The sequence below is a fragment of the Nelumbo nucifera genome, chromosome 1, assembly GCF_055504915.1.
Source record: "Nelumbo nucifera cultivar China Antique chromosome 1, China Antique-T2T, whole genome shotgun sequence".
Taxonomy (NCBI): Eukaryota; Viridiplantae; Streptophyta; class Magnoliopsida; order Proteales; family Nelumbonaceae; genus Nelumbo; species Nelumbo nucifera.
This window is the reverse complement of record NC_142649.1, coordinates 132405759-132477847: the sequence shown is the minus strand read 5'-3', so window position 1 is coordinate 132477847 and position 72089 is coordinate 132405759. Positions and strand designations below refer to the sequence as shown.

Here is a 72089-nt window from a genome sequence, read left to right as displayed (position 1 = left end):
ACTACCCCTAAGCTCTCCTCATCAAGAATAACTTCCTGTGATGATTATTGGTCATGATGTAATCATCTTCCAAAAAATGGGCATTTCAACTGCAAAATACCTTTTGCACTTTTTGGTCATAGAATAAATATCCTATAGAGCCTTTGGGGTAGCCTACAAATAGGTAATGGTTGGTCTTGGATTTCAATTTGTCAGCACTAGTTCTCTTAACATGTGGTGGACAACCCCAAATCTTCAAGTGCCTTACACTTGGTTTCTTACCGGTCCATAGCTCATATGGAGTCTTAGGAATTAATTTGGTTGTAACTCGGTTCAGAACGTATATTGCAGTTTCTAATGCATATCCCCAAAAGGATGTAGGTAGTTCCGAGTGTACGAGAACTGATCGGACAATATCCAATAAAGTCCAGTTCCTCCTCTCTGACACACCATTTAATTGTGGTGTAGCAGGAGGAGCTAACTATGAAACAATCCCTTTGTCCCTTAGGTAGTCCCTGAATTCGTCGGAGAGATATTCACTTCCTTGATTTATTCGAAAGGCTTTGATATATCTCCCCAACTATTTCTCGATCTCTTGCCTGAACTCTTTGAACATTTCAAAGGATTTAGGCATATGTCTCATTAGGTACACAAAACCATATCGTGAATGATCATTGGTAAATGATATAAAATAAATGTATTGGTTACGCGTCCTAACATTCAGGGGACCACATACATCAATATGTATTAGGTCAAGTATGCATGAAGATCTTTCAGCCTTTTCCGTAAATGGCCGCTTTGTCATCTTACCTTGAAGGCAAGGTTCACAGGTTGGAAGATCTTCTACAGTTAGAAAATACAAAGAACCATCGTTTACCAACTTTGTGATACAATCTATATTAATGTGACCGTAGAGACCATTCTCAAGTTTCGGTTAATGTGACAATAGGAACATGAGATTAACTATGACAATAGGCACGTGGGATTAACTGTATCATGCATTGTCTTCTTGGGATTAACTGTATCTGACATAGTTTCGGTTATGTTTGTTTTCAGATAATGATGGAGAACATAGAGACCATTCTCAAGTTCTCCATATGCGAGGAACTTGTTATTCCGTTTAATAATAATCATATTAGAGAACAAAATAGAATAACCATCCATACACAATTTTGAAACTAAAATCAAATTTCTTCTGAGAGTAGGTACATAAAGACAATCTTTAAGTACAACGATTCCTTCTCTGAAAACCAATTCTACAATTCCTATGGCTACAAGTACAACTGTTGCAGAAGTCCCCAAGTAGAGTGTTACTTCTTTGTCACTCAGTCTTCTGCTTGTCTTGAACCCCTGCAATGTATTACATGCATGATTTGAAGCCCTGGAGTCAATACACAGTCCCTAGGTGTTACAAGGTGGCTTGGCTGAAGAGATGAGAGATCCATCGTATGGACGCCCAAACATTGTGGAATAAGGGGCGAATTTCAAAAATTTTTCTCACCCTTCAACTGGGAATCGCATTCCCTATTTTAGAAAATCATATTTTCAATTATCATTCTTGAACCATAAACTGAACCAGATCTGAACAAAAAGAAGGAGAGGATTATACCTGATACGGATAAATAGTATCTCCCAACGAAGGTGTTCACGCTCAAGGAAGTAACCAAAGACTGCTCCCACTGAAGATGGCGCAGTGCAGGATGGAGCAGAATCAGTAGTGTTCTTCTCCAAGAACTCTGTCATTCACAAAAACCAGCAGGGTGGCACGTAAGCACAACTTCCTATCAATTTTTTCTCAAAGAACTAATGTCAAGATCGAATCTTGACTTCTCCCACAACTGGAGATCGAACTGGCAAACAGGGTGGCAAGGACAGGGAGGCAGCAAGAGAATATTCGTAGGGTGCAGAATTCTCACTTCTTAATTTCAGCACTGAAGAAAATCTAATGTGGGTCTCTAAAGGCTGCCGCCCCCTCCTTCTTTTGTTAACCTAAAAAGATCAGCTCCCAATCTCATTAGGAGCTGCTTATCCAAATCATATTTGGATTAACCTTCTCTTCAGGTGATAAGGATAAACCCTTATCTTATCTGTAGATTAGATTAGCTTTCTCCTAATCTCATTAGGAGGTTTTTAAATCTGAATCACATTCAGATCTGGACTCTCTGGGTGGATAGGGTCAAGACCCTATCCTATCTGCTAATCCATCTCAGAATTCGCCCCATTATTAACTAATAAATAGCCCAGTTCGAAATGGGCTTTAGGCCCATTAAGCTTATGTACTCACTTATCCTTCCTAACTGCTGCCCAGTTGGGCTTCCTTGTATGGCGTGGGACCCAAGCATTGATCTACACATCAGCCACATGGGTTCAGCCCAGCCTTTATTACAAGGTCTGGCCGAATACACTGTTAAGGACAGTGCACCTCCTGAAAACTCATCAAGTGGGCTCTATAGGCCCAACACTTACCTTAAGTGGTCCCTGGGCCAAGCCACCTTGTAACACCCAGGGACTGTGGGCAGATGCAAGATTAGCCCATCAGGTATTATCCTCAATGGTCTTACACTTAACCTCTCAGCCCATAATGATCATACACTGCCCGATAAGAGAGGACCTCTCCCCCGGCTGTAAGGAACAGTGTTGCACTCTCTACTTATATGGATCCCGGGAATTAAAACCTTTTTTGCAAACAATTGAGAAACCATAATATATATACTTTTATATCTCATATAAAATATACTTTGCAAAACAAATCTCAACAGTTGAAATCGGCTGCCGGCAGTCTTGGTTTTCATCAGTGAGAGTGCATCCCCGATCATTACCTTTGTCCGACAAAGGGGTTGATCCTGTCACTATGATCACCCACTCAGATGAATTCTCAGACTGTCCCAACATACCCAGGTTTTGACCCCCGCTAAGGATCTCACTGATTGGTACATCAAAGATAGCCCAATCCGACACCTAGTGCAGTATCATAATTGAGTCTAGGGGTCGGGTGTAACTTTCCAGTTTTACCCATCAATCTCCAAGGTCCAGGGCAATACTGGAAATCTGGTCCAGTTCATATATTCAATTAATCCTACACTGTATGTGCCTAGGGTCTCACCCAGGCAGCTGAGACAGGCCACCCCAACCGACTTGGTGGCACCACAGTGTCAGCCTTGTCAAGATAGGTCTCCCCAGACCGACCCACTAGCTGTAAACATTCTAAACTAACACGAGTCTCATTAAGTGTCCAGTTTAAGGGTATTACACAAAAACATACCAAGGGAACATGAATCAAATATGTATCTTTATTCATTTACAATAAACTCATAAAGTACATCATTCTGATTGAAGCTAAGGGCATACAAAACTGTTTAACATTGGCACAAGGACCCCTTAGGGTAAGTGTTGGGCCCATAGAGCCCATGTGATGGGTTCCAAAGGGTGGAGTGTCCATAACAGTGTATTCGGCCAGGCCTTGTAATAAAGGCTGGGTTGAACCCATGTGGCTGATGTGTAGATCAATGTTTGGGTCCCACGCCATACAAGGAAGCCCAACTGGGTAGCAGTTTGGAAGGCTAAGTGAGCACATAACCTTAATGGGCCTAAAGCCCATTTTGAACTGGGCTGATTTGATTAGTTAAATAAGGGGCGAATTCTGATATTGGATTAGCAGATAGGATAGGGTCTTAACCCTATCCACTCAGAGAGTCTAGATCTAAATGTGATTCAGATCTGGAAACCTCCTAATGAGATTGGGAGAAGGCTGATCTAACCTGCAGATAAGATAAGGGTCTACCCTTATCACTTAAAGGGAATTTTGATCCAAATATGATTTGGATTAGCAACTCATAATGAGATTAGGAGCTTTTCTCTTTAAAGTTATAAAAGGAGGAGGGGGCGGTAGCCCTTAGACACACAAGTTCATCACCTATCTTCAGAGCTACAATCATAGAAGGAGGAATTCAGCAACCCTTTGAAAATTCTCTCTTGCCGCCACCTTCTTGTCGCCGCCTCACCTGCCAGTTTGATCTCCAGTTCAGTGGGAGAAATCAAGATTGGATCTTGATATCAGTTCCTTGTGAAGGGACTGATAGGAACCTGTGCTCACGTGTCGTCCTGTTAATTCTTGAGAAGGATTAGGTTCTTAGGAAGAACACTATTGATTCTGCTCCATCCTACACTACGCCATCTTTAGTGGGAGCAGTCTTTGGATCCTTCCTTGGGTGTGAACACCTTCGTTGGGAGATATTATTTCTCCATATCAGGCATATGCCTCTCATACTGGTTTTGTTCAGATCTGGTTCAGTTCTTGGTTCAAGATTGATCCTTGAAAAATATGATTTTTCTAAAATAGGGAATACAATTCCCAATAGAATGGAGAGAAATTTTTTGAAATTCACCCATTCTATTCCGCAAGATTCGGGCATCCATACGATGGATATCTCATCCCTTCAAGGTGTAACATTCCAGTTTTTCCCATATATCACCAAGGTCTATGGCAATACTAAAATTTGGTTCGGTTCAGGCTTCAAGCAAACCCACACTACATGTACCTCAGGTCTCACCTGGCAACTAAGAGAAGCCACCCTAACCAACTTGGCAGCACATGAGTGTCAGCCTTAGCAGGATAAATCTCCCCAGATCAATCCAACGACTGTGAAAATTCTAAACAAAAACGAGTCTCATAAGTGTCCAGTTTAAGGGTATTACACAGAAACACACCAATATAACATGAATCAAATATGTACTTTATTCATTTACAATAAATGTCATTATGTACATCAAGCTAATTGGAGCTAAGGGCATGCACTATCTAACACTTTCGTGAGATTGTCGTCGTCCTGCAATCATTGGTCAATGCAGAGTTTGGCGATTGGAGTCTGGTCGAGTTGTATACGGGTGTTTGGCTGTTTATTCTTGAAGAGGATTCTTTATTTTTTGAATTTGTACAGTTCGGTCATCGTTAGTGCTCAACGCCAATCTTCGTCAGTACATTTTAGTCCTGGCACTCCAACTCCTCGAGGTAGATCTTCCGTGCCTAGTTTACCCTTTTAAGGGTCGTCCCACCTGAGATGATGGCGATGACCCCGACCAGGTGAGCTTGGGCTAAGGGCTCATCGGTGTAGTGCAATTCTTCTCTAGGTTTATGATCTTTGATGTTGATGAATCCATAAAGGTATCTGCGTTGGATGAGGTCTTCTAGGTGGTGGCAAAGATTGTGGTAGCTCTCGGTATCCTAGTCATGGTTACGGTGGAAGCCGCAAAATTCGTCTCGATTTCTCTTGTAGCCCTGGGTTTTCATCTTTTTAGGCCACTTGTCAAAGTTTCTATTGCGAATTTGCATCAATATGTGAGACTGTGGAGCGTTAAGTGGAGTGAAGTTGTGATACGTTGGCAGTGGGGTCCTCGGTCTGTGGTCGGGTGGTGATCTAGCCTCTTGGTGTCTCGGTCCACTCTTCGGCTGTTGTGGTCTCTATGCTTCCGGTAGTGCTGGTCTTCATGCTCCATGCACAGCGCTTGTAGAAAGAAGCTGAACATCGAAGAGCGCAGTCTACTCATGTTGGTTGTCACAACTACTGACTAGTCTTGAAGTTCGGATTTGAAGGGTCTTGCCACTGAACCTCACCAAGTATTCCCTCAAGGTCTCTCATTTCCTTTGTTGTACTTGAATGAGGCTGGTAGACATTTTCTAGTGCCTCTAGTTGGTAGTGAACTGTGCTAGGAACTACATCCTCAGCTACTCCCAAGAGGATATGGACCATAGAGGAAGGGATGTGTATCAAGTCCTAGCGACTCCTTGGAGGGTGGTGACGAAGGCCATGACATGAGACCTTCGGAGGAGCCATGCAACATCATTATTACATTGAACCCCTCAATGTGGTCAATGGGTCCGAGTCTCCATCATATTTCTGAAACTGAGGGGGTTGCCAACCAGTTGGGGGAAGCTCATCAACGATTTCTTGGACGAAGATGGGTTCCTTCGCAGGCTAGGCGTGATGTTGTCTTTAGGGTCGGGTCGTCGAAGGAGTCGCACTTCTATCTGCTTGGTTGTGTTCCAGTTTGGTCAGATGCTTTCTCAGTTCTCTGATCTTGGTGTCTTTGTCAGATGGGACCACATTCACGGACTTCTCCCCTTTCGGTATCACGGGTTGGTCTCGTACTGAGCTCTATTCAGCAATCGAGATCGGCGACTGCTGTAGATGTTGGTCGAGCCATTCTTTCACCAGCACTCAAGCAGAGTGATAGGATTTACTACAGGCATCGTACGCGTGAGGCCAGGCTAGGGAGTCAGATCTTCTAGATGGTTGTGTTCATTTATGGTTGGATTGAGCCTTGTGCTTACCTACGTGGCGTCTTTTGGGGTCCTCGGGGCAAGGGTCAGCCATAGTAGGTGCCTACGTGGCAGGGTAGGGGGCGTGAGCTAGTTGCCCCAGTATCTCCATCATGGTTGGGATGTGGTCGACTTTCTACTGCATTGCTTAGAATTGTCCGGGGTTGACCACGATTTGATGCTAGGACTCTTGAGGTAAAGAGTTGCGAAGTGAGTGGGATCCTCGAGATGGGGAACGGGCTCCAGTGCAGTCAAATGTGTTTTTAGGCATGGAAGGGTGTTTTGGGAAATGCCTTTTTATACATTTTCCACAGACGATGCCAATTTGATGTTGTCCAATCTGAGGAGTTCTGAACCAAGGATTCAATCAGATAATCCTACCAACAGGACGAGAACAAGGTGGAAGGACGAAACCGTGCATTGAGATCTGCAATTAGGAGAAAGGTCAGGGGCCCAAGGAATTATTCCTTTGGTAGGTACTTTGCCGCTCAAGTTAGTGGGTAGAGAAAGAGGTGATTGGGCTGATCAGGTTGAAATAACGCTACTCCGAGTTGAAGAGATAGTGCAGACAGAGTCCGCTTCCTTGTCCGTGCAAGACACCCCTTCTTAATCGTGCTCTTTCTTCACATTTGATGTCAACGTGGCTTGAGAGAGAGGACGACTGCAGAAGTTGCCACTTGGTGTCCTTGGCCAGCTCAACCATCACCCGAACACATATCACTTCTCTTTATCCTTTAATACCCGTTTGGAAGGGCTTTCAAGTAGCAACTTCTTGCTTTATGAGGTGGGTCTCACTTGGACAACCTAAAATAGTTGTTTTCCAGCTACTAATGACTTTCCACTAAAGCTTTTTTGGTGGCTTCTCCAAAGTAGCTTGAACTTCAACCCCTCCCAACATGAGCCCTAAATCTCTCGCAAATAGCTCTAAGTTTCCAAATTTATTCTACTAATAAAGCCCTAAACTAATTAAAACTATATTTCTAACTAGAGGCATCAACTTGGAAAAGGGAGAGGTTCATAGGTTAAAGGTTCAATAAGGGCTGAACCACGATAATATTATATATTTATATATTATCAATTATATATTATATTATAATATATTCAAAATTATGTAATTATATTCTTCTATAACATATATCTTTTTATTTTATTTTTTATATTCAAAATTAAGATTTGAAGCATAAAAAACAGGTTTTTTTTAGCAAAAATAGTGGGGTAAGGTACCTTTGGCCCTTGGGAACACGTTGATCTCGAAAAGTTGCCCAAAATAAAAAAATAAAAAAAACAATCACCCCAATCAAGCATTCAAGCGCAAAGTTATAGCCTTTGTCAATGATAGACCACTTCGTTGGTGCCACCATAGGGTACTACCTACTCAGATTCATGGATGCCTTCTCCGGAAACAACCAAATCAAGATGCACCCCGAGGACGAGGAGAATACCTAGTTCATCCCTAAGCACAACACATACTATTACAAGGTCATGCCCTTCGGCCTTAAGAATGTCAAGGCCACCTACCAATGCCTTGTGAACAAAGTCTTCAAGCACTAAATGGGAAGAAAGATCGAAGCCTATGTGGATGACATGGTTATGAAGATCCTAAAAGCTGAGTAGCATACCTTGGACCTAGCCGAGACCATTAACACCTTGCAAAAGTACAATATGAAGCTCAACCCCAGCAAGTATGCTTTCAACGTTACACCAAGTAAGTTTCTAGGCTTTGTTGTCATGCAACAAGGTAAAGAGGCCAACCCAAAAAAGACTTGAGCTATTCTCCACATGGCGCCACCTCGAATGGTCAAGGAGACCTAGAGGATTATCGGCCGAGTGGCTACCCTTAGCCGCTTCATGTCAAAGTCAGCCGACCACTGCCTACCCTTCTTCCAGGCCATCAAGGAACTGAAGGACTTCCAGTAGATGGAAGTGTGCCAGCGCGCCTTTAAAGAGCTAAAGTCATATCTCGCCTCGCCTCCCATTCTCACTTGGCCACTTCTAGGAGACGTGTTGTACCTATATCTCTCGGTCGGAGATGAGGCCAAGACCCGGTACCCCGAAGTGGAGAAACTGGCCTTCACCTTAGTGGTCTCGACTAGGAAGTCGAGGCCGTATTTTCAAGATCACACTATCATGATCCTGACCAACCAAACTCTTAAAGTGGTCCTCGCCAAGCCAGAGGCCTTGGGATGACTGATCAATTGGGCTATCAAATTGTCGGAGTTTGACCTACAGTACCAGCCGAGGCTTGCAATTAAAGCATAGGCCTTGGCCAACTCTGTAGTAGAATGCACCTTCAGCCAAGCCCATGGCCAAGCCCCAAAAGAGGAAAAAAGGCCTCGGCCTACCTAAAAGTTATTCGTTGGCAGGTCGTCCAACTCTAAGGGAAGTGGAGTCGGCTTCATACTCCTCACCCCAAACAACACCGAGTGGAATATCCGTTAGGCTTCAAATTCTCAACTTCCAACAATGAAGCCAAGTACGAAGCCCTCCTCGCTGGCCTGTAGCTCGCGAAGGACCTCGACTCCCAACACATCAAGGTCTTCAGCGACTCCCAATTGGTTGTGAATCAAGTTAACGGTGAGTACAAGGCTAGGGAACAGAGTATGGCCAAATACCTGGAAAAGGTGCAATAGCTCACCCGCCACTTCCAACACTTTTCACTACTACAAAGTCTTGCATTCCAAGAACATGAGAGCTGACACCCTATCCAAGTTAGCAAGTACCTCGGGCGCCGCCCTTGACCGCACACTTTTTGTTGAAAAGTTACCTTGGCCAAGCATTGAGAAAGTCCAAGTGCTCCCTATGCAAGCCGAGCCATGTTAGATGGACCCCATCATTGCCTTCCTCTTGACCGAGCAGTTGTCTATCGACAAAAACCAAGCCAGACGAGTCCGATAGCAGGCTGCCCACTACACCTTGCTTGAAGGGAAGTTATATAGAAGATCTTTTACCTTGCCCTACCTCTGATGCCTTTGTTAAGAGGAGAGTGAATTGGTGCTTCGGGAGATTCACGATGGCATCTGTGGCAGTCACATTGGAAGTAGAGCCCTGGCCCAAAAAGCACTAAGGCAAGGGTATTTCTGGTTAATGGTTTAGAAGGACACAACCAAGCTACTGTAGAAGTACGACTGATGCTAGAGACACTCCAACATTCCCCATCAACTAGCCATGACCCTTTTAGCCCTCAGCACCATGGCCCTTTGCTAAGTGGGGCATGGATCTCCTCAGCCCCTTCTCTCAAGCTACCAGAAACAAAAAGTACCTTATCATCGCCATTGATTACTTCATCAAGTGGGTCGAAGCCGAGCCCCTGGCCACTATCACGGCCAAAATGATACAAAACTTCTTCTAGAAGAACATTATCTGCCACTTTGGCCTCCCCTACATGCTAATCACTGACAACGGGAAGCAGTTCAACGATGTGAGGTTCAAAGAATGGTGTGCCTCCTTCGGCATCAAGCAATAGTACACATCGATGGGCTATCCACAAACCAACGACCTAGCCGAGGTCACCAATACAACTATCCTAGAAGGGCTGAAAACTTGGCTTGGTAGAGCCAAGGGCCTTTAGGTCAACGAACTTAATAGTATCCCATGGGCCTACCTAACAACACCTCAGACCACCATGGGAGAAACCCTGTTCAACCTATGGCACCGAGGCCGTCATTCTAGTAGAGATCGGCTAGCCAATGCTCTGAACTGAGGTGTACAATGAAGTTAAAAATGAGGAAGAACTTAGAACCACCTAGACATGTTGGAAGAGGTCCGAGAGCATGCTCAAATCAGGTCGGCGACTTACCAACAGAGGGTAGCCACTACTACAATTCACGGGTGAAAGATAGACACTACAAGGAAGGAGACCTCATCCTTTGGAAAGTCATGGTGCCCGAGCCCTATGTAGGCAAGCTCGGCTCCAATTGAGAAGGTCCCTACACAATCAAGCAAGTTGTCGGGCCCTACACATTTTGGCTAAAGTATCTGAATAGAAGACCAGTCCTTGGACATAGAGTCTAGAGAACCTTTGAACGTATTATCAGGGAATGTACTCCTTAGTGGTTGAATAGTGAATACAAGTGCAAAGTTCCTCCCCCCTCGGCTCCAATTCTTAATGCATAAGTTCTTATTTTGCTAACAGCCAGGACTACTCGGCCACATGACCAGCCGACGCATACGGCCTCCCTTGAGGATACACGCTCGGACTGGATGGCGGTTAAGGCACGTTCCTTAAGAACCATTCTTCCACTTCGCCTTCATGCTAAGGCAAAGAATGATGGAGACCTCGGCTGTAAGCATCGGCTAACGATCTCGGCCTACCACGAACAAACACACTGAAACTAATCTAGGTACTTCACCAAGTAGGAAGCGCCCCTCATCCTCGACCAGATTGACCACGACCTCGGAACCCCAGCGTCTTGACTCAGCCTCGCCCGACCAATCTTAGTGGGGTGGAGAACGAGCCAATAAAGCTAAGGCACTCGCCTCCCTTCCTTTCTCGCAAGGGAAAGGGGCCCTAACACCTCAGCAGCATAGCTAGGCCTCGATTAAACTTCTTTAACTTACTAAGCAAAGTGACTAAGTGGTGAGCCACCTCGATTGACTACTTTGCTACTTGTGATCCTTCGAAACGAGGCACTGACTCCTCTACAAAAAAAGTACAAGTGCAAGAAACAGACAATATAGGCACAAGTTACGCAAAAAAGTATATTCCATTAAGTTTGACTATTGTGCTTTGCAAAAAATTGGCCTTAGATGGGGAGGTCGAGCCCTTTACAAAAAAGTAACTTGACAAAATTACAAACAAGAAAGAAAGAAGAAAAAAAAGAACAGCCTATGCAGCATCCTCGACGGTGAAGCAGGGACCTCGGCAACCTCAACGGCTGGGTCCTCGGTAGTAGGAGCAACTAGATCCTCAGTGACGGGAGCCGAAGGGACTTCAGCTTCTAGCACTCCTAGCTTGTCCACTGGGAAGTCGGGCATCAAATTTAGCATCTGAAGCATAGCGTCCTCGATGCCCTCCAAGTAGGAGTCGGCCCCATAATTAGTGAGGGCCTCTTGGTACTTGACGGACGACTTCCAGATGGCGACGATGTCCCTAGCCCTCTCCTTGGCCTCTGCCATTCGCGCCTGAGCCACCATTAGGGCCTCGTCGAGGCGGACACGCTCCAGCTCGAACTTCTTTAAGGCCTCTTTAAGCTCAGTCATAAGGGCCTTCTTTGCCTTAAGGTCCTCCTTCAGCATTTCTCAGCTCCTTCTCATCATTCACGACCGAGACAGTTGTATCCCTGCCACACTCTACCTCGATGACTCGCACCTCCAACCTTTCCCTCTTCTTCTTGAAGCTCACCAAGTGTTGGTGAAGAACCTCCACCTTGTCGCCAAAACAAAAAAACCATCATCAGTAGCCTGGAGCAAAAGAAAGATTTTTCACTAAGGCAATCAAGCAAGACAACGTACCTTGGCCAGATGTTGTAGCGCAAGGTCTCGAAGGTGGGGGTACCCTTTGTTCACCATGGCCATTCGATCCCTAGGAGGGATCATCCCCATGACAAGGGCTTTCCCGACGCTCCAAGTGTCGAGAGAATCCCCTTCCTTCACCTCCCGATGATGGCGGAATGTCTACCTTGTGACTAACTGCCCCTCACCTTGTGGTTCGACTGAAGGGTGAGGGGCCGATGGATGAGGTGTCCTTGCGACCTCCTTTCCTGGAGGCCCCCTCGGCATGTTGCTCCCTTCTCTTCCTCGCTGATAGCCCTTGGTTGGGCGGTCCCTCTGCATTGGCCTCTTCCCTGCGGATGGTTGAGGCAGATCACTTGACCTCTTCTAGCTAGTCTCCCGGTGCTAGTCTCCCTCGTCCGGCCTCTTCCCTCGGTCACCCCTAGCGTTAGCTAGGGTAGGCAGCCGAGGCACCACCTCCTATGGCACCTGCCTTTGTGAAGGTCCATCACCCGACATCCTCTTCTTCGACTTAGCTTTCTCCAAGAGAATCTGCTTTGTGTCGATCATCATCTTTGAAGGGAAGCAAAGCACATGTCAGTACCTCAAAAAAGAAAAGAGAGTCGACATGTTAAGAGTCGACAACCGGAACTCCCCTATCGAGGCAGGCGGGACTGGGCCCAACAAAAACCAAAGGAAGCTCTTCCTCCACTAGGGGCTTGGCCCAGATCATCCTCGACACTCGAATGCAGGTAACCACCTCGGCTTCATCGTCCTAAAGAAAGACCTTGGCCTTCTCGATAGGCAAGCACGCTCCCCTAACCCGACTTGAACGACCAACACTCAAGACAGGAGATAAAGAAGAAATTGTTCTTCCAACCATGTACCGACAAGGGGTTGTCAACAACTCAGCCTTGTCGAGCCTAGAAGTAGTATATACCCCCCTCACGAGGGTGTGGCCTCGGCACAAACATGGCACGGAATATTTTCTGGGTTAGCTCCACATTTCGGAGTCAAGCCATCAAAAGCACTGCGATAATAGTCCTAATGGGGACCAGTTGACTAATTGAGATGCCATACCACCTCAACAACTTGGGGATGAGAGGATAGAGGGGAAACCTAAGGCCAAACTCTAAGAAGTTCTAGTAAACACAGATTTCCCCCTCCTCCGATGTCCACAACCGATCATCGGTGTTGGAAACCCTAAGCCTATAAGACCGAGGGATATAGTACTTCCTAGCTAGGTTCTTCACCTGCTTGAAGCTGAGGATGCTATCCTGCTCTGAGTGTGAAAGGCGTCCTATTGACACCCCTTGGTCCATGTACTCGGCCACTAACTTAGGACTAAGCTTGGGGACTTCCTCACTCTCGTCCACGTTAGGTGACCCCGGGGACCCCTCGGCCTCCCTAGGCCTCGTAGATCTGGCACTCTCATCGGGAGTCATCGCCCCTTCGGCTGCTTTCAGTGCCTATAGAGGCAGTCATCTCCCTCACACCTCGACCTCAGGCCTCGGAGCTAGGTCCTCGGGCTCACATGAGCAGTCTCCACTACTGCTAGCAGCTGACGGACTTCGGAAGATGCTCACTCCCGAGGGATCTGGGAATTCATAGCACTCTAGGCCGGAGTCTGAGTAAGACATAGCTACAAAAGGGTTCTTTACCTAAGAATACGAGGTTTATGGAACTCTAAAGGAAAGGCGAGGTCTTTGAGAGCAACAACGCTTTGAAGCAAATGGTGGGGGGAATGCGACTAAGTCCCCTATTTAAAGGAAAACGGATGGCCCAAATCGCCTCCAATCCAATGGCCACGGAGCGACTACCTCCACGACCCAGTCAGGCGACCAACACACGTCGCTCGCCTCAGGAAGACGAAATGACGTCAGGCGAGCCAACTAGTCTGCTCGCCGTGTTGTCTACTTCGCCCAACGATCCTGAACTGGAAGCAGCGCAACCTAGTAGGCCTGGTGCCCGTCTTGTTTACGAACACAACACAACAACCCATCCCGTGCATGGTCCTGACCATGAGCCCGCCCCCCACACGGCTCACGGTCTGCCACTAGTCAGACCCGTCTTACTCACAACTAATGCATGACCACCCGTCACCAAGTGTCATCCTCGGCAATCATCGACCGAAGCCGATGCCTCTCACAGGTTTGACTGGGCCCATCAGAGTACAAGATAGGGGCAAGTCTGCCTCACACCCACAACTGATACATGCCTGAACTCTTAGAGGCCGAGGCCGAGGCCTCCGCAAAGCAGAAGGCTCCACGACATTCCTTGGAAGGAAGAGAGAAGACCAAGTCGACACCACTGCAACCAATACTAAGTGCATCCTCAACAAGCCGAAGTCGAAGCCGAGGCTAAGGCCCTTGACAAGGAAGGCCCACCAGTGCCTCTCAGTTAAGACAAGGCACCCTCTTTGGCTGAGGCCGAGGCCCTCATCAGCAAGGCCCATCGATGCCTCCCAGTAAAGATGACGCACTCTCTTCGCCCAAAGCCGAGGTTCTTAGCTTAGACCTCCACCACAACCTCGAGAGTGGGGGGCAAATGATGTAGACGCACATGGCCCAGACCAATAGCACGCACGCGTGTGGTAGATGACAACGCTCAAGGTGGACCCAATAAGGGTGCATGCAAAATAGAGGTCGGCACACGATGCAGGGCCAATGGCGCGGTGGCTTCGGATGGCCGTGCTCCTCAGGACCGAACTGCATCCTGACCGTCCAAGCACACCTACCTCCAGACGACCTCAAGTATAAATAGGGGGTAACCCTCTCAAGGTAGACACCTAGACTTTGTACTACTAAGAACTCTCCAGCTACTTGTGTGGCCGCTTATAGCCATTCCTTACTCAAGCCTCGTTCACCTCCTATTACCCTCAAATTAATTTGATCGTTGGAGTCTCTGACTCAATTAATTTGATCGTTGGAGTCTCTTTCACAGGTCTAACAGGTCTAACCTGTCAACCCTCGGCCACAATAAACCTCAGACTCTTCGGCCATCACTCGACTCGGAAACGAAATTAACTTTGTTGCCCTCCACCCATCTTAGACAGCAACAAATTCTAAAAATTTTCAATATCTTTTAATCTTTGTAACCCGGGGTCGAATGAATATTACGCAAATCAATGGTCTTTCTATAAAGAATTATAGGTTTTAAAAAAGTCGGACTCGAAATTATAACCAGGTGACAGTTCGAACATCCGGATCTACGGCGGTTTGGAAATACTGCCCTACTAACCACATGTATTTACATAATTTTAGGTATTTTCCGTCAAAAACTATATGGAATTCTGTTTCTAGAAGCCGCAAAACAAGCAAAAAGAAAAAAAATCTGCTTTGTATCAACATCAATTATGAAGTTTCCCCACCCACGCCAATTCCAGAATTTAAAAATGTGGTCCATGCTGACTCGTGGGACCCACCGTTGAATTTCCGACCCATCCAGGCAAAGGATTTCACACGGTTGATCAAGATCAGACGCTTGGTAGGCCCGGGCTGGACATTTCCAATCTTATCCAACACCACGTCTGCCATCTGGTCCAGGTTCAAAAATATCGGCCCGGGCCCAAACAGCCACCAACCCACCAAAGACAAAACGCAAAAAATAATTCCCATGCGATGGGGCCACGAGCCCCCAATCCCCGAAACCAAGAATCACGGGGGGCCGTACAATTCGGAGACAAAGCTAACATCATCAATACGGACGAAACAGTTACGATGTAACTTCAACGGTGTATAGAGAAGCATCGAATCACCTTCTCTCTGTACTAAAAAATTGGAATAGAGAGAGAGATGAGGGTAGATGAGATTACTAGCTTAAAACACAAGGGATGATGTCCGCGTAAGTCATCGTCCGATGGATGTCGCTTTACAGTTTACACGATCGTCTCTCGCCCGACAAACAAGGGTAGATAGTCTTCAATCCCCTCCTCATCCGTCACCTTTTCTTTTGTCCATCTCACAGCAAGGTAGCGTCCCTGGCCCAATCTGTATTTTTTAGGCAACTCCATTTCTTCACGCCGAGTCTATCTTCTCCTCTCTCTGTCTGTGCAGTGTGTACTAGTCTTCTTTTGTTGGCTGGAGTTTGGAGCTTGGGACTCTGAAGCTGAAAAGTGAAAACGGAGGTGGGGAAGCTATTAACTTATTGCTTTTAAGATCAGGCATCACTAGGTGTAGTTTGAATTATCATCCCTGATGTGGGTTTTCGAGAATTCTTGTGTTCTTGAAGCCTAGAAGCCCAGAAGGCACTGCGTTCAGGTATATTATTACTAGGTTCCGTTTATTTATTTATATTAGGTAATAATTTAGCTGTTTCTTTGATCTGGGTCTTTTTAAAGGTTTTGTTTTCTAGGGTCTTTGTGTTTTTAATTTATAGTTCTTTTAGTAGAGAAGTTCATGGCTGTTGGTTGAATTGTTGAACTGGGTACTCTCGGTATTTGCTCTCCACAGTGCTTCTTTCTGTGTTTTATCCCTTTGGCTGGTTTTGATTAATGTTCTATAAGGTTGCGTTATTAATTCTGAAAGCTATTCTTGCTGCTTTTAAGTGCTACGTTGTCGAGTACAATTCATTTGTATTAGAGTCTTTCGATGAATTGGGCTTTAGTTGGGTTGCGAATGTTGCAGCAAACTGGACCTTTTAATTTCAGGTTACTGGAATAAATGATAGATACTCTATTAATAAATATGGAAAGCTTCCCAAGTAAAATGTCTGTAATATAGTTTTCTTATTTTCGGCAATGCAACTCTTCCTTGAACTGCAGAATTGGCTCACATGGCTCTCGAGTTTCTTATCTAACAATTTCACTCCAAGAACCATTTCTTATCAATTAGAACAATTTGAGTTAAGTGCATATCTACCATTTGTGAAGGTCTTAGAAAACATGCACTTGAGGCATACAATTACTTGACTCCGCACTGTCTTGGAAAGTTAACAAATAACCGATTTCAACATGGACAGGTTACTCATTTTTCCAATTACAACAAATCTAATAATAACTATGATTCTATGAAGCACGAGGAAAAGAAACTGGATCACTAGAGCACTTCAACATAAGTAGATTAAGATACATTCTATGTTTGGAAGGTTGAAGCCAGAGAAAGGGTTGAGATTTGTGGTACATCTAGCTTATAAGTCAGCATAGCTGAAAAGGCTCCTTTGTGAGGTCGATGTAGCTGAAAAGGCTCCTTTGTGAGGTTGATGTTGGAAATTCATAAAAAAAAGTTGAAGTTGTAAATCAGACAGCTTGGCAGATGTTTTATGATAACTAGCTTACGTTTCATATCTTGTCCACATATTTGTCTTATCGGAGAGTTATACAAATGATGGCCTTCCATCATTTTGGGAGGAGGAAGGGCTACAGATGAGAAGAAATTTTACTCCTTATACAAGGTTTAAAGGCCAACCTACTAAAAATTACACTAATTGAGGTGATTTAAATAGTCATTATAAACAAGATCAGCAGGATTGGTATCTATTCATCAGCTTGACGCCAAGTGTTGCAAAAGAAATGATAATCCTTCACTGTGAAGGAAAGGTTGATTTTTTCACATAGTTTAGTCTTTTCTTTTTCTAAATGATTTTTGTTGGCATATGATTTAAATTATGTAATTCGTACATGAGGCATACCAATGTGACTGTAATGTAAACTTCTTTCCATAGTGGCTACTAATGCCTTGAATACTGAACATCAGTAGCATTATATGGAGTCTAATGTGTTATTATTTGTGAACTTGGCCCATACATTTCCTGGTGTCCCGTGATCAAGGCATAGGAGGCTGCTACTGTAGCCATCTAGCCATACCAGAAGAGTTGCTTCTTTGATATTCTATGTATACAAAATAGAAAAAAGTAGGTAGCATCTTCTAAAAGAGAGGGATAACTTACCAAAAAATCAGGGCTAACTTATGCTGCTCAAAACTGTGATATTTTTGAACACACATAATGTCTTTGGATGTTAATCGAAGTTTCTGTTATAATTCAGAATTTGTTTTCCAACATTCATAGTAATGAATGCACACACAACTTTTAATGCTTTCCATGTGTGGCTGGAGCATGTCTGCATGTGGCATCTAATACTTTTGAGATATCATTCAACATTATCACCAAGTCATGCAAAAATTTTCAGATCTTTTTTTAGTTCATGATCTTTTATTTTTTGATGAATGACATCATTGACTAACATTTGTCTCTTTTTGGTAGATCATCTTCAGACTGAAATGCAGAATAGTTGATTGGTTCTCTCTGGATTCAGCATTCTTTCCTCATCATCAATGAGTAGATTGAATTGATCCTATGATCTGTGTTTGAAGAAGTAACTGTGCTGCAGAAGCCACTTCAACGTTGCATGTTAGGTCTACAAGGTTCCACTGAACAGGTTCATCTACTTAATGACTTCAATGCATGTTAATGCAACAAGTCCTCACAATGATGAAAATGGAACTATTAATCTTATTGTTGAGGTGATTCCTGAAGTTAAAACTGGTCATGACTTTCCCATGTTATGTGATAGAATTTGTCTTTTAAATTTGTAAGAGGATCTATATGGTATCTGATTTTGAAAACTTTTTCTTTAGGCTGTTGATGCAGAAAAACAATTATGGACATCGATCCATTCAAAGGGTCTGTTGCACCCTGATGTTCGGGTATTATACCATAGAGTGCGCTCTATCTATGAGAAAATCATCTTGACTGACCATGAACTGGCAGAGCTTCAAGATATTGAATATTCTCTGTGGCGGGTTCACTATAAGCATATTGATGAATATCGTAATAGAATACTGCAAAGTTCTGTCAATGCAGAAACTATCAACTCGGTGGCACCACAAAATGTTGCTATTGAAAAACATAGCAGCGATAAACTCATGGAAGGGTTTAGGTTATTCCTGTCAGAAGCTACTGAATTTTACCAAGATTTGATCACAAAAATCAAAAGAAGCTATGGACTTCCAAAGGAACTTTTTTACTCCAATGAAGGTTGTTCTTCCAGTTCTGTGGAGTCGACACAAATTTGCAGATGCAGATTTTCATGCCACCGTTGTTTGATCTATCTCGGGGACCTTGCTCGATACAGGGAACTTTGTGGAAATCAAGATGATCAAAAACGTGATTGGTCAATTGCAGCCACCCACTACTTAAATGCATCTATGATTTGGCCAGATAGTGGAAACCCACATAATCAGGTATTTTTTTGTCAGTTCTTTTTCATTCAATTCACATACTGTTGATATTTTGTCATCTTCCTTGAGACATTTAAGTTTCTTTCCCCTTCAGACAATGTTGTTTTTATTGTTATATTTACTTCTTGTAAGATGGGTTCACCATTTTTATAAATGTTACTCTCAGTTTGCTGTACTGGCAATATATGTTAGTGATGAGTTCCTAGCACTGTATCATTGTGTAAGAAGTCTGGCTGTTAAGGAGCCTTTCCCTGATGCCTGGAATAACCTGATTTTACTGTTTGAGAAGGTAAATTTTTGTCTACTTGTTGTGTTGTTTAGTGTTGTCCTTTTCATTTCAAAATGTCTATTTTCTCATCTTGCTAATGACTTTCAATAACTGCCTTTTTGATCCTACAGAATAGGTCCTGTAATTTTAATTCTCTGTCTAAGGAGGTCAGTTTCAACTTCAATAAACCATATGAAAGAATCTATGCTGAAACTAAAGCACATTCTAGAGCCTGTCTTTCTACAAGCAACATGCAGGAAGCAATTGAAGATGTTGGTTGTGTGGAAACTAGATTATGGTCTCTCATAGTTAGGATGATAAGCATGTTTTACTTAAAATCAAGGTAATCATTTCAGAACATATACATAACTTGATAGCTGTAATTTTGTTTTTTTGAATTGATGCATACCTTGGTGACTTAAGCATTTACTTATTTGTTCCTTTTCTTGTAGTATATCTTGGATTTATCCTACCATCCTTCCCTTGTGTAATGATTTTGAATTGTCTTGCATTTCTTTTCCTTTATTAACCAGTTTGTTTTTTACCACTTATATGCTGGTTCATTTGTTGACCTTTCATTTCATTGTCAAAACCTTCATCTTTTCTTCCCCCTTTCAAGTTGGTTTATCGTATTCATGAAGCTTATGATGAATTGAAGTTTAATAGGTATAGACTTTTGAACTTATAGGAAATGTTATTCTTTGATAGAGATGGAGAAGTACTTCATGATATAACCCATCAAACCTGAGATTCTGATTGCTTATAATATTAAATTATAAGATTAATGGGTCAGTAAGAATGTATTATTTATTAGGTCCATATTATTTGCAAAAATAATAAGGTTAATCTATTGTAGATAAATCTCCAGAATTGTAATGAATGCACTGTAAGGACCATCCTTACGTAGTTGTGATAATTATTGGTTATTACTGTATTTTAGTACACAGAGGGGTCCTTCTTTGTCATGCTTTCCATTGGTTGACCTTTCAACCAATATCTTCTATGACTTCTTGTGAATGAATTTTTGCACTGATTCATGGGTTTCTTTTTCAGCATCCCTGTTAGGAGTTGGGTTTTCTTGAATTTGATTTATTTAATTGGTTTTTGGTCATCAAATCCTTTAGCCCATCTCATCAGCTTTATGCATAATTTTAGTCTATCATAGATAAGATTAGTCAATGTAGGACAACCTCAGTAGTCCATCACTTTAATTGGACATCCTTCCACTTGCTAGTGACAAAATGTGTGGAGAGAACCCCAGGGGCATATCAAGAAAATGAGGATGGAGATATGTTATTGTTGCATGGAAACTGACAATGGAGTTGGAATCTGACATGTGTCCAAGTGTCTGACTTGGCAAGATGAGAAAACATGGACTTATACACATGTTATGGAAAAATATATACTATTGATGTTTTTTTTTTTAATTCTAATATTATATACCTTTAAAAAAATGTTGCTTTTGTTACCATGTAATGTTTAATATGAAAATTGGCATTCCTCTTGTACATTAGCTGTTCATTTATGTCAAATAAGCTAGGAGATAGGAAATGTTACATAGAAGTGTCCTCAAGAATCAATGGAGTGTCTGACTCTGAGATGTGTCCCAAATAGAGAGTCAGAGACATCATCCATTTAGGGGAGTCCATGCATGCATGAATAACAAAATGCATTTCCAGACAAAATCCATTAATATTAAAACATACCACTTGCATTTGTACCATACCTTAAAAGTGAAACTAGATTTATAGAATTTCCCAAGAAGTTAATATTTTCTGCCCTTTGACCTTTGGGTAGATCAAGTATCTACACAAAGTTCTGTACATGGTACTCAGAAATAAGAAAGCAAGAGGAAGAAGAGAACAGCAGGTTTTAGAGAAAAATAAAACTACCAAGTACCAATTGGAGAGAAAACTAGTCTCCCAATTAGCCACACCCCTATTTATAATCCAATAGCCAATAGAAAGATTACAATTCTGCCCCCATTTAAATAATAAAAAGAAAAAGACATATAGCCCAGATGTAAAATTGTAAATAAACTAAAGTGGCAACTAAATGAAACAATTCAACAACCACTCTCTTAACAGTATCACTGTCTCTGCTCTTCTTGAAACTAATGCTTAAGTATACAACCTTTCCTCTAGCTGTTTGGTTCTGCAATCATGCTATAGGAAATGATTTAATTCCTAAATTGCTTTTTCTGTCATGTACACCATATACTTCACTTGTCTATATCAATGTCATTGACAATTATTTTCTTAAGTAAATTAAATTCTTTTTATTTAGATCCTCTAGGATAGTTTTTTTTATTTTGAATCTTAAGGTCTACATCTTTATATGGTTGGTTCTCAATTATTTGTTTATTTATGATTCTTTCATCTCTGCTGATGAAAAATATTTCTTTTTCTTTTATGGTTGTACTGTACCATAAAATATTATTAGAAGGGAGGTTGATAGGGAGATTTCATGGAGTGGGTAAACATTTGTGACCAAATGATCTGTAAATCCCACCTAACCCTAACGAGTTGCTATTTGCAGTGAGGGGTTATTAGTGAATGCAAAACTCAAGTTTGATTATGGCACTAGTGGTTCGTTAATATTTTTTGCATGTATTTCAAGGCCTTCTTATGGTGGTTACTCTGTTTCATACTTGATGTCTGGTACTTTTTTTTTTTTTTTGGGAGGGGGGGGGGGAGGGGGTTCTCATGCCCTTATTTTTTTTTCCGGAAATTGAAGTCACATCCATGAAGTATGAGTAAATCTCCTTACATATTCTCATTAGAGATTCAAATGTCTGTTTATTCTGTGCTTTGCAAATACTCCAAAAATCTGCAATTGGAATAATCATTGTTTATTTGCAATGGGAAAACGGTAATTAGATTTGCTATCTTTCCAACCTTCTAATGAGCATGAGTTTTTCATTTTCTGTTGGATTATTGATTATCTCTTTAACTTGCTGGAAGATCTTTTTGAGATCTATGATAATTTTACCATCTTTCCCTCAGAATTCCAACATTTCAAAATGTGCCAATCCTTTTACCAATCCAAAAAATAACATTTTGGATTTTGGGAAAAAAATTATAATTTGATTGCACCAGTGGTTATAATTTTAGGGGCACTTTTGGTTATTTCCGAATTTCACTTAAGGTTCAATATAGGAATAAATGAAAATGGTAATTGAGGTTCCTTAGGTCTCTACTTTCTTATAACTAGTTGTTATCAGATGTTTGTTTGGATGAGCTAACTAGGCATTTGTAGGAGGGCATAGTTTGTTGTATGTTGTTTGCCAAGTACATGGTAGTAATTCATGAATGGCATTTGATAAATCTGAAAAGTTAAAAAGATATTATGTCTGAAATCTGAAAAGCAGCATAGATGCCTTTATACTTTTTAGAGGCTCTGAATAGATAAGGTTTTTGTGTTGGATCAACTCATCTGAAATTGCTTGATTTTACTGTTTTACCCCTAGAATAGAACAAACTATTTGGTAATTTTGAGTTCAGTTTGCACTATTTCATAAAATACTTAATAATTAATACGAATAAAAAATAAAAATAATAGAATATTTAATTTTTAATATGAATAAAAATTATAATTTATTATTATCAACATAATATTGAAAAATACAAATAAATTCCATGAAGCAATGAAAAAGTAATAATTAGCAAAATAATATCTTAAAAAGTAATAAAATAGTTAATAATTAATAAAAATTAAAATATTTAATAATTAATACAAATAAAAAAATATAAATAATTTAAAATTTAAAATAAGTTATTAAAAATTAAAATAATATTCAAAATTACAAATAAATTCCATGAAGCAATGAAAAATATTTAATAATTAGCAATGGAGCAGAAATGGAGTAGTTGCTTTGATGCTAGTGGTGCTCTGTTTTACATCAGTTGCAACGGCAGAGAATGGGGCGGAGATGACGACAATGATGGGGAGTGGAGAAGAGGTAGAGAGATTGACTGAGAGAGAGGGATCAAGTGAGAGGGAAGAATGGGATTTGAGAGGCAGAACCGTTCTATTCATAGTCTATTGGATTCTCTATGGTGTGATATGCTGGTCTTTGTGACCTCTAAAGCACTTTAGGGTTTCTTCTTTTGAAGAAATGAGGGATGTTTTTGTGGTTGGCAATATTAGCGTCGACATGTTGGTGCCCGGTCCAACATTATGCTCGTATGATCAAGGATGATGAGGACGGAACCAACGACGCATTTCACAGTGGTCCTGAAGCTTCCCGCTTCTAAGAGGAACGATATAACTTGCAAAGCTTGGATGAGATTTGAGAGGAAGAAGCAACTGGAGTTTTGAGCTAGTGAGTCTCCTCTTCGTTCGAGAGTTGTTGAGGTTTTCGACAAATTGTGTAGTCTATAGTAGTAGATTTTTATTATTTATTGTTTAGATAGGAAGTGGGGACCACAACACTCTTGTTGGGTCCTTTTTGAGTAGTTATTTTAAATGTTTTATGTTGTTTTATGTGTTAGCTGCTCTATAAGGGCATATTGGTCTTTGTACTCTTTATTATTTTAGACTATAAATAATAGTGAAGAGGGCGGCCAGCATTATTGCTCTCTTTTCTCTCAAATCTCTTCTCTTCTCTTCTTCAAGAAATATTCATTTCTTTTACAGATTTTTTATTTCAACACTTTTCTACTTGGTATCAAAGCCAGGCTAGGGTTTCTTGAAGTTTTTTCCATGCAGTCCTAGATCAGTCGATTGCATGAGGAGATAAATGGCTGATTGATCTACTTCAGATTGCCCAGTTCTTGGTTTTTTTTGGTGTGGTCTAGTCATCAGGAGGGTGATCTATGTTTTGGCATCAAAATCAGGAAGAACTGGAGTGCGGGGAAGAGTCCTAGTCAAGCTGGACTCTTTAATTTTGATATGATCTTGGGCGCTTAGTTATTGTTGGACTTCTCTAGGTATTCTATAGGGGGCGGTTAGCTTTCTGGAATTTTCTGGGCCTTCTAGAGTGGCAGATTCACTTTTCTCTCCGGTGGGAGACAATGGGAAGAGAGAGATTTCTCTCCGGATAGGGTTTTCTTCTTCCAGAAAGGTTTGTTACCTTTGTGTGTGAGATTGATTTGATCTTAGAGGCTCTCTACCTAATTATTTTTTGCTTTTGAACTGTTTGAAGTAAAATGGAGAGCTAGAGTACCGAGTAGAAGTTCACTGGTAACATGGGTTTGGGTGTTGGAGGTAGTAGTGATATTTTTTGGGTCTGGAATTATTATTACAGTGAAATTTGATGGTACAAATTATCTAGAATGGGCACAATCAACCAAGATGGTCATTGATGCTCGTGGGAAACTGGGGTACATCATTGGGGGAGGAGAAGTAACCTGATACAGATCCCTCTCGGAGGGTACATGAGAATTACATGGTGATGACCTGGTTGTGTAACTCTATGTTACTTCACATTGGTAAATTTTTTTGTGGGCTAATACTGCAAAGGAGATTTGGGATTGAGTGACTGAAACTTATTCCTAGAAGCAAAATGTAGCTAGAGCCTATCAGTTAGGGAATCAAGTGATTAGTACAAAACAGGGAGATAGACCTCTTGCCACCTATTTCTCCATGCTGAAAATAGCGTTTTTGTGCTCTTGGCTGGGTTGAACCCTGAATTTGACATTGCTAGGCAACATCTCCTTTCTAGAGAAAGTGTGACTCTTTCTCAAGCTTATACCTTTGTCTCTGGGGAGGAATTCACGTTGAGACAGCTTGGGATTGATCAGTCAGTTATGGTTAGTACAGTTAAATCTAAGCGAAATGGAGACATGGGGAGTAGTGAGGCTAGGAAGGAGGACAAGAAGGACTTGGTGTGTGACTGTTTCAAGAAAACTAAGCATGCCAGAGACACTTGTTGGAAGCTTTATCCTCATCTCGTACCAACTCGGATCAAGAACAAGAAGGGAAATGCAAATGTGGTAATTACAAGAGACCCTTCAGGACCCCCTCTCCTAGGTTGATATGGAGTCCATTGCAGCAGCAACAGTGAGGACTGAATTGGAAAAGTATAAACAGCTTATGAATAAGGATTCAGCTAGTTCTAATTCTTTAGATGGGCAGAACAATGCATGAGCCAACCATACTACCTTTGCTCATACAGGTAGTTCACATGCAATTGCAAATCATGTATCCACCTCAGGTAAGGAGAGACCTCCCTGGATTATAGACTCAGGAGCATTTGAAGATATGACCAATATATCTACCCTTTTTAGTTCTTATTACCTGTGCTCTGGTAGAGATAGAGTCTCTACAGCAGATGTTTCCCATATTTTCATTGCTAGGAAAGGGACAGTTAGAGTGACTAATGACATTACTTTATCCTCTGTCTCACATGTCCCTAAACTCCACACTAATCTTCTTTCAATAAGCTCTCTAATAAAAAGTTTGAACTATTTAGTGACCTTTTTTCTTGGTAATTGTGTTTTACAGGGTCTGGAATCAAAGAGGACGATTGGGAGTGGTCGTGAGGTGAATGGAGTCTACCTTCTGGATGAGATTTCGAGACATCAGAGCCATCATGTTAGTAGCAGCAGTAGTAGTGGATGGATCAAAGTCAGTGAGTTAGATTATGCTCTAGCATAATTGTTTTTGTTTCCAAAGTTGTTTGAGTCTGTTCAGTTGTCTAGTTTGGAATGTGAAAGTTGTCAGCTGGGAAAGCATTGTAGATATTCTTTTAAACCAAGTAATAAAAGTTCATTTGCTTTTGATATTGTTCACACTGATGTATGGGGTCCTTTTCACATTTTTTCCATGGGTGGTTACCACTATTTTCTCTTGTTTGTGGATGATCATACATGGTATTCTTAGATATATTTGATAAGATCACGTGATGAAGTACCCATTTTGGTGCGACAGTTCTACCAAATGGTTCTCACACAATTTGGAGTGAGAACTAAAGTCTTCAGATCAGATAATGCAAGAGAATACTATGAGAAGGACCCAACAAGAGTGTTGTTAGTGTTATGGGTCAGTATATGTATGTGCCTCGGGTTCAACACGGGGAAACCATTGAGAGGATGGATACTTGCATACCTGAAGAAGCATCTTGGCAGAGGGATTCTTTTCTCAAACCATGAAAATTTAAAGTTGGAGTCCTACATAGGTGCAGATTGGGCAAGTTGCTTAGACGATAGGGGATCTACATCAAAGGTATGCACCTTTGTGGGAGGAAACTTGGTCTCTTGGAAGAGTAAAAAACAGTTAATTGTGGCTAGATCAAGTGCAGAGGCTGAATATAGATCTATGGCTTATGGTGTTTCAAAACTACTTTGGGTGAGATCTCTACTGAGTAAGATTGGAATAAAAGTTGAGGAGTCCATGATGTTATATTGTGACAACCAAGCTACAATCAATATTGCCCACAATTCAATTCAGCATGACAAGACTAAACACATTGAGGTTGACAGGCACTTTATAAGAGAAAGGGTGACAACTGGAGAAGTCTGCTTGCCTTATGTCTCCTCTAAACTACAGTTGGCTGATGTCTTCACCAAAGGGGTTGCAAAGAACAAGCTTGAATACAATCTACGCAAGTTAGGAATGTGTGACATTTACTCCCAACTTCAGGGGGAGTGTAGAGGTTTTGGACAAATTGTGTAGTCTATAGTAGCAATTTTTGATTATTTATTGTTTAGATAGGAAGTGGGGACCATAACACTCTTGTTGGGTCCTTTTTGAGTAGTTATTTTAAATGTTTTATGCTGTTTTATGTGTTAGCCACCCTATAAGGGCATATTGGTCTTTGTACTCTATTATTTTAAACTATAAATGATAGTGAGAAGGCAGCCAGCATTATTGCTCTCTTTTCTCTCAAATCTCTTCTCTTCTCTTTCTCCTTTCTTCTCTTCTTCAAGAAATATTCTTTTCTTTTATAGATTTTTTATTTCAGCACTTTTCTACTAGAGCAGCAAATTGAATAAGCTTTGATCGGGTTTAAATGGGGTCATAATATGTCATTTCGAAAAATGTTGAGGATATTTTGGTCTTTTGGCCAGGTCTGAAACGCGTCTGGCTGTGTTCAGTGCCTGGCCTGTGTCTTATTAGTTCAGATCTGAAAAGACCTCTATTCAAACACACACCCAAACACGTCTGGTGTCTGAAAAGCAATGTTTTCAGACTTCAGAGGTCTGAAAGGTGTTATAAAATGCCACCTAAAGAAAAGTTAATCTGGTGACGAGGTAACAAGTTGGCTGTACACCTGCTGATGCCATCTGTATGGTCACTGATGTCAGTAGTCCTTCAGGAAGCATGCTAGCACAATACAATTTTGAGGGCTCTAATACCAATTTGTGACTTACGGTGTTTTGTGTGAAGAAGAAGAAAGGAGGTATTGGCATGAATGGGTGAGAATCAGAGTTGGATTCCACACCCTCATCAACTCAAGTATTAGAATGGTACTATTAAAATAAAGCCCCTTTATTGTTAATAGGTGACAGTCAATCAGTCTAACTACAAAGACAAATGCCCTTGGAACCATTCAGCCATCTCTACAAAGCTGAAAGTTAGACAAGTAGCTCGGCATTTGCTCCTCTTGGCTTAATTTGGAGCAGTCACACTGGCCTCAAAAGTTTCCTTTCTGATCTGGTTCCTTGCCTTGGGCGAAAGTCTTACCAAAGATGACCTGATCAGAAGAGGAATCCAAATTCAAGATCCCAGGCATGTGTTCTGTGGAGGTTCACTGGAGACAGCTGACCATCTTTTTATCCACTGCACTCCTTTTTTGTTTTCTGAACAACATCTGCTGCAGTCTCTCTTAAAGAATTTGGTTGCATTTTATTTGAGCTGTTGGTTTATCCTGGGTACAGCCAGGCTCTATCCCAGCTCTGCTAACTGCTATCCTCCTGGAGAATTAGGAGCCTCAGCAGCCGAAGAAGAATAGTGTGGGACCTGATTCCAGCTGTGGTGATGTGGGTACTATGGTCTGAGAGGAACAATAGGATTTTCAAAGCCAAATCCCCAAAGGAAGATGAGATCCTTTGCAAGATAATTTGCAAGATTACTTCCTGGTGCTTAGCTGTTAAGAAGTTTGCTTTCCTAAAGTTTTTATGTTGCTGAGAGAGAAATGTTTGTATAGCATCTACTGTTTGACTTCTCTCTGTTTTCCCTTATTGCTGTATTTCTCCATGGTTTTGCCTTACACAGGCATGGGGGTGGTGTCTTTCATGTAACAAGATTTTACCTTACCTTCTATTAAAAAAAAAAGAAGAAAAACAGACAAGGCTGAAAGTAAGTGACTAGATGGATTTAACGCTCATTCCTCCCGTCATCATTATCTGCCTTGAAACCTGTCATAATATGTATTATTTTGTTAACTTGTTTGTGTTGACAAGCTGTGGGCTTTGTTTTATTTTTATTTTATTGTTATTGGTCCTCTACCCATAACCTTTTCTTAGTATTTCTGGCTGCCAATGTATCAAGGATATAATTGTCATTGTAACATGTTTATTTCTCAAAACAATAAGATATCGGGTGGCCAGAATACTTATGTAGGAATGGCGGTGGGGCCCTGACTCCGACTTTGAAATAAATCCCCATCTCCCACCTCAATCCCCACCAAGGATAAAAGTTATCCTCCATCCTCGATCCCTAATGGAGACGGGTTCCCTATGGCCGTGGGAACCCAAATCCTTGAAAATATTTAATTAACAGTATTTTTTGGAAAATAAATTTACTTAAAATAAAGAAAATTTTAAAATATAAATAATATTGTGTGTGTGTGTGTGTATATATAATTGGGGTCGGGGGGTGGGGACTTCACTCCCCATCCCCAACCCTGTCCCTGGTTGGGGATCCCTATTGATCCCCATCCGCCATCCCCATCCCCATCCCCTCCCTGCCAAGCCAATCTCCATCACCGACCCCATTGGGTTGGGGAGACTGGATACCCAGTGGGAATGGGGAAAATTTCCATCTCTATACTTATGCCCTCCCCCCCGGTTGCATTTTTCTTCCTTTTCAATTTTCTTCTCTCTTCTCTCCATCTCTCTCTTGCTTTCTCTTATTTTCTTTTCAGTTTTTCCTTTATTTTTCAGTCAACAGTTCTGCTACTATTTGAACTTGAAAGATTTGCTAACCAGTCAAAAGAAAAAAAAATAAAAAGAAGCTTTAAAGATTTTCTCCTTGTATGGGATGATTGTATCCTCTATTCTTGATCTTGACGTTCCCCAACAGAAGAGTGCAACCTGTTTATAAAGTACTACAGATGTGCAACTTAATTTTCTCCTGACAACCTGAAATGCAAAGTTCTACAGTTTGTCAACCAGAAGTATCAAGCTTGGTGATAAGAGAGTATTACATGACAGGCGTTGAAATCTATTATTGCCATATTATTAATTTGGTAAAACACTTCAACCATTATGTCAATGTGATCTTACACTTCATTAGCATCAGGTTTGAGAGAACATATTGAGTTGTTAACAGTTGTTATAATTCGGCCTGCCTTTGAGTTCTGTTAGTTTGATAACAGCCAAGAAGAAAGAGGAAGAAAGAGGGAAGAAAGAGAGAGAAAGGAGGAGAAAAAGAGAGAAGAAAAGTCTGGTTCGAATTAGTGAAAAGTTACTCTCCCATTCGGCCAGACATGTTTTTATATTATTAATATAATGGAAAAGACACATGTGCCGTTATTTAAGTGAGGGACACTAGTTCTAATATAATATTATAGATCAACAACCTCAACATAAGTATAAAGACAGAAATACCCCTACACTAACACTCCCTCTCAAGCTGGTGAGTATATATCATATAATCCCAGCTTGTTACATATGTAGTCCACTCTTCCCCGACTCAACCCTTTTGTAAATAAGTCTGCCCACTGGTTTTTCCTGTATTAACGTATGCATTGTCTCACTCCATTCAGCACCTTCTCTCTCACAAAGTGATAGTCAACCTCTATGTGCTTGGTTCTTTCATGAAACACCGGATTAGAAGAAATATGAACTGCAGCCTGATTGTCACAATAGAGCTTCATTGGAGTATTAATGTTGTATCCTATCTCCTGTGGAAGGTTCCTTAGCCACACTAATTCACAAGCAGTATGTGCCATAGCTCTATATTCTGCCTCTACACTGCTTCTTGCCACAACTGTCTGCTTCTTACTTTTCCATGTCCCCAGATTACCCCCAGAGAAGTGCAATAACCTATGGTAGACCGCCTATCAGACATAGAACCAGCCCAGTCAGCATCAGTATACCCTTCTATTTCAAGTGTTCCACCACTTTTGTATATCAAACCACGACCAGGGGCCCCTTTTAAATACCTCACAATTCTTAGAACCGCATTCCAATGAGGAACTAGAGGTTTCTACATGAACTGACTTACCACACTAACCGCAAATGAAATATCTCATCGAGTAATGGTTAGGTAGTTTAGTTTACCGACAAGTCATCAGTATCTGCCAGGGTCTTCAAACACTTCACCCATATCATAACTTAGTATTTGTTTCCATAGGTGTTTCAGCTGGTTTAGCACCTAACAAATTTGTTTCCTCCAGCAAATCAAGCACATATTTCCTCTGACACAAATTAATACCGTGCTTAGACCTTGCTACTTCTATCCCCAAGAAATATTTCAATTTACCAAGGTCCTTTGTTTGAAAATGTTCCTGTAGAAAAGTCTTCAACCTGTCAATGCCCATTTTATCATTCCCGGTAATAACAATATCATCTACATACACCACCAATAGTATTTTTCCTGTCGGAGAGTCATGATTGAAGACGGAATGATCAACTTGGCACTGTTTCATACCAAACTTCTTTACCACCTCACTGAACCTACCAAACCATGTTCGAGGAGACTGTTTAAACCCATATATAGCCTTCTTTAGTCTGCATACCTTACCATCCTCCCCTTGAGCAACAAACTCTGGTGGTTGCTCCATGTAGACCTCATCGAGCAAATCACCATGCAAAAAGGCATTCTTGATATCAAGCTAATATAGGGGCCAATCATATATAGCTACAAGAGAGATCACAACACGAACCGACCCTATCTTAGCAACTAGGGAGAAGGTCTCTGTGTAGTCAATACCATAGGTTTGGGAGTACCCTTTTGCAACCAATCGAGCTTTCAAGCGCTCAACACTACCATCAGGCAAATACTTAACAGTATAAACCCACTTACAACCGACAACCTACTTCCCAGGAGGAAGAGCGGTGAGGTCCCAAGTATGATTATGAAGTAGAGCTGAGAGCTCTTCTTCCATTGCACGACACCACCCTGGAGAGGCAAGGGGGACATCCGTAGGAACAACAACTGAGGATAACAAAGAGATAAACTGGCGATGGGAGGTGGAAATGTGAGTGAGTGAAACATGATTAGAAATAGGATGAAGGGTGCAAGTGTGTTTACCTTTCCGCAAGGCAATGGGAAGATTAAGATCAGATACTGGGTTCAGGGCTGGTGTGGAGACAACTGTTGGATCTGTCGATGGTGATGGAGCCGGAGGAGTAGCAGTCGATACACGTGGGTGATGTGTATACACTTGACGGATAGGTGGGCGTTCAATAGGTGGTGGCACTGGAGGTAAGGACTTGGTCACAACTGGAACAAGGGGAACAGAATCGACAACTGGAAGTGGAAGAGGGGAGGTGATGAGGAGGAAGAAGCATCACTGGACCCCAAGAAAAACGGAGTAGACTCAAAGAAGGTAACATCAGCACACACAAAAGAACATCGAGAACTAGGATGGTAACACTTATACCCTTTCTGGGTCCAAGAATAGCCAAGGAAGATGCACTTAAGGGGTCGTGCATCTAACTTGTCGTTCCCGGGGCCCAGATTATGGACGAAGCAGACACACCCAAATACCCGAGGAGAAAGAGGAAACGAAGACAAGGTGGGAAACAGGGTAGTAAATGGGGAATGACCATCAAGGATAGATGTGGGCATCCGATTAATCAAGAAGCAAGAAGTAAGCACCGCATCACTCCAAAAGGGTTTGGGAACATTCATGTGATGCATGAGGGATCGTGCTGTTTCCAAGAGATGACGATTCTTTCTCTCAGCCACCCCATTTTGTTGTGGGGTGTAGGTACATGAGGTTTGATGTATAATGCCATGTTGGTCCAAGTATTCTTGAAATGATGAAGATAAATATTCACGGCCATTATTAGAACGAAAAATTTTAATGTGAACACCAAATTGATTGTGAATCTCAACATAAAATTTCTGGAAGATGGTAAATAATTCACTTCTTTCTTTTATTAAATAGAGCTACGCCATCCTTGAAAAATCATCAACAAAAATGACTATCTATATCCATTGTATGACATCACTTTATAAGGACCCCAAACATTCGAGTGAATCAAAGAAAAAGGACTCGACACACTGTTATCAACCCTAGAACTAAAGGGAACACGATGGTGTTTCCCAAACTGACACGACTCACAATCTAAAACAGAAAGTTGACTCAACAAATGAACCAAAGATTTCAAAACTTTCAGCGAAGGATGACCAAATCAACAGTGCCACTAGAGAGGAGAGAGAGATGACTAGAGAGTTGTTGATGTTCTTCCACTACCATTAAGATAATACAATCCACCAGCTTCATGCCCTCCACCAATCTTCATCCCCGTCTTGAGATCCTGAAAAACACACATAGAAGGGTAAAAGGTAATGGAACAATTAAGTGACTTGGTCAACTTACTAACAGACATAAGGTTAAACGGAAATTTAGGGACATACAAAACTGAGGATAGGGATGTAGGGTCCAGGTCAACATTACCAACACCACAAATGGAGGATGTGAAACCATTAGCAAGGGTAACAGATTGTGATGTTGAGCAATGAGAGAGAGAAGAAAACACACCTGGAGTTCCAGTCATGTGATCGGAGGCTCCAGAGTCAATAATCCAGGGATTGGGTGTGGATGCCAAATAAGCCATACCTGAGTGTGTGAAAGTAGCCGTGTTCTGCTGAGATGTGGATTGGACAAACCTCTCATTTATCACGGGGAACACTCACAATCTCTTTCCCGGAACCATCTGTGGATGTAGGAGGCATCTGATCAGCTGAACAATTCTCCTTTCTGAAACTAGAACTGGTGTCACTAGTCATGGCATGATTGGCCTAGGTTGAGGGTGGACCATGAAAGTCATAGCAATAATTAATGGTATGTCCATCCATACCACAATGAGTACACCTCCTTGGACCTGAGCCATGTCCTCTACCACGGGCTTCCCCTAAATCTCTACCTCCAGTACGACCACCACCACGGTTATATGTAGGTCCACCACCACCACTCCGGCCATATATCGGACCATTGCTACCACTACGGCCAGACTGAGCTTCTTGAGCTCCACCTCTAACACCACGACCCCTTGACACTACAAAGGCTGATCTATCTGAGAATTAGAGTTCTCAGTAGATCTAATAGAAGTCCTCTGAAGTCGAGCAAACACCTATTCTAAAGAAGGGAGAGCTGACCCTCCTAGTATTTGAGCCCGTACTGGTTCAATACTCAGATTTCAGCCCAATCAAAAATCGAGTCACGTCAAGCTGTTTTCTCTGTTGTTGCTGAATTTTGACATTAGAAGTGAGGGGGTGATAAACATTCAACTCATTATGGATGTTTCTCATACTAGCATAGTACTCCTCAAGACTCTGATTGCCCTGTTGCAGATTAAAGTATTCCTGATACAACTGATATACTCTGGTTGTATTGTCTTGACCAGAATACAACTTCTTAGCATGGTCCCACACATCTTTGGCAGTGTCAAGAAACATGAAGTTTACACTAATCTTGGGTTCCATACTATTCCATAACCACGTGATAATTTGTGCATCCTCTTGTTCCCAGTCTTCATACTCATGAGAATCAGTGGAGGGTTTCTCCTCCCTTATGTGTTTCACCTTCTTCTTTGCCTTCAGAAAAACTTTTACAGATTTAGCCCAAGGTACATAATTCTCTCCATTCAGTTTAATGGAGGTCATTTGAACATTCAGGTAGTCAGTAGGTATCATCACATTAGATTTTCTATCACTGTTATCTCCCATTGCTGAATTCTATTATCACTGAATTTGGCACACTGCACACTGTTTGATCACACTGGTTTCAGCACTTGTTATTGCTGAAGATTGCACTCTTTACACCACAAACCCTACCCTACGACTACCTGAAATCTCACCACTATATGAGCACCACTCCTCCTGCGAATCACACAAAAAAAACAGCATAAACCCTAGCACACTACAGTCTGAAATTCCATCATACGATCTAAAACCTAATTCCTATTTGATTCATAACAGAAAATATGCATAGAAATCTCTTACCTCATCACTTGAAAGACAAACCACACGAGAAGAAAATCAGTCCACACAAGACACCCACTGCACCACACGAATCAGCCCTCTACTCTTCATCGATTAGGGGAGGGCTTCTTAGAAACCACAGCAACCGACCACACAAGACAGAACTAGAGGCTTAGAAACCTCCAAGGGAAGAGGGCAACCACTCATTTTCAGCTCTTTCCCTTATCTCCAATCGATGGCAGAGAAATCAAGGGAAAACCCTAGATTGAGTGCGCAGAGAACAGAAATCTGGGCAGATCCGAGTTGCTTAGTTGAGCTCTGATACCATGTTATAATTTGGCCTGCCTTTGAGTTCTGTTAGTCTGATAACAGCCAAGAAGAAAGAGGAAGAAAGAGGGAAGAAAGAGAAAGAGAGAAAGGAGGAGAAAAAGAGAGAAGAAAAGTCTGGTTCGAATTAGGGAAAAGTTACTCTCCCATTCGGCCAGACATGTTTTTATATTATTAATATAATGGAAAAGACACATGTGCCCTTATTTAAGTGAGAGACACTAGTTCTAATATAATATTACAAATCAACAACCTCAACATAAGTATAAAGACATAAATACCCCTACACTAACAACAGTAAAGCATTTCTTATAAACATATCATATTTAGTGATGTTTAGGCGTTATGTCTACATTGCATTATTAGAAGGGTTGGAGATATATTTATATTAATGGTAACTGGGTAAAGTGTAAATTTGTGCTCACTGTTTGGGAGGAAAGGAATGGAAGGTTATTTAAGGATAAGTTTCAGGATAGAAGAGCCATCATTGATCTCACCTGTGTAAGAGTTGTGCATTTGGTGAAGTCTTTAAGCTTGTTCAGCGCCTTTACTTTTGATGACATCTTCAGGAATTGGGGGCTGATAGCTAACTCAGTCATATCCAGAGTCACTATTCAACCAAATTGTGTTGAACCCCCACATCTATTAATCAAGCTTAACTTTGATGTTTGTAGCAGAGGCAATCCAGGCCCCTCTGGCATCAGGTAAGTCTTTAGACATCATGATGGGAGTATAATTGAACCTTATTTTGGACCAGCAGGCCATGGAAATGCAGTTAGAGTGCAAATTCTAGCAGTGCTACAAGTTTTAAATCTGGCCAAGAGAAACAACTTAAGCAATATCATCATTGGAAGGAATTTAAAAGTGGTGGTGGAGTGGGTACGTAATGAAGGAAAGTTCCCAAGGAAGTATAGACACCTTATGAGAGAGATCAATGAGCTAAAGAGAGGCAGATTTGTTGCTGTTGGGTGGATTTACAGAGCTGCCAATGGTTTGGCAGATGGTTTAGCAAGACAAGGGTTAAAAAGAGAGAATCTCTTCTGGGGGGATGGGATTTCTACTTGATGTACTGTTTATCTTATTAGAACCAGCTCTGGCTTAGGCCATCTCAACCTCTGGGATGGCTGATTCCTTGTACTTTAATAATTTATCTTAATGAAAGTGTTCTGTTATTCATCAAAAAAAAAAAAAAATTTGTGCTCGCTGTTATTGTGTTATGTACTAGGTTCATTACAAGTGCATTGAACAACTGGGATCACATTATCAATTCAAGCAAGTATATTAGACAAGTCTTGTGAAACTTTTCTGCATCTAATCTTCTCCATTCTTCCTTTCTATTTTTTTATGCCTAATCTTTTTGTGTATTTTCCCATTTACTTGTGATGTAACTAATTCCATATAGATTGATTGCAAACTGGCATGCTGGCCTATACAATGCCAAAGTTCTGAATTTGGCTCTTCTAATTACATTGCAGTTTGGACGATTTCTCTTTTACTTTCACTTCTACAATAAGAGAATTGGAAGCTATATTATCATTTGATGATGTGAGGTTAAAGGCTGTATTGGAGTCCTATCAGCATATGCACGCAGCTAGGACAGGCCCTTTCAGAGCACTACAACTCGTCTCTATACTTGTCTTCACCATCCATACTCTAAGTGTGAGCCCAAAATTACAACAGTTAAAACAGTTTAAGGACATGCAGCAGCCTGTTTTGATACAACTGGCATTAACTTCAACATTCATATGTGTGGGTCACCTCGTTGATAGATGTGTAATGGCTGATCCTGTGGACCATTGCCCTCTTCTACCAGCTATCTTAGTATTTGCGGAGTTGCTCGTAGACATACTGGATATATCAGAAAAAAATGAGGCTGATGAAAGATATGAAAATGCAGTGAGCTATTTTTTTCGAGCTTTTGTTGATCTTTTGAACCGGCTTGACCATAAAGGGGGTGAAGTTGAGTCTCCAGATCATACTGCCCTATGGGAAGATCATGAATTACGGGGATTTGCACCAGCTACTCATTGTCATGCTCCACTAGATTTTTCAACTAAAGAGAGAAATGGATTTGAAGATGGACATGAATGTCAAATTCGTTTTCAGCGTATCTTTCTTGCTGCCATGAAGGTTGTGAACAGATCAAACGGATGTCAGAAGTTAATCTTTTATGATAAAATTGGTAGAAAATTCTGTACAGCAGAGCAAATGACAGTGCCTCAAGGGAGAGAATTAGAAGCAGCAGATAAATCTACCCTTGATGTCAAAGTACAGGATTTACAGCAGTATCCTCCTGAGTTTGAGAAGAATAATGTAGCTTCAGAAGAAGCTGAAATGCTGGTTAATGAAAGTAATCAGAATAGTGCAGATTTGCTTGGGAGCTCTGCTGCTGTGGAAGAGGAAGAAATTATTCTCTTCAACCCCCTCACAAGATATAATTCAGCACCACTTTATATTCCTGAAGCTACAACTTCTCTTGCACCACCTTCTGGTGAATGCTTGCATCGTGGTTATTCATTACATGTTGCCCAAAGCCAGCCTTGCATTGATTCATCCAGTTTGAATTCAAACACCACTGGTTCTAGCTGCAACAAGACATTCAGATACAATGATAATTTTACAGGGGATTCAGTAACATGCCCATTTTCCGAAAATGGCATTTCTGCTGGGCCTCCCTCCCTCAGTTCATGGGTCCTTAACAGAGAAAATTTAGGCACCTCAGAAATGAAAGAATCCTCTGATACTGGTAAATATGGCACTGGGTTCACTGAGGACATTGTTAATGCATCCATGACCAATCTCTCCATTAGTAGAATTCCAGTAGGTCAGCAAGATAAGAAAGTAACTTCTCCCAATTCTGCTTCACATTGTACATATGATCTCCTTTCTGAGAGGGATTCTGTCATTGGTCCTGGGTATGCATCTTCAAGTACTCATTATTCACCACCTCCTTATTCAACCCCATTACCATCTGCACCATTGCTACCAGATGATGCCACATGGTTTATTGGTGATTCATATAAATATTTCGAACGCAAGGATTTAGGGGACATTAAGCATATGCCAGGGTTGCAAAATTACTCAGGAGTAAACACTTGCTCAAATTGGGTTGGAACTCAGGGTCCAGACAGCTTTTATCCTGGTGCCCCTGGGTTCACAAATGGATATACCCCATTAAGAGGAAAAACAGATTATGCTCAATGGAATCGTAACTTCCAGGGAAATCTCAATCTTGATCGGTTGGATGGCAATACTTGGCCAACCCAGTTCGTTTCACCTAGTAATCTTCAAATGTTTCATGGTCATGATGTTTACAGGCCAAATCCTTATGATCGTTGGATGAACCCTTTACTTGTTAATCCAGTGAAGTACTTGGAGGTCCCATCATTGTATCCAGATTTTTCTCTTGTATATGGTACTAATGAACAGAGACTGGATAAGGTTTCTTGTGGTTACCAGCCAGGCGCTTTCGGGTATGGTACTGCTGGTGCTGGGGACTTGAGATCTGAGCAGCAGATGCTTCTTCAATATCTGAAAACAAAGGAATGGTGCTTGCAACAGGAATCCCAATTGGGAGGTTCCACTTAAATGGTAGTTGACATAACCAGCGAACTAATGCTTTTCTTTGGCATCTATATATAAACGTATAATAACTGTATATATGTATATATTCCTTGTACAAAAGAGAGCTCCACTCTCTTTCTTCATATCTGGCTTCCCTACCACTTGTAACTCTGCGGTGTTTTTTTTTTTTTTTTTCCTTTTGTGTCCTCTCTCCTCTCGTTCTTTACTCCATCTCTTTGTCAAACTCAGCTCACTCTTTTCTCTCCCTGTCTCTCTCTCTGATTGCACGTGCTGCACGTGGCTAATGTTTATTCACTTCCTAAAATGAGAGTATGGAGTGTAAATGTTGTAAACTTGTGAGTTCTCATTTACTGATTTGATTTTGATGTGATTTGTATAAAAGACTGCATGAGATGGTCCATACTTGTAGTTGTAGCTAAGCACATCGCCAACTAATTATTTTGAATCCTAGCGGTCAATATGCTTATGCTTATGCAATATTTGTTTTCGTAAAAAGTTGTTTGGTTAAGATTTTGATTTAATTATGGAAAGATTGTTGTCGCTGAAGGTGCCATGGTGGCAATTTTTCTCATCTAACCCATCCAATCCACCCATTTCAAATGTCTAGATGGAAATCAGGCTCGATGTGGAATGGGTTGGAGTTGGACAGTGAGTTCCGAACCACTTGAATCTGATTGCAGTTCTCTCTCTCTCTCTGATTTTAAGTGAATGGGTTGAGTTAGACCCATTTATGTGCTATTTAAAATGGGTGCGGTTTGTTCCTTTGTTATTTAGTTTGTTTTTCAATCCATGCTCAGCTGTACCTATCAAAAAAAAAAAAAAAAAAGGGAAATCCAGCCCAAATCCCAATCCAACCTCACAATGCATTCTCCTCTTAAACGATTCAATTTTGTTTGGCAGCCAAATACTCACGAAGTCGAAATACCCCGATTCAATGATATAATGTTTGTATCGCAAACAGTGCAGCCTTACTTGCAAGGCTCAAGGTTCAAAATATTCATACACCCCCATACGTCTGAAGATGCATATCGAGGGTTTGATCAACATATATCCTATTTTTTAGGGGCTGACGTTAGCGCAACTGGTTAAATTAAAATTTGAAAATACTTAATCTTATATATAACCTAAAAAGCAAGAGGCTGAAGGGCCGGCTGCTGTGCATTTAGGTGTTTTTATCGATCTCTCCATCGCAGAATTCACAGTTTCGTCTAACCTTGTACGGTGGCTGAAATTACAGTGCCAATCAATTCATAAATTGGTTTTTATAACTCCACCCCCATTATATGTTACCTAAATGTTTACCAAAAAGCCCCTCACATTTAATACATGGTTGCTTCCTTGCTCGAGACTTTTTCTTCCCGAAATCTCTGTCCAAGCACCACCTCTGCCGCTTCCTTCCAGTTGAGTCGTTGCTACGGAAACCAGTTTCGTCTTCAAGGTCGCCGGTGGTTCATCGTGCCCGCGTTTTGAATCCCATGATCGAATCCCCTATAATCCCTAACACAGTGAGGGAAGCTAAGGAGTAATCGGTGGATCTGCAGATGGAAGCGAAGGATTTAAAAGGTCTGTCATATTCGCATATTCGAATAAACTTTTTACATAGCTTTCTAATTCAAATACAAAACAGAGGCTTCGGCCCATTCTTCCTCTTCTTCTTCCTACGGAACATTAGTTTCAAGAGAGAAAAAAAGAATAAAAAAAAAGATTGGATTGTGTTGATGTTCGGATTGGCCGAGGACAGCAAATTAATTTCGCCCCTACATAGGTGGCCGAGGTACTGAATACGTCAGAGGCCCTGCGTAATAACTCGAGGTAGTCTCCGACGTTCAAGTTAGTACGGGGCACGAAGAGGGGAATCCGAATATAGTTTGTGAGTCCAGTTCCAGATTCGGACTGTAGATTGTATCTGATTCCTCCTTTTACCTAGAGGGGGCACCCCTAGTTGCTTGGAGTTAGGTGCGGATGAACGCCTGCGATGGAAGCCGTACAGAAGCGTACAATAGGCTTAGAAGGACCCCGCAATTGGTTCCGTATGAGGGGATTAGGGTAACCCCTGTTGTAGCGGATCTCATTTTAGATTTGGCACTCGTGGGCTGGGCCTCCCAGCCCTGAATGGGATGGGTTGGGTCACCCCACATCACTTGCCTCCCACTCCCGAGGCCGAGGAGAAAAATTTGGTTTCGGCTGATGGGACTAGTAATGGTGAGCGCCAGTAGGCCCGGTAGCCGAGGTGTACCCTACAGTGGTGTCCTCTTTCGCATCTCTGTCTGATTCGTCTTCGTAAGTTGGGTCGAGGTTGCGAGTGGTCTATGGCACTGCTGCTTCGAACAAGTGACCCGGGAGGCGCGCTTAGTGCGGATGCTCTGGTGCCGTCATTTGGGCCAAGGACCTAGGGAGTCGTAGGCTGTTTCGGCCGAGGACCTGTGAAGCCGAAGGATGTTTAGGCTGAGGGGCCTTTGAGGCCCGAGGATCCGTGTGCGGGACAGCTTTCCAGTTGAACTGGTGTTCATGCTCACGGGAACAGGTCGCTTTGGGCAGACGTGCTGGTCCGTCTTGAGCATCGTTTCGTTTTCCAAGGGTGAGCGCTAAGGGGGTGCGGCGCGGCTGGATCGGAGGTGCTTCTCCTTCGTTAGATTTGAAATGATCTGAGTCGTTATCAGCGCATCGCTTCGCCTTCCGAGGCTGAGCGTCACGCGGCGCGCCATGATTGGGTTGTGGAGGCGGTGGCTTCTCAGCTGCTGGATCTCGAGAAATCTGGGTCGTTCGTTCTTCTTTAAATAGGGGCTTCGATAGCAGAATTCTTGTCATTTTGCCTCCAAGTGCTTTTGCCTTCGAGTGAACTTAACTCCCAGATTCTCTAGTCTTCAACATTCTACTTTCACTTCTTTTTCTTCCACTCCCCTTTTTAGGTAATTTCCAACACTGTCTTTCTCAAATTCTGGACCTGAGTGCTATGAACGAATGTATCAGAGGGGAGCTCCAATCGAACCCCTTCTCCCCCTTCCCCTCTAAGCCCTTTTGTTTCTATTCTCCTTCAGTGCGAGGTGGAGGTGCTTCGGGAGAGGGTAACCTACGGGGGAGCTGAAGTTATCCGCCGAGGCAATGACCCTCCCTGTGAGAGCGCCGCATCTGTGACGCCGAAGGAGGCCGAGGGGGAGCAGGACCCAGACCTTGTCCCCAGGACGAGGGTTGAGAGTGTTGCCGGGGCGGCGGCCGAGACTGATCCTTCTCGCCTAGAGTTTGAAGGTTCTCTGGACTGGGATCGGGTCAAGGCCCTGACGAGGCAATACTTCATCCCTTCGTTCTATGGAGTAAGGGCACCCGAGGTGGGTGATCGGCCGTAAACTCCCAAGGAGGGGGAGATCTGCGTTTATCAATACTTCCTCCAATTCAGTCTTTGGCTCCCACTTCATCCATTGATCACTAACATGCTAAGGGTGTATGGGATTACCCTTAGTCAACTGGCGCCCAATAAGATAGGAACCATTGTGGCGATGCTGGTGGCAACCCGTCTCCAGGGGGTGGAGCTGACACCGAAGCTCTTCCAAGCGGTCTTCGCGCTGAGGAAGCACACTTCCGAAGCTAGTCTTCTACTTCCAGCCCCGCAAGTCTAAGTCCATAGATAACCCTTCTTCCGTACACAACTAGAAGAGTAAAAACTTCTTTTTGTCTTGTCCCGAGGGCTGGTTCTTGAAGTCGGGGTGGGGAGAGGCCAGCTTGTCTGCGGAGAAAAGTGCCCCTTGCTTACGAATGAGAGTGACAATCTCGCGCGGTTGCTCAATCTGGGGAGAGTCCGAGCCCAACCCTTGGTGGAGGAGGAGATTCCATTGGTTTTCGCAGGGCTCAGCCCTGCCCCCTCGATAGGATAGGCCACGCAATTCCTTTCCACATTTTCCTCATCTTCATCTTTGTGTAATGGTACTAACTGCTATTTTGTTTGCAGATGTGCTGATGGATGCTCGGAAGGCCATATTTGACCATGCCCACGTAATACAGAAGGAGCGGGTGAAGGCTAGCAGACAGACGCCTTAGAGGCCCGTCGGGGGCATGCCAGAAAGAGAAGGCATCGGCCCCTGCGAAGGGGGGGTCTTCCTGTCAGGTCCTTGCCAAGGGGACGAAAGCACAGGTCCTTGCCAAAGGGACTTCTTCAACAGCTCCCCCGAAGGGAGCCACTCCACAGATCCCCGCGAAGAGGAAGGGGCCCATCGAGGAGGGCCAGTCGGGGCGCGACGAGCAAGCGCAACAGTAGCTGACTGAGGTGCCAAGGAGGCTTGCCGACGAGGTCGAGGAAGGAAGAGGCTGGCCGAGGGGGCCGAAGGGGATCAACCGCAACAGAAGATGGCCCGCACCGGGAGTTCTGCCGGTGACACCCCAAGGAGGCACTATAAGGCCGAAGAGAAGCTGAAGAAGATGCAGGATATCCTCTCCAAAGAGCAAATGGAGAGGGCTCGCATAGGGAGCCTCATTTCTAAGGCCGAACGGCGTCTCCAGCAGGCCGAGGCAGACACCGCTGAGGCGAATAAGCGGGTGGATGAGGCAAAGAAGAGGGCCGAAGAGGCAGCTAAGAGGGCTGCGGAGGCCGAACAGAAGGCAGTCGATGCTGAGAAGAGGGCCCAGGAGGCAGGGAAACGGGCCGATGAGTTGGCCAATCTCGCCTCCGGGTTTTACTTGGACGGGATTGAGGACACCAAGAAGGCACTTGCGGCGGTGCTTCCAGACTTTGATACCGAGTCTTTGAAGGTGATCCCTGACTCTCCCGAAGAGGCTACTGATTCTGCACTTCCTCCTCCGGTTGGTGGCAAGGCTTATGCCAAGCTTTTTCTCTTTCTTCTTTTTTTTGACTATGTACATGTATTCGACTTAAGGGGCCGTGAAACAATTTTGTAAAGCCAAAAAAATTTTGTACATAATGAAAATCAGTGACATTTTTTATCTTTGCCTCAAATGTTGTACTTGTTCTTTGCTGTGTTGTTTTTCCTTGTATTTTTTGCATTGTTTTTGCACATATGCTTTTGTTATCGAAGGGTGATTGCCTCTCCAAGAGAAAAATCACAGCATGAGACAAGTGTAGTTCTCTTCAGTTTACTTTACTTTGTACGTTAGAGGCATGGTGGAGGGGTGGCCAAGGCGAAGCCTCCGCGGCTAGGCCGGGGCTTGCCTAGCCTGACGCCCTTCTAAGTGTTCACTTAGGCAAGGCCGAAGAGGCCTGTGATGGGGGGAGGTCGGAGCGGAGCATGGGGCTCGCCTGGCTCTCTTTCCCTTACTCCTTGGGTAACTAGCAAGATGACCTATCGACGTGAGAGTGGGGGTCGAGGCTGAGCTGAGGCTCGCCCGTCTCCCATTCTTCTAAGTGTTGGCTTTGGCGAGGACAAAGTGGCCTGCCGTATTGAGGGGTGGCCAAAGTAGAGATAAAGCCTGTCTGGCTCTGTGAGGTCTAGGCAGAGCCGAGGCTCGTCTGGCTCCCGTATACCCGTGCATTAGCTTCGGCGAGGCAGAGATGGCCTACCCTTCTAAAGGGGATGAGAAATCCATCATATGGATAGCCGAACCCTATAGGTAGGTAGAGCGAAATTTCAAAAATTTCTCTTCCATGTGGGAATCACATTCCCTGTTTTAGAAAATTTGCATTTTTAAGGATCAATCTTGAACCAAGAACCGGACCAGATCTGAAACCAAAAGGTAGGAGAGGGAGGTACCTGATACGAAGAAACAATATCTCCCAATGAAGGTGTTCACACCCAAGGAAAACTCCAAAGACTATTCCCACTGAACATGACACAACGTAGGGTGGAGCAGAATCAACAGGTTCTTCACAAGAACCGAATCCTTCAGCAAGAATTCGATGGAGGGTATGTGAGCATGACTTCAAATCAGTTTTTCTCCAAAAACTGATATCAAGGGCACTTCTTGATCGCTCCTACAGTGGAGAACGAACTGGCAATGGCGACAACAGGAGGAGGGCGTAAGAGCAGAAGATGGCGCAGTCTTACTGTACTTGTCTTCTCTCTTTCTGTGATCTGAGATTTGTTGTGATGATATGAATGGAGGTTCGCCCTCCTCCTTTTATAGCCTTAAAGAGAGCTCCTAATCTCATTAGGAGTTTCCTAATCCAAATCTATATTTAGATCAGGACTTTTCTTTAAGAGATAAGGATAAACCCTTATCTTATCTGTAGATTAGATCAGCCCTCCTAATCTTATATCTTATTAGGAGTTTCCAAATCCAAATCTGTATTTGGATCTAGACTCTCTGAGTGGATAGGGATAACTCCCTATCCTATCTACTAATCCAAATCCCAGATCTGCCCCCTTCTTTAACTAATCAAATTAGACCGGTTCGAATTGGGCTTTAGGCCTATTAAGTCCATGTGCTCACTAACCTTCCAGACTGCTGCCTAGTTGGGTTTCCTTGTATGGCGGGGACTCAAACATTGATCTACACATTAGCCACATGGGTTCAGCCTAGCCTTTGTTATAAGGCTTGGCCGAATTCGCTATTATGGGCAGTGAACCCCTGAGCCCATCACCATGTGCTCTTAATGGGCCCAACACTTACACTAAGTGGTCCCTAGGCCAAGCTACCTTATAAAAACCCAAGGACTGTGGGCAGATGCAAGATTAGCCCATTAGGTATTACCCTCAATGGTCTTACACTTAACCTCTCAGCCCATAATGATCAAACACTACCCGACAAGAGAGGACCTCTCCCTCGGTTGCAAGGAACAGTGTTGCACTCTCTACTCACATGGATCCCGGGAATTAAAACCTTTTGCAAACATTTTGAAACCATAACATATATGTTAGAGTTAGCCGAATAATTAAAACCTTTTGCAAACATTTTGAAACCATAACATATATGTTAGAGTTAGCCGAATAAGGGTAGATTAGTCAACTCACCTTGGTTAAGTTATGAACTTATGTGGCAGTCTTATTAGAGGTTCTCTGTCCCATACTTAAGTAGGGGTAGTTTAGTCCTTGTACATTTAATTAGAGCCTAATCACTATTAAGAGGTCGACTGATAGGGTTTAGCTATCAGGTTCGGCAGTTCTTTCATCTTCTTCTTCTTCTATTCTTCTTCTTCTTCTCCTTACTGGTTCGGACTACTGTAGCAATAGTAGAAACATGGTATCAGAGCCCAGTTCGTGACCTGTTTCAGTTCGTGACAACTTCAGTTCTCTCCTTTTCTTCTCTGGGCTATCAATGGAGAAAAGTGGTTCATCCCAGGCTTGAAACATCTCAACTCTTCTTTTTTTCTGGTGCGCAGAACCTCCTTTTCTAAGAAAACAACTTCAGCAGTGAATGGTTGGCTGAAGCTCTCAAACGAAGGTTGGTTATCTCTTCTCTTTGTGCTGTTGGTATTTCTGGGTTGAAAATCTTCAAGAACTTGAGAAGACTGATCATAACCTAGAGAACTAGGTTGGTTGTTGCCCTGGTTCTTGGAAAAATTCCAAGAACAGGTTGTGTTTACAGTGACCAAATGGTGTAAGGGCTGCTGCTGGTGGCCGAATGGTGTAGGGGCTACTGTAGGTGGCCGAATGGTGCAAGGTGTAATGCAATGGTACTAGTTGAGTTCTTGTTGGTCTTGTGGTGCTCTCTTAAAAGCGTTAAAGCAGGTCTGTGTGATAGCTATGGCTGTGTGGTGGTGCTTGTGATGCACAAACTCTGTTGAGTAGTTGTAAGAGAGCTTGCATGTGGTTAGTAAGTGCTGAATTAATGTCGGTGTAGTTTGTGTTTTTTGTGAAATCAGTAGTGGTGTGGATAAGAACAAAGGCGTGTGTATCTATCATTGTGTTTAGGGACTGTTGTAGGTTCTGGAACATCAAACTCTTGACAGCAACACTTAGTTGGTGATTGGGAATTCAGATTAGAGGCAGCATTGAAAGAGTATCATGGCAGCAATGGGAGATGGCTATAGTGATCAGAAACCTAGTGTGGTGGTGGTGTCCTCTGACTATCTAGGTGTACAGATGACAATTAAACTAAATGGTGAGAACTATGTTCCATGGGCCAAGTCGGTGGAAGTTTTTCTCGAGGCAAAGAGAAAAGTGAAGCATGTGAAAGAAGATAAACCACCGGCTGACTCTCCAGGGTTTGATGATTGGGAACAGGAGGATGCTTAAATCATGACATGGCTATGGAACAGTATGGAACCCAAAATAAGTGCCAACTTCATGTTCTTAGATACAATTAAGGGCATATGGGAACATGCCAAGAAGCTGTATTCTGGGCAAGATAATACTACAAGGGTATATCAGCTCTATCAGGAGTACTTTGGTCTGCAACAAGGAAATAAAACCCTAGAAGAGTACTATGCCAGTATGAAAAACCTCAGAAATGAACTCAATGTCTATCATCCTCTCACTCCAAATGTTAAGGTTCAGCAACAACAGAGCAAACAACTAGATGTCACAAGGTTCTTAGTGGGGTTGAAATTAGAGTATGAACCAGTTAGGGCCCAAATATTGGGGGGCTCTACCCTTCCTACACTTGAGGAAGTGTTTGTTCGGCTTTGCAGGATTTCTTTGGGACAGACAGAGAATCCCACACAGTTTGATAGATCGGCTTTTGTGACAGCCAGAGGAGGTGGACATGGTACGAAAGGGGGAGGACATGCATCCCGAGGAGGTCGTGGTGGTTCCATATTTGGCCGTGGTGGTGGTCGTGACTCAGGGGGAGGTCGTGGCAAAGAAAAAGGCAGCTCTACAAGGAAGTGTACCCACTGTGGCAAGGAAGGACATTCGATAAATTTCTATTATGATCTCCATGGTCGCCCTCCCTCTAAATGGGCCAATCATGCTGTTGCTGGTGAGGTTGATGTCAGTGATAATCAATAGCCAGACCTAACTCCTTCCACATCTACATCTGTTTCCGGAAGGGAGATGGTGAATGTACCGCGTGATGAGTATGAGTGGTTCCTTCAGTCCACTTCACAGCACACTACTGCTACTCTTGCCCACTCAGGTATAGCTTGCCTGTCATCTAAAACCTCTCCTTGGATTATTGACTCTGGAGCCTCTGATCACATGACCGGGACTCTAGGTGTGTTCTCTTCTCTCTCTGAAACTTCCACATCTCAAACCGTTACCCTTGCCAATGGTTCCTCCTCTCCCATCTGTGGTGTTGGCAATGTTGACATGGCTTCTCTTTCTTTATCATTTGTTCTATATGTCCCTAAGTTTCCATTCAGTCTTATTTCCCTTCTTCTGGTATTTTTCAGGATCTCAGGACGGGGAAGAAGATTGGTGGGGGGCATGAAGCTGGTGGATTGTATTATCTTGATGGTGGTGGATCGTCAGTTGCACTTCAGACTTCACTCACTCCTCTACAGTGGCATTGTCGATTGGGACATCCTTCTCTGAAGGCACTCAAGATACTAGTTCCGTCTTTGAGTCAATTGTCAGTGTTATAGTGTGAGTCGTGTCAGTTTGGGAAACATCGTCGTGTTTCCTTCAGTCCTAGAGTTGAAAGTCGTATGTTGAGTCCTTTTGCTTTGGTTCATTCAGATATTTGGAGCCCGATCAAAATAGAGTTTTATAATGGTTACAAGTATTTTGTCACTTTTATTGATGATTGTTCAAGAATGACAGATTTATTTAATGAAAGAAAGGAGTGAATTATTTTCCATTTTTCAAAAATTTCATGCTGAAATACGTACACAATTTGGTGTTCCAATCAAAGTTCTTTGTTCAGATAATGGTCGTGAATATTTTCTTACTTCCTTTCAACAATATTTAGAACAACGTGGCATCATTCATCAAACTTCATGTGCATCTACTCCTTAACAAAATGGGGTGGCTGAACGGAAGAACCGTCATCTCCTTGAAACAGCTCGGTCTATTCTTCATCGTATGAGTGTTCCTAAACGGTTTTGGAGTGATGCTGTACTTATTGCGTGTTTCCTCATTAATCGGATGCCCTCCTTTATTTTTCATGGTCGGTCTCCCTTCTCTATCTTGTTCCCCACCTTGTCTCCCTTTCCATTAACACCTCGTATCTTTGGCTGTGTGTGCTTTGTTCACAATCTGAGTCCTGGAATAGACAAGTTGGATGCACGCTCCATTAAGTGTGTCTTTCTTGGCTACTCTCGGACTCAAAAAGGGTACAAGTGTTACAATTCCATTACTCGAAAGTGCTATGTCTGTCCTGATGTCACATTTTTTTAGTTTGTTCCCTTCTTCTCAGGAACTAAGCATCTTCGTCTCCACCTTTACTTCCTCTTCCTCTTCCGGTCAGTGATCCCGTTCCGGGTGTTCCTATTGGAGTTGACTCGTCACCTCATCCAGTGCAGATCCCTACTGAACGATCACCAATTCGGCAAGTGTATACACGTCGAATGACACCGGCCCCTCCTCCAGCTTCTACCTTGTCCGCGGATCCTGTCATTGCTCCTATTGTTGAACCCTCAGGACTTGATCTACCCATTGCCTTACGGAAAGATAAACGCAGTTCTACTCTCCATCCCATTTTCAATTTTGTTTCAGTATCTCGCCTTTCCGCCTCACATCGCCAGTTTGTTTCACTATTGTCATCTATTTCCATACCTAATAATGTCCAAGAGGCTCTTAGTTCACCTGGGTGGAGGCAGGCAATGGAGGAGGAACTCTCTGCTCTTCAGCATATTCACACGTGGGAGCTCACTACTCTTCTTCCTGGTAAGCATGTTGTGGGTTGTAAATGGGTGTATACTGTTAAATACTTGCCAGATGGTAGTGTGGAGCGTCTGAAAGCCAGAATTGTTGCTAAAGGTTATTCACAGTTGTATGGAGTGGACTATATGGAGACCTTATCCCAGTGGCTAAGATTAGCTCTGTCCGTGTGTTAATTTCCCTGACAGTTATGTATGATTGACCCCTATTTCAACTTGACATAAAAAATGCCTTCCTTCATGATGACCTTATAGAGGAGGTATATATGGAGCAACCACCTTATAGAGGAGGTCTATATGGAGCAACCCAATTTATGGGTTGAAACAATCGCCTCGTGCTTGGTTCGGGAAGTTTAGTGAAGTGGTGAAGAATTTTTGAATGAAACAATGCCAGGTTGATCACTCAGTGTTCAACGATGACTCAGAAGCTGGAAAGATTTTATTAGTGGTCTATGTAGATGATATTGTCATAACTAGCAGTGACAAATTGGGGATCGACAAACTAAAGGTCTTTCTGCAAAATCATTTTCAAACAAAAGACCTTGGGACATTGAAGTATTTCTTGGGTATAGAAGTTGCTAGATCAAGACAAGGTGTAAACCTGTGCCAAAGAAAATATGTTCTCGATCTATTGGACGAAACAGGACTGTTAGGTGCAAAACCGATTGAGACTCCTATGGAACCAAATGTTAAGTTGAGCAGTGATACAGGGGAAATATTTGATGATCTTGGAAGGTATAGACGACTAGTGGGGAAGCTGAACTATTTGACTATCACGAGACCAGACATTTCCTTTGCAGTCAGTGTGGTGAGCTAATTTATGCAGAACCCTCGTATATCTCACTAGGATGCAGTTCTTAGAATTGTAAGATATCTGAAGGGAGCTCCGGGCCATGGGTTATTGTATAAACCAGGAGGAAAACTTGAAGTAGTTGGGTACACGGATGCAGATTGGGCGGGCTCTATGTCTGACAGAAGATCTACTACAGGTTACTGCACATTTCTTGGAGGAAATCTTGTGACGTGGAAGAGTAAAAAGTGGACGGTTGTGGCTAGAAGCAGTGCTGAAGCCGAGTACAGAGCCATGGCACACATTACATGTGAATTAGTGTGGTTGAGGAATCTCCTACAAGAAATCGGGTTCCACATGGATAAACCTATGAAGTTGTACTGTGACAATCAAACTGCGCTCCATATCTCATCCAACCCTGTTTTTCATGAGAGAACAAAGCACATAGAGATTGATTGCCACTTTGTGAGGGAGAAGGTTCTTACTGGAGAGATAAGCACAGAACATGTAGGCTCAGGTGATCAGTGGGCAGATTTGTTTACAAAAGCCTTAAGCTCAGGGAGAGTAAACTATATATGTAACAAGCTGGGATTATATGACATATATTCTCTAGCTTGAGGGGGAGTGTTAGAGTTAGCCGAATAAGGGTAGATTAGTCAACTTACCTTGGTTAAGTTATGAGCTTATGTGGTAGTCTTATTAGAGGTTCTCTGTCCCATACTTAAGTAGGGGCAATTTAGTCCTTGTACATTTAATTAGAGCCTAATCACTATTAAGAGGTCGACTGATAAGGTTTAGCTATCAAGTTCAACATTTCTTTCATCTTCTTCTTCTTCTCCTTACTGGTTCGGACTACTGTAGCAACAGTAGAAACAATATATGTATATCTTTATATAAATATATTTTGCAAATACAAATTTCAACGATTGAAATCGGCTGCTGGCAGTTTTGGTTTCTATCAGAGAGAGTGCATCATCGATCATTACCTTTGTCCGACAAAGGGGTTGATCCTGTCATTATGATCACCCACTCAGATGAATTCTCGGACTGTCCCAGCATACCCAAGTTTTGACCCCCTCTAAGGATCTCATTGATTGGCATATCAAAGACAGTCCAATCCGACACCTAGTGCAGTATCATAATCGAGTTTAGGGGTCAGGTGTAACATTCCAGTTTTGCCCATCTATCTCCAAGGTCTAGGGCATTACTAGAATTTTGGTCTGGTTCAGGGTTTTAAGAAAACTCACATTGCATGTATCCCAGGTCTCACCCTGGCAACTGAGACAAGCCACCCCAACCAACTTGGTGGCACATCAGTGTCAGCCTTAGCAAGATAAATCTCCCCAAATCTATCCAACGGCTGTGAAGATTCTAAACTAACACGAGTTTCATATGTGTCCAGTTTAAGGGTATCACACAGAAACACACCATGATAATATGAATCAAATATGTACTTTATTCATTTACATTAAATGTCATAATGTACATCATTATGATTGGAGCTAAGGGCATACACTGTCTAACAGCTCCCACTTGCACTTAGGTCCAATCTGGTATAAGTCGGAGTCCCATGCTTTCCATCTCAAACACTTTCTGTGTCAGTGGCTTAGTCAATGGGTCTATTACATTTTCCGCTGATGCTACCTTTTGAATTAGGACGTCCCATTTTCCAACTATCTCCCGTAGTACATGGTACTTCCTCTCGATGTGCTTTGACTTCGAGTGGGCTCGTGGCTCCTTAGCCTGAGCAATGGCTCAAGTGTTGTCACACAACAATGGAATGGGTGATGTGCTGGATTGAACTACTCCTAATTCGTGAATGAACTTCATCCATACGGCTTCTTTGGCAGATTCACTTGTGGCAATGTATTTGGCTTTGGTTGTTGAATCTGTCGTGGACCCCTATTTGCTACTTTTCCAACAAACGGCACACGATCCTATCATGAAGATATAACTAGATGTAGACTTTCTATCATCTGGATCTGAATGGAAGTCGGCATCAGTATACCCCTAGATTTGTAGTGAACTACCATCAAACACCAGACAAAACTCTTTTGTCCTTTAAAGGTATTTTAGTATGTTTTTCACAACAGTCCAATGTTCCTGTCCTAGGTTTGATTGGAATCTGCTCACCACACTCACTGCCTGAGAGATGTCAAGATGAGTGCACAACATGGCATACATGATGCTCTCTACGGCTGAGGCATAGGGAACGTCTTTCATGCACTCAATCTCTTCGGGAGTCTTGGGAGACATACCCTTGGAGAGACCGACTCAATGCCTGAAATGAACATTTCCTTTCTTGGAATTCTCCATTCTGTATCTCTTGACTATTTTGTCAATGTAAGCAAATTGGGATAATCCTATTATCTCTTCGATTTATCTCTATATAGTCGAAGACCCAATATGTAGGAGGCTTCTCCAAGATCTTTCATGGAGAATTGCTGTGAAAGCCACATTTTCACCATAGTCAACATTTCTACATCCTTCCCAATGAGTATAATGTCATCTACATACAGAACCAGGAACGTAACCTTATCCCCATTGGATTTCCTGTAAACACAGGGCTCATCCGGATTTTGCTCAAAGTCAAACTGTTTAACGGTAGAATCAAACCGGATGTCCCAACTCCTAGAATCTTGCTTAAGTCCATATATGGATCGGTTTTGTTTACATACCATGTGTTCCTGACCCGTAGCTATGAAACCTTGCAGTTGCTGCATATAGATATCTTCACTAAGATCCCCATTCAGGAACACAGTTTTGACATCCATTTGCCAAATCTCGTAATCATGGTACGCTACTATAGCTAGCACGATCCTAATGGATTTAAGCATGGCCACCGGCGAAAAGGTTTCCTCATAATCGATTTCTTTTTTCTGAGTGTACCCTTTCGCCACAAGACGAGCCTTGTAGGTTTCAACCTTACCATCGGGGCCCTTCTTCCTCTTATAGATCCATTTGCAACCAATTGCTTTTACCCCAAGGGGCGGATCTAACAGAGTGCAGACTCCATTGGTCTTCATTGAATCCATTTCAGCTCTCATGGCATCTACCCACTTCAAGGAATCTATGTCCAACATAGCTTCTGTATAAGTCACGGGATCCTCCTCACTGGTCGTGGCTTCCACCAAGTAACTTTCTTGGTCATAGCCAAAACGAACTAAGGCCTGGAAACCCGGGTAGATCTCGTAGGTTGGTCATTAATTGGAGCTTGTGAGACATCTCCCACTACCCCTGAGCTCTCTTCATCAAGAACAACTTCTTGACGATGATTGTTCAGGATGTAATCATCTTCAAAGAAATGGGCATTTCGACTACAGAACACCTTCTATTCTCCTGGGTCATAGAATAAGTAACCCACAGAGCCTTTGAGGTAGCTTATGAATAGGCAACAACTGGTCTTGGATTCCAATTTGTCAGCATTCATTCTTTTAACATGTGTCAGACAATCTCAAATCTTCAAGTGTCTCACACTTGGTATCTTACCGGTCCAAAACTCATAGGGAGTCTTCGAAATTGATTTGGTTGGAACCCGGTTCAGCACGTATATTGCAGTTTCTAATGCGTAACCCCAAAAGGATGTGAGTAATTCTGAGTGTACGAGAAGTGATCGAACCATATCCAATAAAGTTTGATTCCTCCTCTCTAACACACCGGTTAACTGTGGTGTAGCAGGAGGAGCTAGTTGTGATACTATCCCATTGTCCTTTAAGTAGTCCCTGAATTCGTCAGAGAGATACTCGCCACCTCGATCTGATCGAAGGGTTCGAAGGGTCTTAATTTCTCTCCCTAACTATTTCTCGGCCTCTTGTTTGAATTCTTTGAACTTTTCAAAAGATTCTGACTTATGTCTCATTAGGTACACAACCATACCGTGAGTAATCATCGGTAAATGTTATGAAGTAAACATGCTGGTTATGTGTCCTAACATTCATGAGACCACATACATCAGTATGTATAAGGTTAAGTGTGTCTGTCGATCTTTCAATCTTACCGTTAAATGGCCGTTTCGTCATCTTACCCTGAAGGCAAGGTTCACAGTTTGGAAGATCTTCTACAGTTAGAAAATCCAAAGGACCGTCCTTTACCAACCTTGTGATATGATCTATGTTAATGTGGCCAAGTCGATAATGCTACAGGCACGTGGGATTGACTGTATCACGAGTTCTTTTCTTGGGGTTATTATTCAACATAGTTTCGGTTATGTTTATTTCCAGAGAAGGATGGAGAACATAGAAACCATTCTCAAGTTCTCTGTATGCGAGGAATTTGTTATTTTTTTTATAGTAATCATATTACTAAAGAGAACAGAATATCCATCCGCACACAGTTTTGAAACATAAATTAAATTTCTTCTCAAATTGGGTACATAAAGACAATCTTTTAATGTAATTGATCATTCTCTGAAATACAATTCTACAGACCCTATGGTTGTAGCCGCAACACTTGCAGAAGTCCCCAAGTAAAAAATCACCTCTCTGTCACTCAGTCTTCTGCTTGTCTTGAACCCCTGCAGTGAGTTACACGCATGAGTTGAAGCCTCGGAGTCAATACAGCAGGAAGTAGAAGTTACCAACAAATTGGTTTCTATGACAAAGGATTCGAAATTACCTTGTTTCTTGGTCTCCAAGTACTGAGGACAGTTCCTCTTTCAATGGTCGACCTGCTTGTAGAAGTGACAAGCATTTGATGCTTTGTCCTTCCTCTACGTTTTGGTCTTACTAACTTTCTTTTGAGGCTTCTTCTTTGCCTTCCTCTTCTTTTTGCCCGATTTGCCACCCTCAACAAACATTTCAATGGGCTCATCCTTCTTTATCAGTTCCTTGGCCCTTTGCAACATATTGTTAAGTTCCTGGATGCTAACATTTATCTTATTCATGTTGTAGTTCATGATGAGCTGATTGAAGGAAGGAGGCAAAGAATTTAGGATGGCATCAACTTTGGTGACATGATCAAGCCCAGATCCAAGAGCCTCAAGTTCATTGATATATCCCATCATCTTAAGACAATGGTCATGAACTTGCTGGTTCTTGGACATTTGTGCGGTCATGAACTGTTTCAAGACCTTCTAACGAGTAGAACGATTCTACTCCTCATACATTGTCCTCAATCTATCCAAGATATCCTTAGACAATTCAATCTGATCGAACTGTCGCTGTATCGGATTATCCAAATAGGCTATGATGTAGCACCGAGCAAGAGAATTTTTCTCTTCCCATTCTTGATAGTTCCTCCTACAGGCCTCAGAAATAAAGGGAGTTTGAGGTAAAAGAAATAAAGGAAGCTATGTTCTCTATGGATAGGACAAAAGCTCTAGGTCTAGATGGGTTTGCAATGGCTTTCTATCAAGATTGTTGGGAAATCTTGGAAGATGTCCTAAAGCAAGTGATTGATGAATTTCACAGGAGGGGAGTAGTTAATTTGGGGTTGAACTCAACCTTCATAATTCATTTCTTTGGATCCAAAGAAGAGAGATGCATTACACTCAAAAGACTTCAGACCAATCAACCTGGTTAATAGTCTGTACAAGATAATTGTGAAAGTGTTCTCTCAAGATTAAGTAAGTTCTCCCTACTATTGTGGCCCCAAATCAAGGATCCTTTGTGAAGGGAAGACGGATTTCTAATCAAATCCTAGTTGCAAATGAGTGTATGGAGAACTACAAAAAGAACAAAAGGAAAGGAGTGGTATGCAAATTGGACCTAGAAAAGTGTATGACTTGGTTGATTGGTCTTTCTTGATGGAAGTGTTGGTTAACTTTGGAATTGGGAACAGATGGTGTAAATGGGTTTTGAGATGCATTAGGAGTTGTCACTTCTCAATGTTGGTAAATGGAACAGTGGTGGATTTCTTCCTAGCTTTGAGAGGAACAAAACAAGGAGACCCACTCTCCCCCTTTTTGTTCATACTGATTGCAGATGTTTTAAGAAGATTGAATCATAGAGCTAGCTCGAAAATTTAATAAGGGGCTGGAGGGTAGGAAGGGAGGAGATACCACTTACACACTTGCAATTTGTAGATGACACAATATTTTTCTATGAAGGTGGGAACATGAGTTGGATTAGGAACTTGAAATTGGTGATACAATTGTTTGAGCAAATGTCAAATCTTGAGATAAACTTGGAGAAAAGTTGCATAATGGGAGTGAATGTGGAGGGAAGGGAGATTAGGGAGTATGCAGATACTCTAGGGTGTACAATCTCGGAGTGACCTGTACAGTACTTGCGCCTTCCCCTAGGAGATAACCCCAAGAAAGGAAGCTTCTGGATTCTGGTGGTGGAAAGATTTGAGAAAGACATGCTTCTTGGAAGAAGAATTATCTCTCTTTGGGAGGAAGGATCACATTGATTAGGTCTACACTAGCTAATCTGCTTGTCTATTTTCTGTCAGTATTCAAGATCCCAGTAGAGGTCTCTAACAAATTGGAAAAGCTGATGAGGGACTTTTTGTGGGAGCCAAGAGAGGAAAAGAGGGACCATAGGGTGGGGTGGGAGGTGGTTACTAGAAGCAAGAAACAAGGAGGTATTGGGAGTGGAAATATAAGAAAAAGAAATATGGCTTTATTGGGGAAGTGGTTATGGAGGTTCCCTTTAGAAAAGGATAAGTTGTGGGCTAAGATACCAACATTCATGGTCGGGAGGACAATGGATGGGATCCTGGAATTCTAGCAAGGATTACTAGTGCTTCTCCGTGGAAAGCCATCCATGACCTACTAGTTTTCTCCTCTTGGGTTAGGTATGATTTGAACTCAGGAAACCTCATTAAATTTTGGGAACAAACTTGGGTGGGGGACATTCCCTTCATGTACCAGTTCCCTTCGTTGTATGTTCTGTTTGACCTGCAAAATTAGACCATTTCTTCCTTCCTAGTTCCTTCTGATTCTGCCTCAGGATTTGGGTGGAATTTGGGATTGAGAAGGGCTGTCAGGGATACAGATTTGGGTAACATTTTGAACCTTTTGTCCGTTCTTGAAAACATTTTCTTGGATCCTTCAAAGAAGGACAGCAGATTTTGGACCCTCTCACCCTCGAGTTCTTTCTCTTGTGCATCTTTGTTCAAAACCTTAACTCAGCAACCTGCTTTTCCTGGTTTGTCTTTTCCTGTTAAAGAGGTCTGGTGCAAGCCCATTCCTCCTCGGGTTGGGAGTTTTTGTTGGGAAACTTTCCTGGAAAGAATCAATACAAGTGATCTACTTCAAAGAAAGAGACCCAAGACTTGTTTATCCCCGCAAAGGTGTACTCTCTACAAGGCAGATGGGGAATCTAGTTACCACCATTTGGTATCTTGCCACTATGCTAAAACTGTATGGGAGTGGGCTTGTTATGGATGCATTCGTGGGAAGGACATACCGCCGCCAGCAGCAGCAGTGAGGGGGGGACCCACACAGTAGCTTATCTTGCCACGTCAGCTCATCTGCTCGCCAATAGTTTATCTTGCCAGCTCGCCAATAGTTTACTTATTCCAATTCTGTCCGTACTTATCTATTAGAGATAGGAGCTACGTTCTGTTAGAAGTAGGAGTTTGATTTAAAGTTGGACTGTCCTAGCTTAGTCGAATGGAATAAGGAGTCTCCTCTTGTAATCTCCTATTTAAGGAGCTGTGATTTGGGAATAAAGCATTCAGTTTTCCAGTTAAGAGAAGAGTGAGGAGAGTTCGGGTGGTCTCTTGGACAAATCACCCATTCGGTTGCCACAATAGGGTCTGCACGCAAGGGAAGGCGCAAGGGGAAGCAAGAGGTTCTCCCCGTGACGAGATCCTACGCCCGGGCCCATAACATTATGGTATCAGAGCCTACCGTCTTGGAGGAATAGGAGCCGCTGTCATCCAGGGTCCACGAACTGGAACATAGGCTTGCAGAGACCAGCATGGAGGTTCATGAAGTCAAGGATGATGTCCGGGAACTGCAACGCTTGCTGGAAGCGTTCCTCTCCAACAAAGAAAGAAGTTTTGAGGGAACCACCACCACCAACAGTCGCCGTCTGGACTGGGCAGAGACGTCTAGCGAACAGCAGATCGCTGCGCCGACAACTGCAGTTATTCCCAAGTATAGCCGACTGGAATTTCCGTCTTACAACGGCACCGGAGACCCGTTAGGATGGTTGTATCGCTGCGAACAGTTCTTTTGTAATCAGCGCACTGATGACAAAGACAAGGTCAGTCTGGTGGCCTTACACCTATCGGAAGAGGCACAGCTCTGATTCTACCGTCTGGAGCAGGAAGAACCCGGGCTCACTTGGGGGCAATTTAAATCCTATTGCCTCCTCAGGTTTGGACCCCCGTTGAGAAGCAACCCGCTGGACGAGTTAATCAACCTCAAGCAAACTGGAACCATGGCAGAATACCAACGCTAGTTCCAAACCTTTCTCGCCAGAGCAACCTCGGTTCGCGTAGATCAGCAAGTCGATATGTTCACTGTGGGGCTAGCAGAACCCCTAAGAGTGGACGTGGAGATGCAACACCCTCCCAACCTGGTCACAGCAATGAACCTCGCACGCGCCTTCAAACGGAAACTGCAGGAGTGCCTCTTTCAATTGCCAGCACGGAACCGAGGCTTCCTACCGGTAATCCTTCCAAATCGGCATCAAGTATAGGGAGTAGCAGGACAACACCCCTTATTAGATGACTATCTCGAGCCGAGATGGCAGAACGGCGTGCAAGAGGGCAGTGTTTCAACTGCAATGATTTGTACTCCTCCGGGCACAGATGCAAGAAGCTATTCTATCTTCTGGTAGACGAACTCGAAGAGGACGAGGAGGAACCTGCAGCATCATTTATTGAGATCTCCATCCATGCAATCACGGGGATCAAAACCTCACAAACCATGCAACTAAGGGCGCTGGTAGCAGGGAAACCAGTGCGCATTCTCGTAGACTTCGGCAGCACCCACAACTTTGTCAGCGAATAGGCTGCCTGCCAGTTAGAACTACCGATGGAAATCAGGCCGCAATTACAGGTAGCCGCGGCAAACGGGGAAAGAGTTCACAGCCCCGGAATTTGCAAGGACACCAAGATTCAGGTTGGATCAGAATCTTTCCTTGCTGATTTATTTGTACTCTCCTTGGATGAATTCGACATCGTCCTGGGAGTCAAATGACTGATCACTCTAGGGCCAATCCTATGGGATTTCAGCGCCCTGACAATGACATTCCAGCTGGACGGAAACCCAGTTACATGGCAGGGGACCAGGATAAGAACAAAGACGCAGTTGCATACACTTCAAGGAGAGAACTTGCGCACCACAGATATGGAAAGGCTCCTCACGAATTTTTCGGCAGTATTCCAAGAACCCAAGGGGCTTCCACCTTCTAGAGCCTGCGATCATCGGATCCCTCTAATAGACGGATTGGATCCCGTCGTCGTCCGACCCTACCGCTACCCACACCGACAAAAGGATGAAATAGAGAGGCAGTGTGCGGATATATTACAGCAAGGGATCATCCATCCCAGCCGCTCCCCTTTTTCCTCTCCGGTTTTGTTGGTACCCAAGCAGGACGAGACTTGGAGGTTTTGTGTGGACTACAGAGAGCTTAACAACAGGACGGTCAAGGATAAATTTCCTATCCCCGTCGTAGATGAGCTGCTGGACGAACTCCATGGCACCCAATACTTCTCAAAATTAGACCTCCGGTCAGGTTACTTCTAAGTTCGGACGACTCCCGAAGATATAGAGAAAACGGCCTTCAGAACACACCATGGCCATTTTGAATTCCTAGTTATGCCATTCGGCCTCAGCAACGCTCCTTCCACGTTCCAGTCCCTGATGAACGAGATGTTCCACTCCCACCTCCACAGATTTGTCTTGGTATTCTTCGACGACATCCTAGTCTATAGCAAGTCGTGGGTAGAACATGTGCAGCATCTACGGATCGTTTTTGAACTCCTACGACAACACCAACTCTTCCTTAAGCGATTTAAATGCTCCTTTGGGGAACATCGGGTCCTTTACTTAGGACATGTGATCAGCGGGCAAGGGGTCACTGTGGATGAGTCCAAGATTCAAGCGATCAAGGAATGGCCCAGGCCGCAATCCGTCAAAGCTCTCCGCGGATTCCTAGGGTTGACGGGTTACTACCGCAAGTTCGTACAAAATTACGGACTCTTGGCAGCACCACTAACCAATCTGCTCAAGAAGAATGCCTTCCACTGGGATCATACAGCCGATGCAGCCTTTGCAAGTTTAAGAGAAGCCCTCTCCTCCACTCCGGTTCTACAGTTGCCAAACTTTGAGCTCGAGTTCACATTCGAATGCGATGCATCCGGCACCGGCATCGGCGCCATACTACAGCAGCAAGGGCATCCGGTCACCTTCTTCAGCCGCAAACTGGCTAACCGCCACCTTAAATTACCCGCCTACGAACGGGAACTGATTGGGCTGGCTAAGGCAGTACAGCACTGGAGGCCATACTTATGGGGGAGGTCCTTCGTCGTCAAGACGGACCACTACAGCCTCAAATATCTGTTGGAACAACGGCTTACCACCTTGCCGCAACAACATTGGATCAGCAAACTACTGGGTTTCGATTTTCGGGTAGACTACAAGGCGGGAACCTTGAACTGCAGCAGATGCCTTGTCTCGCCGAGCAGAAGAAGATAGTATGCTCCTCCATGCGATCTCCCAGTCCCAAGCCACCCTGCTGGAAGACATCCGGAACACGCTGCCACAATCACCAGAGTGGAATGATCTGGTCCAGAAGATACAGTCCGGCACGACCAACCCAAACAGGTCCATGCACGACGGGTTAGCACTCTACAAGGGACAGATATATCTTCTAGCCGACTGTCTCTTAATCCCCTTTGTCATCTCCAGCATACACAACTCCACGCATGAAGGTGTCTAGAAAACATTGCACCGCATCCACGCCGATTTCCATTGACAGGGCATGAGGGCTTCGGTGCGGGACTTCATTCAGAGTTGTTCTATGTGCCAACAACAAAAGTGGGAAAACTTGCACCCAGCAGGCCTTCTCCAACCACTTTCACTCCCAACTCAGATTTGGGCCGATATTTCCATGGATTTCATTGAGGGCCTACCCAAGGTTGGTGGGAAATCGGTCTTATTCGTGGTGGTGGACCGTTTTTCCAAGTATGCTCATTTCCTTCCCTTATCCCACCCATATAGCGCGGTCTCAGTCGCCCACGCCTTCTTCACCCATATTTTCCGACTGCATGGGCTACCTGATTCCATCGTCAGTGACAGGGACCCGGTTTTTACTAGCACCTTCTGGAAGGAGCTATTTCGACTGCAGGGAACAGCCCTAGCCTTCTCCTCCGCCTACCATCCGCAGACTGACGGCCAAACGGAGGTGGTAAACCAAACAATAGAGATGTACCTTCGCTGTTTTGTAGGAGACCAGCCACGACATTGGGTGGAGTACCTTCCGTGGGCCGAATACTATTACAACACATCTTATCACTCCTCTCTTGGCATGACTCCCTTCCGGGTTGTTTATGGTCGGGACCCTCCCCGTCTATTGTCTTACGAACCAGGTTCAACACGGTTGGAAGAAGTGGATCGAGGCCTATAGGACCGCGATGCCCTCCTCGCCGAAGTCTCCCTACGCTTACAGCAGGCTCAAGCACGCATGAAGAACACCTACGATCAGCACCACAGGGAAGTAACCTTTGAACTCGGACAGTTCGTATGGCTGAAGCTCCAACCCTATCGACAGCACACCCTCAAGCATAGAGCTTTCCCTAAACTGGCCCCCAAATTCTACGGGCCCTTCAAGATTTTACAGCGGATCGGGAAGGTTGCATATCAACTCGAGCTACCAGACCACAGCAGACTCCATGATACCTTCCACGTTTCCTTACTCAAGCCATTTACAGGGACTCCTTTGGAGAAGATACCTTCCCTACCACCCTTAAAGGACGGCAGACCCATTCTCCAACCTCGGGCTCTTGTCCGGTCCCGCGTCAATCGGGGGACCTTAGAAGAGGTAGTGGAGTGGAACGAACTACCATCAACTGAGGCCACCTGGATTCCCTGGTCTGATCTTCACAACGCCTATCCAGATCTCGAGCTTGAGGACAAGCTCGTTGCCCAGGAGGGGTGTGATGTTATGGATGCATTCGTGGGAAGGACATATCGCTGCCGGCAGCAGCAGCAGTAAGGGGGGGCCACACAGCAGCTTATCTTGCCACGTCAGCTCATCTGCTCGCCAATAGTTTATCTTGCCAGCTTGCCAATAGTTTACTTATTCCAGTTCTGTCCTTACTTATCTATTAGAGATAGGAGCTAAGTTCTGTTAGAAGTCTGTTAGAAGTAGGAGTTGGATTTAAAGTTGGACTGTCCTAGCTTAGTCGAATGGAATAAGGAGTCTCCTCTTGTAATCTCCTATTTAAGGAGCTGTGATTTGGGAATAAAGCATTCAGTTTTCCAGTTAAGAGAAGAGTGAGGAGAGTTCGGGTGGTCTCTTGGACAAATCACCCATTCGATTGCCACAATAGGGTCTGCACGCAAGGGAAGGCGCAAGGGGAAGCAAGAGGTTCTCCCCGTGGACCGACCCGTGACGAGACCCGGGCCCATAACAAGGCTTTCTCACTTTTTGAGTGTACCTGGAACCCTCAGTTAATGTACAAAGTTTGTTTTCCCCTTCCTTTTCCAAATCAGATGGCCAATGAAAAGAGGTAGGATCATGTGGAGGTGTATGAGGGCCGTGGTGTGTTGGACCTTATTGGAAGAAAGAAACTCAAGAATTTTTCAGAACAGGAAAGAAACATTGAGAACCTAATAGAGTTGATTCACATTAAGGTGGCACACTGGCTGAAATCTCTGGATTTATTCACAGATTTCACTGTGGATGACCTGTTGAGAAGTTGGAAAGAGATAGCAAGTTCTGCCCAAGTTAAAAAGGACAAAGTCCCTCTTTGACACCTCCCCCCTTGGGCTTCCTAAAACTGAATTTCGATGGCAGCAGCCTTGGGAACCCAGGTTTGTCAGGTATTGGGGGAGTATTCAGGAATGAGGAGGGGATTGTTTCATCCATCTACTCTACCCCTATTGGAGAGGGTGACTCTCTAAGGGCTGAGATCATGGCGGCATTGGAGGGAGTTCAAAGAGCCAGGGAGTTAGAACATTAGGAGACTGATAATTGAAAGGGACTCGGAGGTGGTGATAAGATGGCTAAAGGAAGACAGGACTGCTATGTGGAATTACAGCAATGAAAGGAAAAAAAAATTAAATGGCTGGCAAAAGATATTGAGATAAAATTCAGTTGGGTGAAGAGATCTGCTAATTCATTTGCGAATGGGTTAGCAACAAGGGGTGATTAGGGATTCTTTGTTTTGGGCTCATTTCTAATCCTGTAATTTTGTTTTGTTGTTTGCATGGGAGTTAAGATAGCTTACCTCCCTCTGCTTGTATGTATACTTCTTTAATCTTAATTAAATTCATGGTTATTGATAAAAAAAAATTGAAATGAAAATGCAAGAACCAAGTTAAGTGGTTACCTTAGCTTTGTGCTGGGGATAATCTTGAAAGATGATCTTCCTTATATTTTTGAGTCTTTGACTGATAGAGGAGGTCTTATCCTCACAATCATAGGGCAAAGACAGTGGAAATTTGGAACTCTAAGTCAGAGCTTCGTCGAGTTAAATTTTGTTGGTTGTTCCCTGGGAATTCTATGAGACTAGGACCCCCCTAGAATCCAGGTTGTTTTCAAGAACAGTGATTGTGGTCATCCCTAACCTCTTAAGGAGTGGCTCGTTCAATCAATTCTGCAAGAGATGGATTCCTTTAAAAAAATATAGTAAGGAGAAAATTCATTAGAAAAATGAGACTATACGAACAGGTGAGAAGGAATTACTATGACAGGGTAACAGAACACATCACCACCACCCATGACCCAACCCCAACCCTTAAAGGAACTCCAAGCCAAGTTCCACCTAAGATCTTCCAAGATGCCTAATAAAACCAGAACACTAACTAAATTATCACTGCAATCAACAAAACCAATAATAAAAGCCAAAAAAAACACTCCCTAGTCCCTACCTACCCCATCTTTAAAATATACACAAGGTCTTAGTCTCTTAGACTAGCTCTCTCCATGAGATATCAGAGGATACCTAATGAAGAGATCCAAAGACTGAGTAGATAAGAGATTGATAGATCTGGAGGCATTCAGACATTATGTCAACAGATTAGAGTAGCTAGATCTTTGACACATGGATTGAGCTCCTTGTCTTATTGGTTTCTAGGAGGCCCTGCAGGGGGTATGTAACCTAAATACAGCAAGGACACAGCTGGACGGGGTTTAAGATATTAAATTTACAATAGAAATTGAAGTGCTCAAGACAATACCCATGTACAGTTATCTGAATATCATAGATGGTGGGCCTACCTGAGGTAATAGCTAATAGGATATCTCCATACTTAAGTTTTTGCAGAGTCTAGGGCCTTTATAATAGCACCTTGCATATATTTCATACATTAATATAATTTAACACACTTTCATTTTCTGTGTGTGTGTGAGAGAGAGAGAGAGAGTCTGGGGCCTAACTGAGGCAATAGGGTACCATATACTTGGGCTTTTGCAGAGTTTAGGGCCTTTATAATAGTACCTTACATATATTTTCATACATTAATATAATTTAGCACACTTAAATTTACTGAGAGAGTGAGAGATGTTTCCTAGCACTGGTTTCCTTCAACTATATGCCTATTCTTTAGAAAGTAGCTATTGTACTTTACATCCCAATGCAGTAGGATAATGAGACACGTTAAAGTCTTTGAGCAAGAGATGATGTATGGCATACTCAGAAATCAATTTACTACAATAATTTTTTTATCAGACACATACAGGGACTTCAATGTTTTAGAAGCTTGACCAATCAGTGAACTGGACAAAGATTGGTTCAATCCAACTGAATGATCAACTCTTGATACTACACCAAAACCAGTTAATTGTCATCTAAAATAAATTAAATAAATGAAAAGAAAATTGCTCCATGTCAAACTGCCATCAGGTTCGATATTCATGCAAATTCGAGGGTCAGACTGATGGTTCATAGGTTCTTTTCAATTTTCGTAAGGACTCAATTCACTAGTCAAATTGAACCAGTGGCATTTCAGTGGCCCAATTTTCGGGTCCAATCCAGTTTGTTAAACATTGATATGTGTATGTGTGTTTTCAAATTTAAGCAAGGATAACCCTTATCCTTAATGAATTCAGCACTAAAGGTCTAGGCTCCCAAGTTTGTATTTGATTTTTTGTTCTTGTTTGAACTACATATTTGATTTTTTTTGTTATTGTTTGAACCACATATGGAATATATATTCTAATATATGGGTGAATGCCATCTCTTTAATATAAGCAATCTTATTCTCTTTGAATTTATTTGGCAGTCACAATACAGGCACTACTTTTGGTTAAATAACAGAGAAAGAAAGATCAAGATGAATAATAAGTATATTTTTAGTAAATAAATTAACTTTAACAGTGGATTGGTTTTTCTGAGCTGTCTGAAGGGGAACACATATGGTTAATTCTTTTAAACACAGGCTGCATTCTTTTCACAGTAAAGGGGCTGATTACCAAGAAAAAATTGTGAAAAAGTTTGTGTTTTTTAATGTAGAAGGTATTGATAATAGATGAAATATTTCAAATAGAAATATTTTCTATCCCTTTTACATTGAAAGGAATTAAGTTATGAGAAATGTTTCATGTCTAATATACTTTTGAGGAAAGTTGGGAAAATCTGGTGATTGCAACAAGCACAGATAAAAAATCAGGCAATTCAACTTCACTAACTTAAGGTCCACATCTCTTAGAGGGACATGTCACCTTCAACTGAAGCATTGGGCCTATGTTAATATTAAACAAGAACTGATGTTGCTTTTCCAGCCTTTCTTGTATAGCTATAATGTATCTTTAGTTCCCAAAGGGTTCTAACTTCATCATATTTTTGTCTTTGCATCTGTGTGCATACTCATACAGAGTGTTATCAAAATATCAACATTGACTGGTTGACCGGCTAGTAAGTTGAGAGCCAGACCAACTGCATGACTAACTAGTTGGTCTATATTCATGATGTGGTTTCTTATGATGATTGATGACCAAGTGTTAACTGGGTCGACTAGTCAACCACAAAATTATTTTGAAGTTGTTTTTTTTTTTGTTTCTCTAATTACTTGAAACAATATAGAACTTGTTTGTATTTTGTTATAGTAATGATGTTGCTTTAAATATTTGTGATGGAACATGTTTGGCTGATGGCATATGAAATAGAAAAAGGCATAAAATAAAAGAAGGCAGTAGAGGAGTTCTTTTAAGTTCATCTCCAAGTTCCGATCAATGGTTTGCTGGTATAGAATTGCTACAAACAAAAGGCACATCAAATAATCACGGTTGCACTCTTTCTTTGGAAAACGAAAGCTATAGCCTATCCAATCTAACTATTTTATCTTTGCAAAACAGCAACTGTAAACTAAATGTTCAATAGCATTTTCTATTGCATAGTTATGATCTATATCGACTTATTTATGAGATTGCATTGATATCTTAGATTTAGACTATATCCTTTTTCATCCATTCTATTGAAAATGCTGGCAATGGGTTGTTTACTTTTATTTGTTGGCTTGTGCTTGTCATGCTCATCCATGTGTATTTGGTTTGTTTGTGTTATTGTGCCAAACTGTATGTGCTGATGTACTGCAGTACCACAAGCATCATGCTTTTGCCTTATCTTTTGGAATAATTATTCCCTGTGTTAGTGATGTTTTATCTTATTCTTGCAATACTGACTTGCCATTGGGGGTTGCTAAATTTTGACATCATACATGTTCTATCATATAGTACAATTGCTTTCTTTTACACTAATTTCCTCAAAATTAGACCCTGTTTTAAAAAGGAGAAAAATACTCTTACAGGTTTTTTATGAGAAAATGCTCTTTTGGGAACCGGGGGAGGAGAAGAGGGATCATAGGGTGAGCTAGGAGGTGGTGTGTAGAAGCAAAAATCTGGGTGGCTTGGGGATTGGGAACATCAGGAAAAGGAACATGGCTCTTTTGGGAAAATGGCTGTGGAGACTCCCAATAGAAAAGGAGAGACTATGAGCTAAAATAGTGGTAAGCATACATGGCATGGAGCAAAATGGATGGGATGCCGGAATTCGAGCTAGGACCACAAGTGCGTCACCTTGGAAAGCCTTTCACGATCTGCTTCCAACTTTCTCTCCTCTCATCAGGTATGATTTGAACACAGGCAATTCCATAAAATTCTGGGAGCAAATCTGGTTGGGGAATGCCCCTCTTATGGATTTGTTTCCTTCCTTGTATGCCCTTTTTGATTTTAAGAATGAGCCAGTTTCTTCTTTCATTACCCCTTCTGCCTAATCTTCTGGGTTTGGGTGGAATCTGGGCTTGAGAAGGGCTGTGAGAGATATAGACTTGAATAGTATCTCGAGCCTCCTTGGTCTCCTTGATAATGTTTTCTTGGACCCTACTAAGCTGGATTCTATAATATGGACCCCCACCCCCTCTGTCTCCTTTTCTTGTGCCTCTTTTTTCAAGGTTCTAAGTCAGCCCCCTAGTCCAATTCCCCCTCCCTTCTCGGTCACTGAGGTTTGGTGTAGACCAATCCCCCCTAGAGTTGGTGGTTTTTGCTGGGAAGCTTTTCTGGAAAGAATCAATACTGGTGACTTGCTCCAAAAGAACAGGCCCAAGACTTGTTTATCCCCTAACTAGTGTGTTCTATGTAAAGCGGATGGCGAAACTGATTTTCATCTATTGGTAAATTGCCAGTTTGCTAAGTCTATTTGGGTGTCGGCATTATCCCTCTTTGGGGGTAGTTGGAATCCTTCAACAAATTTGCAAAGCCTTTTTTCCCCTTCCTTCTTCAAGTGCCGATTGAAAAGGGGAAGAACCATGTGGAGATGTTTGAGGGCTGCTGTATGTTGGGCTTTGTGGGAGGAAAGAAATTCCAGGATCTTCTCTAAAGAAGAGAGGGATAGTGAAGAATTGAGAGATTTGATCCATATAAGGGCAGTACAATGGCTGAAGTCTTCAGAGCTTTTTATAGACTTCACAGTGGATGATTTATTGAGGAAGTGGAGTGAGATTGCTAACTGCACCCAGCCCAAAACAATAATGAGTGTGTATTGGACCCCCACCGGCCGGTTTTTTAAAAGTTAACTTTGATGGGAGTAGTCGGGGGAATCCAGGACAATCGGGGATTGGAGGTGCGTTTTGGGATGATAATGGACTGGTTTTAGCCTTGTTTTCAGGCCTAATTGGAGTGGGTGATTCTCTCAGGGATGAGATTTTTGCAGTTCTGGGTGGAGTCCAAAGAGCTAAGGAGATGAATATTAGAAAACTCATCATTGAAGGGGACTCGGAGGTGGTGGTAGGGTGGCTGAACAAAGAACATAGCAGTTTATGGATGTACAGTAATGAGAGGAGGAAATTTAGATGGCTTGTTCAAGAGATGGAAATTAACATCTACTGGGTGAAAAGGTCAATGTTTTGGGCACAAGTGTTCTTGGGAGCTCAAGCTCCAGCTAGAAGATAAGAAAGTTTATCTTCATCCTTGTAATATTTTTGTGATGTGGTTATTGATAAAAAAAAAAAGAAAATTCTCTTTTTCGGTAGTAAATAAAAAAGAAAATTTATTAAGAAGAGAGAGAGAGAGAGAGAGAGAGGTGATAAGACATCACTCACCAAAAGGAAAATACAATCCCCGACATCAAATCTTACAATAAAAAAAACCCCTCATCGTCGCCTTCTGACTCTCATCCTCACCCTAGATCCCAGACTCTTCCTTTATGGAGTATGATAATTGGATATGATAATTCTTGAATCCATTATGCTTATTTCTTACACTTAAAGGACGATGTCTGATAATTGGATAATTTCCAGTCCAGAAAGTAAGGTTTAATACTATGCCTACTTTTTATGGGTTGCTATGGGGAATTATTCAGTTTATGTTAGAGGAGAATGTTGTTTTCCAAAGTTCATTAGAACAGCACTAAAAAGGACATGGGGCTAGAAGAGCTAGGAGTACACCAAAAAGGACATGGGTAGAAGTAGTAAGAAATGGTTCAGGCACTAATAATTAAAGAATGGATAAGGCATGGATGATGATGATGATGATAATGGTGATGATTAGAACTGCACTAAAAAGTCGATCCTTCGAACTTCTGTGGTCAGATATGGCTAGATTTCATTGACATGAACCAGAATGTGGAAATTATTATCATGTGTGCTCTTGAACCATGAACTTCATGCTTCTAGAATCTACAGTTAACAAATGTTTCTCTAGCACTTGGAATAGTGGAAATCATTTCAGATGTTGATTTGCCAATGGCAAACAATTCTGTTGCCAATAAAAAGTATTCTTTTTATTTTTAATTTTAGCAACTGATATCATAAATTTCATGCACCTTTATGGAATGTGTTAATTCTGGGATGGCCCTGTTTTTGCCAATGTTTGATGTTGTTGTTGATAATGTTGATGATGGCAAAGGCTTATAAATGCATCACTTAATTTAATCAATGAAGTAGGTAAGCTACAAAAGCTGATCCATTGTTGCTTGCCAGTGTCCTTTGATGCATAAAGTTTCAGAGATTTGTGTGCTTAATGTAAGCTTAAGATGTTTATATACTTATTATAATTGAGAGATGATGCATCCAAACAAAAAAGTCAATGGATGCACACTCTCAAAACCATTCTAGTTTAACAGAACAAAAACAGGACCACCATATTAAAACAATAAAAGCATATGGCTGTATTTTGAGAATTTTATTATCGAGGCTTCCTCATGCACTGTTGTTGGATGTCTCTGCAATTTTCTTGCACAGACGGGCTTGGTATCTGTAGAACAACAATTGCAAGAAATGGGCATGATGCCAAAAGATTGTGATGAACAAAGCAAAAAAGGTAATTAAAGCAGTTGCACATATGCAGCATTTGAAAGTAGAGCCAACATCAAAGTATCAGAAAAAGCCTCAAAAGGCCATTTTAATGTCAACTTGAATGAAGCACACACATTGGATTAGTGATTCATGTCAACAAGAAGAAAAAGAAGCAAACTGAACATGTTTAATAGACTGATAGAAAGAAAGCTTGCAGAAGAGGCTCCATTTCTTAATCTTTCTTGGCTTCCTTATTTTCCGATTTCCCCTTGTTCTTATTGGACTTCAGGAAGCAGAAGCACGAGCAGCATGGGAGATGAAGTAAGAACTTCATTGTGCTGTTTTTTGGTTGTGCTAAATGTTGTGAAAACAATATGTATATAATGTGGCCAGAGTTATTCTATCATTTCTTGGTTTTTCTTTTTTTTCTTTTTTACATCCCATTTACTTTTTCACTCGTCCAATTGATTCCTTTCCAATTGCTTTTGGTAAAGAAGATGCGTAATCAAGCCAGCTTCAGGATACGGGTGTTTGCTGGTTGATTTATGATCAAAGAAAGTCTATTGGGTTTTGTATGCCTTTCTTTGTGGGTCATCTTGGCAACTTGTAAATAAAGCATCTCTTTTTGTTCCTTTTCTCAAGCAATTCTCTCTGGGTTGGCAAGCAATAAAGCACAGAATGCGATATTCCACATTTCCACTGGTCTCTTATGTTTTTAACAAGTTTACTGAGACAGTGAGATGTTCAGTCAAAACTACAGTGGAATTATTTGATTCACAGAAGCACCATGAAGACCTTCAGGCATCATCACCTTTACTTCTACCGTGAAATCATGAACACTGACTTTCAATTTCTGGGCCAGATCATGATAGATGAAAAATGATCCAAGATTTCCAAAACAGTGGTCAGTGGACAATAACCTTATCAAATGTAGCTAAAAGTATCATCTAGACCTCTTTTTTTTCTTCTGTTTCTAATATTTCCTTCTTTATCTGAAAAGTGCATGTGCTTTAATACTAAGATATGATCCATCGTAACCAGTTAATTGAATGATGGGGTGGATGATCTATTTGCCTTCTTCGTTGGTCCTCCTGACCCAAAAAAAAAAATGCCTCAATTGTTGGTGGTCTCGTGCATATAAAAAAAATCTTAGCAAAGCAGTAAGTTATTCAGTTCTACAAGCCATTGGCAAATGGCTTTCAGAGGGTCTTCTAGAAGAATTATCATCATCGTCTATGCCGATGGTCACTTGGCACCCCTCCAAATGGCAACCTGTTGAAGTGTAGGCTCTCTGATATGGCTAGTGAGCTTCACGTGCATTTTGTTATGCCCCACCCACGTGCCTCACCCCTCACGGCCCTCACCAGACTTGGGGGTATGTATGGTGGACGGCCCTCATTTTTTTCGGTGTACAGATGAAATACAAGATTGGTTGCAATCTTGATTGCACTCATATTGTCAGCAAACAGAGGAATAGTAGATGAGTGATCAATATTCATGTCATGAAGAAGTGCCTTAAGTCAGATTATTTCACTGCATATTGAAGACATGGCTCTATACTCGGCCTTAGTGGTCAACCAAGTGGATGGGGGATTCCATGTCCGAGATCCCACGATGGCACTTTAAAAGGCTCGTGTCCAGGACATGGTTCCATCTTTTCAGAAAACAGAATTCATCCACACTAAGCGGGGCTTGAATTGATCTATTGATGCATTGGCCACACTTGTTGTCAACTTCCGCCAAGGAGAAGCGGGAACGATCATTCAAATAGTAGGCTACATAGGGCTTCCATAGATGATATAGAGGACGTTGAAGGTTAAGACAATTGGCGAAGGGAATTGATTAGCCAATTTTAGGGGATAACCGATGACAGGGAACAAAAGTATTTGGTTTTGAAAGGGAAGCGGTACTATGGGGACAGGGGAGGCATTTTGCGACACTACATTGGACCCAGACGCATAGCTAGCATCCTGGGTGACACACATCATGAAATGTGTGGTGGATTCTTTGACCAACCTAAGCTCGGCTTAGGTCTGACCCCAACCCGAGCTCATCAAATTTCAATGCAAATTGGGCCCAAGTTGGGAAAATTTGGGCACAGTCTAGGCTTAATCCTTAAGCCCCAAATTTTAGGGTCGGGCCCGGGTTAACCATAAACCCATCCCAACCCACCAGACTTGCACCCTATACACCATATATAATTAGCAAGGCACGCTCCCAGATGATCTGTGGGAAGCCCGTCATGTATGAAAACATGCCCTCAAGTTTTGGGTCAAAGAAGGGAAGCTATTCAAGCAAGGCTACAATGGACAACCTCAAATCTATGTATCGGACGAAGAAGCCCAGAAAATACTAAAAGAATGCCATCAAGGGGAATGCAGAGGACACTAGGGAGCCATGACATTGCATGCGAAGATTCTGAATACAAGGTACTACTGGCCAACCCTAACCA

At 42.6% G+C, this 72089-nt stretch overlaps 1 protein-coding gene across 8 annotated transcripts; it reads left to right on the top strand.

Moving 5' to 3' along the window:
* Positions 1 to 15523: 15523 nt before the first annotated feature.
* Positions 15524 to 70133, top strand: LOC104608200 (Telomerase activating protein Est1). Of its 8 annotated transcripts, none has more exons than XM_088894294.1 (8): positions 15524 to 15634; positions 15781 to 15984; positions 17938 to 18101; positions 18301 to 18906; positions 19070 to 19192; positions 19303 to 19514; positions 36238 to 39910; positions 69584 to 70133. In XM_088894294.1, exons 3-7 carry the CDS (start codon positions 18072 to 18074, stop codon positions 38348 to 38350), a joined length of 3084 nt encoding a protein of 1027 aa, XP_088750420.1. In that variant the 5' UTR covers positions 15524 to 15634; positions 15781 to 15984; positions 17938 to 18071; the 3' UTR covers positions 38351 to 39910; positions 69584 to 70133. The 8 variants fall into 8 exon arrangements, with proteins under 8 accessions (XP_088750420.1, XP_010272419.1, XP_088750416.1 ...); XM_010274117.3 differs by having other exon boundaries at positions 15525 to 15634; positions 17927 to 18186; XM_088894290.1 differs by adding an exon at positions 66656 to 66972 and having other exon boundaries at positions 15527 to 15984; positions 17927 to 18186.
* Positions 70134 to 72089: the final 1956 nt, after the last annotated feature.

Excerpts from the sequence above, each read along its gene's own strand:
- LOC104608200 (XM_010274117.3), top strand. The coding sequence starts at position 18,115 with ATGACTTCAATGCATGTTAATGCAACAAGTCCTCACAATGATGAAAAT. Across the intron at positions 18,907-19,069 it reads GTGGAAACCCACATAATCAG|TTTGCTGTACTGGCAATATA; the intron begins GTATTTTTTTGT and ends TGTTACTCTCAG. Across the intron at positions 19,193-19,302 it reads TGATTTTACTGTTTGAGAAG|AATAGGTCCTGTAATTTTAA; the intron begins GTAAATTTTTGT and ends TTGATCCTACAG.